This window comes from Pimephales promelas, chromosome 22 (genome assembly GCF_988280905.1).
Source record: "Pimephales promelas chromosome 22, fPimPro1.hap1.1, whole genome shotgun sequence".
Classification (NCBI taxonomy): Eukaryota; Metazoa; Chordata; class Actinopteri; order Cypriniformes; family Leuciscidae; genus Pimephales; species Pimephales promelas.
In genome coordinates this window covers 5,492,883-5,564,971 of record NC_142790.1, presented here as the reverse complement: position 1 = coordinate 5,564,971, position 72,089 = coordinate 5,492,883, and the positions used below count along the sequence as shown (strand labels likewise).

The 72,089-nt window shown below is 37.0% G+C and overlaps 2 protein-coding genes across 3 annotated transcripts; one reads left to right on the top strand and one right to left on the bottom strand.

Annotated features, from left to right (window-relative positions):
- Positions 1 to 15,123: 15,123 nt before the first annotated feature.
- zic4 (zic family member 4) lies at positions 15,124 to 22,150 on the bottom strand. 2 transcript variants are annotated; one of them, XM_039666516.2, is made up of 3 exons: positions 19,053 to 22,150; positions 18,312 to 18,944; positions 15,124 to 16,312 (listed from the first exon to the last, which is right to left on the bottom strand). In XM_039666516.2, the coding sequence occupies exons 1-3, from the start codon at positions 19,474 to 19,476 to the stop codon at positions 15,873 to 15,875; spliced, it is 1,497 nt and encodes a 498-aa protein (XP_039522450.1). In that variant the 5' UTR covers positions 19,477 to 22,150; the 3' UTR covers positions 15,124 to 15,872. The 2 variants fall into 2 exon arrangements, with proteins under 2 accessions (XP_039522450.1, XP_039522449.1); XM_039666515.2 differs by having other exon boundaries at positions 18,312 to 22,147.
- Positions 22,151 to 23,730: 1,580 nt separating this feature from the next.
- zic1 (zic family member 1 (odd-paired homolog, Drosophila)) lies at positions 23,731 to 26,791 on the top strand. Its single transcript, XM_039666517.2, has 3 exons — positions 23,731 to 24,981; positions 25,434 to 25,597; positions 25,886 to 26,791. The coding sequence occupies exons 1-3, from the start codon at positions 24,012 to 24,014 to the stop codon at positions 26,081 to 26,083; spliced, it is 1,332 nt and encodes a 443-aa protein (XP_039522451.1). The 5' UTR covers positions 23,731 to 24,011; the 3' UTR covers positions 26,084 to 26,791.
- Positions 26,792 to 72,089: the final 45,298 nt, after the last annotated feature.

Here is a 72,089-nt window from a genome sequence, read left to right as displayed (position 1 = left end):
AGAGATGACACCGCCTGCTCTTTGTGTGAGTACACCCGTCCACCTCGAGACTCTCCGTCACTCCACTTCTCCTGGAGGGCTGTTTTACTAAGACATTGTGAAGGCCACTGACAGTGTCTTCAGTGGAGGAGGTGAAGGCTGAACATCCCTCTCTGTTCTTGTGCACTGAGCTGACTGAGGTCAGTCTATCTCGGTACAATGGTGGGCCGGGCAGCTGTTGTGCCCCGACAAAAGGTTCAGTGCTGTTTACTTAGCAACGAATTAAAGACGCATGTGTTACAAACCTGCACATGCGGGATAAAAAAGCCTTGGAGAAAAATCTGCCATGCGAGATGAGTTTCAGGAAGTGCGATTTTCCTTTTTATCCATTAGATATACGACTTTGCAAGCCTAGGCTACTTCAGACGATTTTTACATTTGCAATTAAAAACAAAGTAACATATTATGAAAAAGACCATTAACAAACATTCTAGTATACTTTAAAATATCTATTTTAAATGTAATATTTAGGAATCGCTCAGCATTGTGTAACCCTTGTGTTCAGTTTAAATTAGTACTGTAATAGTAGCTACTATATATATATATATATATATATATATATATATATATATATATATATATATATATATATATTATGTGTGTGTGCGTGTGTTAAATCTGTATACAGTTTCTCCTAGCCTCTCTCTCGCTTCATTGAGGGTCTATAACTGCTTTGGCTTCGCTTAGGAGAATGTCCTGGAAACGGAGATCAGGCGCCTTTCCAATTCTTGCCAAGTACTTAGAAGTCAACATCGTCTATCTTTGATTCACAGACGCATCCACGCTCCCAAGAGTTCACCCTTTGATCCCTTTCATTTTTTTTTTCTCCCTCCTGTTTCTACACCAGATCTGTTATGCGCTAAAATTCTTTGGTTTTCCATAGAAACATCTCCTTTCCCTGGGAATATTGATGTTTTCTTCCTCGCGGGGGTTATGATATGGTGAATCAGAAACTCAAAGCCACTGACAATGGCAGTATTCATGGTCACTTTTTGTCTTTGTCTGGTTTTGTCTTGTTGTTCAAACCCCTCGTTTCTCAAATGAATACAAATATTGTTTATTCTGTTGATGTCCACGTTCTAGTCACTTCAGCTGCTTTTCAACGTTTCAACTCTTTGTTGGAGCAGCAGGTTCTGTACACTGGAGAGAATATAGACTTGAAGGAGGCCTCTTTCTTTCTTTCTTTCTTTCTTTCTTTCTTTCTTTCTTTCTTTCTTTCTTTCTTTCTTTCTTTCTTTCTTTCTTTCTTTCTTTCGAAATCCACGCACATCAAAAAAAAAAAAAAAAGTCCATCGTTAATGTTCCTTGTATGGAAAAATGTTTCACTCATATCAACAATGTGTTGTGGAATCATATTGTGACATGTGCGCGCAGAACGCTTAATTTCCCTCAGTAAGCCATGGCAAATTCATATGCTCTAGGAATTAAAAAGAGCCCTTTTCCCGTCTTCTTTCTCTCCAGCATTGACATATCTGCTCCAGCACACTTTCACTCCCCATTGTCATCATGTCACCCCAACAATGTTCATCTCCTGGACACCAATTTTAGAGCTCTTTGATCTACCGAGTGAAAAGAACAAAGTTATGGAGAGAAGGGGCTTTTGTGTTCCGGCTTTTAGATGTTCTTAATATTACTGGACAATGTGGAAAACCAGATAATTGATGATTGATGTCACACAGTTTAAAGAATTTTTCAGCGGAGTTTCAAATTATGCACATATGAAATTAACCAGCTGATGAAGACAGATACATGAGTAAAATAATACGAAGTCGCTGTAAAAGTCAAAATGAACTTTTATTGTTGCTAATTTGATACCGAAATCCAGAGATTCATCTGGTCCCCGTTGGCCAGCGTGTTTAATATGGACCCTGCATTAATTCCGAGATGCGGCTTTTATGTGTCTAGTGTCAACTTTCATGGCTCTCTGTTTGAATTACATGAGCAATCATCAAGTAACCCTCCCTCCCCCTCCCCCCACCCAATCCACCTTCCCTCGCGCGCGCGCACTCCCTCTCTCCCTTTCTCTCTCTCTCAATACTTCTTACTATCAAACATGCATTTTAAATGTAATCTATTTTTTAAATGAAGTATTAAAACATCAATTATTAACAACAACAATAATTTCTTTAAACATGACCTACTCCAGTGGCTCTTTAAACGTCAGTGAACAACATTTAAGCTACATTGTTATTATGTCACTGTAAATAATAATAATAATAATAATAATAATAATAATAATAATAATAATATCATGACTTATCACAACTTTGTCCTTTTGCCACATCAATTTAGATAATTAATGTGGTTCAAATAACATGATATTGCATTTTTTTAATTAATTAAACCAATCTATTTCGTTGTATTAACTTTTTTATTATTATTATTTCATTGAACTAAAAGTTTTAAGGCATCCAGGTAACTTATTTTTTTAAGTTAAACCAACTATATATTATTTTAAATACTGACCAATAGTTTTTTCGTGAAGCTCGTCGTTCAATCAAGTCCTATACTTGTTGCTAAATTTCCAAACGGAATGCAGAGTCTAATTGGACATTATATACATGTTATAATTATAATATACAAGACTATATATATATATATATATATATATATATGGTTACACTTTATTTCGATAGTCACTTTAGACATTCTAACTATATAACTTTTCAACTACATGTCAACTAACTGTCATTAGAGTATTAGTAGGCTGTAGAAGACTGTCAGTAGACTGTTAGGTTAGGTATTAGGGTTCAGGTAAGGAGAACAAGTTGACCTGTATTTGCTAAGTTATATAGTCAGTAGAATATCTGTTGGGGGACCAACAAAATAAATTGTTAGCAGATATTGCAGCCCATTCTCACCCCCAAGGCGTCACCTAACTGACGCCTTGGGAAGCATTTGGACATGCTTCAATATCTGACGCTTTAGGCGCCCTTTAGCGTCAGTTTGATGACGCCCTAGGATCGCGTGTACCCTGCCCCCACCCCACACCTAAACCTAACCGCGTCCTCTAACTGACGCTTTCCTTTAGCGTCAGTTAGATGACGCCGTAGGATCGCGTCATGTAAGTGACGCTAAAGGGCGCCTAAAACGTCAAATATTGAAGCATGGTCAAAGGTGACGCCTTGGGGTGAGACAGTCTACTGATACTCTAATGATAGTTAGTTGACATGTTGCGGCAAAGTTACTTATATTAGTTGAATGTCTAAAGTGGACTATCAAAATAAAGTGTTACCATATATATATATATATATATATGCTTTCATAAATCATATCATGCTGCTTTATTTTCATTTATGGTTTTAAAGGGGACACCTCATTAAATGTTTCAGATAAGTCGGTTTCCTTTTTGCTGTACAAATTTGATAATGCATAAATTAGGCTAAATAAAAAGCAAATTGTGATTAAGTCATTTATCTTTTTTTAAAATCTTCTTCAGGCTATACCGACTTGAATTTATGATTTTATCTTAGTCCCCAAATGTCTTTTTTTTAATCTTCATTAGGCTAGGCTATATCTACTGGAATTTATGATTTTAGCGTTCCCAAACTAGACTATCAAATATGATTCAGATCCATATAATTACACTGCCATTTTTATATGCATTTTAAAATTTATTAGGCCTACATAACCCTGATGCCTCTGGCACACACACACACATAATAAAAAAAATCTTCGTCGATGAGCACACTGTATTAACATTGATTGAAAACAGAGACCAGACACAAAAACGGTTTACAAACATTCACAGCCATTCACATCTACGGGATTCATTCTCAGTGCGAACATCCATCTGATGAAAAGGAGGTGTCAGGCCTGCGCAAGTCCTTTAGAAAGGCCGATTGTCATTTAGACAAACACTGGAGGACAACATAAAGGCAAAGGTCAAGTCCTTTTCCAGTTCAAGTGTGTGCTGATTCACCTACAGGTCGACGGGGCACCACTTTATCACATCTCCTCATGGTGAAAAAAATATCTATCTATCTATCTATCTATCTATCTATCTATCTATCTATCTATCTATCTATCTATCTATCTATCTATCTATCTATCTATCTATCTATCTATCAGCGAATCTCTTCTAACCATGGAAATTATGAACAGCAGCAGTGATACCTTTGGAAAAATATAAAACAAATACACAGCACTTTTTTAATGGTTGCGTGCTTCCCTCTCGTTCAATTATAACTGTGAGGAGACAGACGGATTAAAGAAACAAGTAACACTAATTGCGCGGCAGGTATAACGAGGAGGTCCAATCTCGCTTCCTCTCTCTCTATTGAGTTTGTGTCGTCTTAATGAATGACAGGTAGAGCTACTTCCTGCTTTCACACGTGCAAAAATAGGCCTCTCTCTGCTTGCAGCCATGGACCCTCACTGAGCTCGGGAAACAATTGATTTTAAGCATATACTTAATTATGTTCAAACGGAAATCGTCTCGAGTCCATCATAAAGATGCCTATATTATTTGGTTTCCATCGTGCATCATGCAAGCAATACATTTTATGTGGTCAGCCATGATTGGTTCATGCTTTTTTTTTCTATTTTCAGAAAAAAAAAATAGTCCTTACCTTGTCTGTTAGATTATTCGTATGCCAAAAAGTATTTTCTTTGGTACAGCCAGCGTCTGAATCTACACATTTTAACTAGCTGTTAACACTGATTCTGTGCAAAAAGGAAAAAAAAAATGGAGGAAATCTCAGACTATTCCTCAGCCCTCGTCTGTAGAGTTTCCTCAGCCACACAAAAGAGTATTATGAAAAATAGCCCAAGTCCAAAGAATGTCACAGTGGTCGACTTATTATTTAAATCTTTCATTATATCGGGTGAAAAAAAAAACGCAGGGCTATAGGAACTTTCCTTTTGATGAATTAACTCTTGCACAACGGGACAAGTCTCGCTAAACATAATTCTGTCCTTTTTATGATGTTTGGGGATTTTAAAAGAAAGATCATCAGCTTTTGTGTCAGAATCAAGACGTTATAGATGCAGTATGTCGTGGCGTGAATGTTTTTGAAATGTCGGCGACAATATTAATGTACGGTTTTGATATTTGTGATCAACTCTGTTTATGTTTTTTTTTTTCATATTTTTTTTTTCACAACGGTCAATGACTTTAATAATAGACTACTTAACGTGTCAATTTGTAAACATGACTTCTTTGTTTTGGTGCTATCAGGGGAAAAACAATTCGTATTAATAAAAAAAGATTGGACGAGTTATTATAGGGCTACATCAGAAAATGTTTCTATTTCTACTGACACTCAACGGGAATTTCTTTCCTTCATCTACACCTTTACATTTCCTTCAAGACAGACTTGAAAACGTGTCATTTGTCAAGTACAGAGAGCGCATGTATCGAGATAACTTCTCTTGTGTGTGTCTAATTGGAAAAGTCGATGTTGGAAGCCTGGCCACGCGTCTGTAGCTCAGAAAGAAAGAAAGAAAGAAAGAAAGAAAGAAAGAAAGAAAGAAAGAAAGAAAGAAAGAAAGAAAGAAAGAAAGAAAGAGAGAAAGCATGCCGGAGCGGAAATGAACTGCAGTTGAATGACACTTTACTTGCCGGTGATTAATATTGATCCACACCCCCTTCAAGCGTCGTGCTTTAACAACACGCAGGTGGCTGTTGACATTTCACTCGGAGACTCACCTCACATAAATAACGTACACTAAATAAATAAACAATGCACAAATTATTAATAGTCAAAAACACACAAAAAACACCACCCTCCTCATCAGCAAAAACAAAATGCTTAATTACAATAATAAAAAGACAATAAGCTACAAACGATACATGCTACACTCTAAAAAATGCTGGGTTGTTTTAACCCAACTTTGGGTCAAATATGGACTAACCCAGCCGTTGGGTTAAATTTTTACATTACATTTTTAACCCAACATTTCGGGTTTGTCCATATTTGACCCAAAATTGGGTTAAAACAACCCAGCATTTTTTAGAGTGTATATTGAAAAAAAAAACGATTAAAAAATAAAATATACTCTAAAAAATGCTGGGTTGTTTTAACCCAACTTTGGGTCAAATATGGACTAACCCAGCCGTTGGGTTAAATTTTTACATTACATTTTTAACCCAACATTTCGGGTTTGTCCATATTTGACCCAAATTTGGGTTAAAACAACCCAGCATTTTTTAGAGTGTTAATGATCTCAATAAAACGGAAATTTATGTATTTCAAAAAAAAATAAATTTTATTTTGCACGATTAAAAATGTAGACCGATGTAAAAAAAAAAAAAAAAAATATATATATATATATATATATATATATATATTTACATCGGTCTACATTTTTAATCGTGCAAAATAAAATTCATATTTTTGAAATACATAAATTATATATATATATATATATATATATATATATATATATATATATAATTTATGTATTTCAAAAATATGAATTTTATTTTGCACGATTAAAAATGTAGACCGATGTAAAAAAAAAAAAAAAATATATATATATATATATACATATATATATATATATATATATATATATATATATATATATATATATATATATAATTAATTCTACTGTATAGTAGATCTCAGGTCATGTGGAGCTCTTCTTTGTTCCTCTCTGTCTGTGGGTCATTTGTTTCCGGGTTTTGTGCTGATACCTTCAGCAGGTCATATCTGTGACAGCACAGATATAATGCTGTTTAATAGACCGTGATGATGCAAAAGACATTAAAGTTAACAAAGATGTGTCAAAAATTCACATAATGCTCCATATGTTCATTAGAGTGATCTCAGAGGGCCGTGGAACATTTCATTAATTTGTAATTTATGAATGTTTGGCAAATATTACAGGGTATGTAAATATGAGAGGCGTAATGTCTTTTCTGCGGGAGATGAAGAAATGACCCAAAGTCTGCGTTGCTGCTAGAGTGATCACACGAATTATTCCCCTGCTCAAACTGTGCTTTCACCATGCACAGCACATTTCCGAGCGTCGTGTGAAATAGTGCACATAAACCAATGACTTAAAACGTCGTTGGCAGTGCGCATTTGCATGTCTGAAACATTTCACGCGTTAGGCTACTATGATGCATGATAGCTTGCCTCATCTATTTGCGCTTCTGTTTTTCGAAAACTCCCAGTCAAGATATGACATTTTAAATTCTATTATATTCTATTCAATTCTATTCTATTCTATTCTTTTCTATTCTATTCTGTTGTTTACACTTTTTCACCTAGTTCATGCATGCTCTCATTCCAGGCAGTTTGCTGCCCTCTGCACTACTTTACCTTAAATGTAAATTGATCTGTTCATGGCGGGTGTCAGAGTTTGTGTGCGAAGGCGCTTCCTCGCACAGCAGAATCCTGAAACATGCCTCGTTCAGGTGCCAGAGGTCAATCTCCACTGTTACTCTCAGACGTCTGAAACCCGACACCTGCGGAAAGTTTCACAACCTGTTGCTGAGGCTGAATAATAATAATAATAACTAGATTAAAAAGTTCGTCGAGACAAACTTTAAGTTGGCTTGTGAAAGTTTGGAACAGAAAGTTTGAAGAAGTTTAAAGTAGTTTGAAGAAGTTTAAAGTAGTTTGAAGTTTAAATTAGTCTAAAGTTTAAATTAAGTTTAACTTAGTTTAAAGATAGATAGATAGATAGATAGATAGATAGATAGATAGATAGATAGATAGATAGATAGATAGATAGATAGATAGATAGATAGATAGAGTTAGAGAGATAGATAGATAGAGTTAGAAAGAGACAGATGGAGTTAGAGAGATAGATAGATAGATAGATAGATAGATAGATAGATAGATAGATAGATAGATAGATAGATAGATAGATAGATAGAGTTAGAGAGATAGATAGAGTTAGAAAGAGACAGATGGAGTTAGAGAGATAGATAGATAGATAGATAGATAGATAGATAGATAGATAGATAGATAGATAGATAGATAGATAGATAGATAGATAGATAGATAGATAGATAGATAGATAGATAGATAGATAGATAGATAGATAGATGCTAGGGTATTCTGGGTGGTTGCTATGGTGTTGCTAGGTGGTTGTTAGGGTGTTCTTGGTGGTTGCTAGGGTGTTGCTAGGCAGTTGCTAGGGTGTTCTGGGTGGTTGCTATGGTGTTGCTAGGCGGTTGCTAGGGTGTTCTGGGAGGTTGCTATGGTGTTGCTAGGCGGTTGCTAGGGTGTTCTGGGTGGTTGCTAGGGTGTTGCTAGGCAGTTGCTAGGGTGTTTTGGGTGGTTGCTATGGTGTTGCTAGGTGGTTGTTAGGGTGTTTTTGGTGGTTGCTAGGGTGTTGCTAGGCGGTTGCTAGGGTGTTCTGGGTGGTTGCTATGGTGTTGCTAGGCGGTTGCTAGGGTGTTCTGAGAGGTTGCTATGGTGTTGCTAGGCGGTTGCTAGGGTGTTCTGGGTGGTTGCTAGGGTGTTGCTAGGCAGTTGCTAGGGTGTTCTGGGTGGTTGCTATGGTGTTGCTAGGCGGTTGCTAGGGTGTCCTGGGTGGTTGCTATGGTATTGCTACTTGGTTGGTAGTGTTCACATATGGTTACTATAAAGTATCCATATTAGCATTTAGCTATTCACAGCTAGCATGTTTAGCATATTGAAAGTCCTGTGTGCTAGCATGAGTCAAAAGACCCAACCCCCATCGCGATACAATTTTCTGATTTTGAGATATAGCTGTTAAAAAATGGTTGCTAGGGTACTCTGTTTGGTTGCTAGGGATTGGCTTGACAGCTGCCAATCATGAAACTCCAAAGGCTGCTTGTCAGTATGAATGATTTAAACCGATCCCCATCTCTATGTTGTTCTGATGCAGAGATATAAATCTTGCTTAATGGTTGCTAGGGTACTCTGTTTAGTTGCTAGGGAGTGGCTTGTCAGCTGCCAGTGATGAATCTCCAAATGCTGCTTGTCACTATGAATGATATAAATCAACTCTCATGACTCTGTGACATTCAGAGTGGAAGATATCCCTCTTTAAAATTTGGTTGCTAAGGTGCTCGTTAATTGTTGCTAGGGCGTGGCCAGAAATTGTTGAGGTGATTCATGGTTGGCTGTTTGCTACCCATAGTCAAATGAGACCACCCTCATGTTTCTATGACACTTCTATCCGGAGATATCCCTTCAATCTCTTTCAATGGAAGTCTATGGGACTTGTTGCTAAGGTGCTCTAAATGGTTGCTAGGGCGTGGCTTGATAGCTTCACAATGATCCTGAGAGACTGATTGGTCGTCTGAGTAAAATGAGCCCGCCCCCTTGTCTCTATGACACTGTGATCCAGAGCTATGTTCAATATAAAACCCTAATGCAATGTGTACACCATAATAAGTCTATGGGGCAATTTTGGGCAGCTCCTGCCCCCCAGGGGTGCAACTATTCCCCCACTGTGAGGTATTTTCTTACAGAGCCTGTCAGCCTCTTCAAATGTGGTACATTACAAGTTTCTGAGAAATCAGCAATATTTAGTATTGCACGAGGCCTGCGGCCTCGTGCCTATGGCCTACGGTTGCTAGGGTGCTGTAACTGGTTGCTATGGTGTGAATTTAGAGTTTATGAGTTTAGATTTTAGGTTAGGTTTAATTGAGTAAGTGTCCAGAGTTTATTCATTTATGAGTTTAATAGTTTTATGAGAGTTTATAAGAGTATGAGTTTATGAATTTAGAGTTTATGAGTTTAGAGTTTATAAGTTTAAATGAGTCTTAGAGAGTTCAAGTTTAGAGTTTATTAATTTAGTTTGAGTTTAAGAGTTTAAGATTAGATAGATAAGTGTCATAGATAGATGAGTTCATTAGTTTGAATGAGTTTCAATGGCTCATATAGTGTATAGAATGACAGTTTGATTGAGTCTGGGGCTTCAAGGTATTTAGATTTGAATTTTTGACAGTTGGGCAGTTTGAATTTCTCAATGGGAGTCAATGGGAGTTTTTTCCGACTTTGATCGTCATTTTTAGGAGAACCGTAAGTCCGATCAGTTAGAAAAGATATAGCACACCGAGTCAGAACAGTTTGAGTGTCCGTGCCGAGTTTGGAGTATGTGGAGTTAAAGCTCTAGGAGGAGATAGAGTTGCAAATTTTTGAGTAAGAAGAATAATAATAATAATAATAAGTTTAAATAGCATTTCAGTAAGTTGGCTTTCCCAAGCCAACTTAATAATAATCGTAATAATCATAATATATATATATATATATATATATATATATATATATATATATATATACATGTACAATGAACTTGGATGTTTTAAGTAATTTCAACTTAAATTGCATTAAACTGACTTAGTTGAATCTTATATCCTAACTTATATAACAAAAATGAAAATTGCTTAACTTTTATTGATTTATTTTTCTTCAGTGGTGATATGCTTGTTTTCCAGAAGTTCGCTTCGGGTTAGTTAGCGTGTCTTAGACACCGGTTACACACTTTAAGAAGGCTACGCCTCTTTCCTGACAATACCCATTCTACCTCACCATTATACGCCGTGTGTTCAAGTGAGTAAAACAGATGAAACTAACGTTTGCTTTTGCTGGGCAACGCTGTCGTCCGAGAACAGGGACTAAGTGTAAACCTTGTTTCATGACACGGAAGAATAAATATTTCCAGTTCGACGTCTCCATTTTGCGGATAGCTGGAGACAACACTTTCTTCTTCTGCCTTAAACTTTTATAGCTGAAAAACGTTCTCGCCTCCATTTCTCTTTCACAAACCACCTCATATGCTGCTCATAATATGAAATATGAACCCGCGAGATGATAAATTATACTTCAGAAATACTTAATCGCTGAAGGGCACATTCTGCAATTCATTATCATTTGCCCATGGTGATGATGTATGGCCCACTTAAATAAATCTGATACTCCCATAAAAACGATTTCATTATTTTTACTTTTCATTATCATCATTACCCTATTGTAACGCACGCTTAATGCTGGAGCAGTTGCATTGATTGATGCCTCTTGTATCATCGTTTTAGAAGACTATACATGGCATATTGGCAGCACAGCTTTGACCAGTCAGTTTAGGCATCTGGAGATTAAGGTGGATCATCCTTGGGGATCACAGAAAATATGGAAATTCACTTAATTTAGTTACTTTTGTTTGCATTTCAAAGCCGGACTGTGCGGTGAGACACCTCTGAAAGCTGTACATTGAATTAAACTGTATATCTGCGAGTTCTTTAAGGAAACCCAACTGAGTTAACAATGTTTACGATATAGTCTAGGTGGGATCATCAATAAAATGGATTTAGCTGAACATATTGCGTGTATCCAGGTCATTCAGGCGAACTTATGACAAAACTAAGCAAAAGTGAACTAAAACACGCTTGTGTTTTTTTTCTTCATCTTTTCAGTCCCGTGAAACATGAAGCGTTTTGTGGTGAATAAATACCAGAGATAAAATAACTGCAGGTAATACTTGCCAACTTACCAGAATGTCGTGACCCACAGAGTGCACATCTGGGTTTTGTATTGCATCTTAACTTGACTTGGACCTAATATATTTAGAGGAAAAATGCAACGTTTCCCTCATTTCAGCAGTCAATCATTCTGCAAAATGATCACCTTTCCAATGGCTTTAACGTTTAAAGAATGCCGTGTTTTCTTGGATCCTTCTATTAAACGCATCGCCGTTGAATAAAACAGCAATGACATGTGCTTTCACTGACTAAATGTTTTTTTTAGTGGAAACGTGCACGATGCTCCCCACATAGCGCGCTGCTTTGCATGCATCTATGCTCATGTGGCCCTTATAGACACTAATGTTTTAATAGCAAATAGAAAGTCCTTGTTGCAGACTATACGAACAAATTAGAGAGAGAGAGATCAGAGATCAAAGGAAGCGAAATAAGCACGGGTCGCTCGACTCATTCATGCAGCTGCTTTGAGATTCAAGGCCAACAAGCGTATCTTACATTGAAAGAAGGTTCCCATTCAGGGTGCAGGTGCGAAGTAGTGCGGCACATTCTGCTACATTATTTGAAGGTTGTTAGAGATCAGTGTTCACTCTGCTAACTATAGGGGCTGATTCTCACTGGAGAAAAAAAAAACTCCTTCATCCATGAAAGTACAATAACTCAGCGCCGACGAATAGATGATGGTGGTGGTAGGCGCTTATTCAATCAGGCTACCCAATTTATTAGTCATTTCTCGCTATTTCTTTTCATTTAGTCTATGGCAGTTGCGTTTCTCTTCAGCATTCCACCTCCAAACGGTACAGGAAGTGATGTCATAATGTGTTAAGTTCATTTTTGTTTCACGTTGTTAAACTATTTTATGTTGCTGCCAGCGCTGAAACGCGATTTCTCTTTAAGAGGAAACTTAGTGCAATATTAACTTGTAGAACTCGCTATATTAATTGTAGAACTCAACTTGTACATAATATGAAATATTAACACAATATTAAATATAGAACTCACTTGTAGAACTCGTTTTCATATAAGGTAACATTATTTAGAGTCAGTTACATATGTTACATGTATTTAGTAGGACAAATGATAAATTATGCACAATTAAATGCAACTAATCCCAAACAAACTCATCTAGTGAGTACATAGTTAATTATAATAACTCAGCATTTGTTCTTTAATAACAGTGTAACAAAGAGACCTTAAAATAAAGTGTAATCTTTTTCATAACAGTGTTTGCATTGTAATTAAATATGAAGCGTGTATCCATGTGCAGAGGATGACAAAAACTTGTCATGCACACTTTTTTGCAAAACAAATGGTGTATACTGGGATTATCGCAGCATTATTTGGCATATGGTTGTACTTCATTTTAACGCATTAAGTGGCTTGCACATTGTTTATTAAAATTCAATACAACACACTTGATGAATTACACTATGTAGGATAAGTCTTGGCTATACGTCGTTTCAAGTTAAATTATAATTTCACCAATACCAAATCTTTATAACCCTTATTGTACAAATTTTAGAAATCAAAACCTTTGCAAAGTTGAGCATTATAAACATATCCAAACTTGACTGATACTTAACTTAATAGACAAAGCATTGGATACAGTATAAATAACTGCAAAGTAACATAATTTAATGCAAAGTAACAATACTTATTTAACTATTTGAACAGTCAGTTGGTTGGGCTTGAGTTGGAGGGGGCAAAGAGGTCTAAAAGTAGCCTATTCTGTTTTAACTTGCTTTGTGTTTTTGACTAGTTTATATATTTATTTATTTGCCATTGCACCTGTCCTTTCATTTTGCATGCGAATTCTAGTCGGCCCTTGTCATGTAATTATGACATTAAATAGAGCGTTGAATGGTGTGGAGAGAACCGCTAATCCCCTATTAAAAGAGCTTTGTTAAATAATGCAGGACAGTTTCCGGAAGTGTGATTATCGCCTCAATTATTTCACAAAGAAATTATATTTCACACTCAAATGAGCTCTGGTTTGCATTTAACAAAGACGATTTTTTCTCTCCCTCCTGCTTCCTTTAGAGAGGCAAGCTAATGCTTAATATAGGCCTAATAAGAATACGAATTCAGTCAGACCAAGTCCACCATATTGTGAATAAACTATAATTTAACTTTTATCATAGGAATTGAAAAGGTTAAATGGATGTGGCTCGTGTTTCATTTGTGTTTCACTTTACACTTGCAAGCACTTCATTTGTATTTGGAAGAAGTCAATTATTATTATTATTATTATTATTATTATTATTATTATTAATGCCCTTGTAGTTTCTTTACAATCCGTGAAGCGATGTTTCCTCGACACCGCTGGTTACAATATAAGCCTACTAACTAACGAATGGTTGGCTTATTTGGAGAGAGAATCGGAAAGAGCATTCGATACTATTCAAAAGCGGGAAACTTTTGAAAATAAACATTTTTTTTGCTCTGTTGCCTTTAATTGCAACTTCGACACGCGGACGAGCGTGCGCTCTCTCAGGATCACCATGGGTTAGCTTTTCGATAGTTAAAATTACTTGGAGATACTTGTTTCTGGTCACTTCGTCTCTTCTTATTTTGCTAAATGGAATGAACAACTTGAAACACATTTGCACGATCAGAATGGAGACGGAGAGAAGCCTTTCCATGTCATCAGCGTCGTTTAGACGACATGCAAGAATCCCTTGATAATAAAATCACTTCAAAGGATCCTGTTTCAATTGAGACCAAACTATCCCTTTCTCCTCTGATACAGCTCTGTCATTAGGCTACACTACGCCACAGTTTGGCCTTCTCCTGTTGTATTTATTTTACATTGCATGCAGCGAATAAGTTTAAAAGCTAAACGTGCCATTCAGACACACACACACATTCGATGCATAACGCTGAGTTTGCCATTTAAAGGGATCAGTTGAGAATGTTTTAGCTAAGCTCACATTGGTAGATTTTTGCATTGACGATTCCGAATGAAGAAATAGATATTTTTATTTATAATGACTTAATGAGCCATTTATTTATTTAAATTGTACATTAGCTCGGATATGCAATTGATATCATAAGTTGTTAGTTGTTATTCCAAAACAGCGAACAGGCATATTCCTCTTGGGATAATTTTTTTTTGTTTGTTTTTTCCTTCAATTGACTTTTTTGGTTACTTTAAAACCATGAAAAATTGCCAAACTAATAAACGAACGAATAAACATTCGAGTAAATGGTAAAAGTAAATGTTTCTTCAGCAAATATTGCATTCCTTCTGACATATTCCACGGCACCGTCGCCCGTATTATTTAAATTTGACTGGCCTTTTGCTATTGAAATCTTAACTCACCATGAAGATTCACCGTCGTGGAAAAAAAATGTCTCTTTGTATAAAAGCCTCTTTGAAGTCTGTGTGAAAATATGCAACTCTTTCATCAATTGCTGCCCATGTAATTGGAGTGTAAAGCTAGGGTATATCTGTGTGTATAAGCAATACAAAAGGAAATAAAAAGTTATTGCAATGGGGTTCGCTTAGATATATATATATATATATATATATATATATATATATATATATATATATATATATATATATAAAAAGTTGGCTGTATCTACTGTGACGTTTGAGTTATTTTAGGATAATGTATATTTGGATCATTTAGGGGACTAATCAATATATTAATCCTATAAAGCTTAAAGAGGTCTTTTAGCTTTGTATCATACACAATTTATTCAAAATACTGACAACGTACAAGGCATTTCGGTACACATTTTAAGGTCTCTTCTGATAATTCATATTTTTCATAAAAATGGATTGCTGACCAGTTTTACAAAATCACAAAATAACCACATTGATAAATGACTAATCATAAATGAAACGTCATATCAAATACAATAACGCTGTTTCCTTCAAATTGGCTTGGGTTGGAGAAAGCACAAAAAGAGGAAAGAGTCTACGTCTTTATGAAATTCAAATCCGGGATATTAGTTTTGTACAAAGTAGAGTAGCAAACATTTAAAAATTGTCTAAAGACAAAACCTTACAAAAGTACTGTTCACACGTAGACATTAAACCGTCGTCATTTACAACTGTACAGATTTAATAATTAAGCACTTTGGTTCAATAATACAAAAAGAAATTCTTTACCGATTAAAAAATAAATTAAGATATCGAAATCAAAGCGGAAATTTACAGAATGATACAGTGACATGTACGGCCAGTACACTATAAACATAGACACTCGGGACATGTTTTAAATCGATTGGTGGTTGGGCAGTGACATTAGCTGTCAAAGGGCCAGTGCATCCTTCAGTAAGGCAGTAACAGTGGACAAGCCTGCTCTTTGAACGTCAGCCTGTGACCGTTCAGTCCAAAATGGACTGTCCAAATAAGAAAAGATGTCAAAGTCATTTCGGTCCCTTTGCCAAATGAATATTATGGTCTAATATTTCGTTAGAAGGCATCCCTCCGTTCAGGATTGCCATACGTTGGCCCCTCCGTGTGGCCCGGCGTGGAGGAACCGCTGGGTGGGGTCTGAGGGCCACTGGCACCGGAGCTGTGACACACGTACCATTCGCTTAAATTGGCCGGTTGGGACGATGAAGAAAGCGGCTCGGAGAGCGCAGAGGGAGCTGGCTCCCGTCCCAAGTCCGATGAAGGAGAAACAAGAGATGGAGTCGATGATTCGTAACCAGAACTCGGAGGTGGAGACTTGCAGTGCACCTTCATGTGTTTTCTCAAAGAGCTGGGATGCGTGTACGATTTGTCACAACCTCTGACTTTGCAGTTGTACGGCTTGTCGCTAGTGTGTACGTGGGAATGCTTTTTCCGGTCACTGCTGTTGGCGAACCGTCTGTCACAGCCGTCAAACTCGCATTTGAAAGGCTTTTCACCTAAAACGACAAAACAGTTGCGGGAAATGGTCATTATAAGCAAAGAACATCACAGGTGTAATCATTATAACGACGCACATCATTATAACGAACGCATAACCAAATATTCTTTACATTAGTCAAACGCATGTCAGTCTGAAATCAGCTCACATGAGCCCCATGATATCGTGATTATCTTTTTACTGCCCTGTCTGCTCTCGTGGCAAAGCCCCTTGTGACTGGAACAATCAGACAGCAATGATTTCTTTTCACAATTACAGATTATTGGACATCCTTTTTTAAAAGCATGCACGCGCTCTCATAGCAGTTTCATTTACCTTTGGAATGTCGAGCATGACGATCTCATAAAATACATCTGATCCAACATCTAAACTGCTATTAGGCCTGTCCCACTGTAACAATAATAGCTGCTGGAAAAGGCGGCCAGGCAATAGAAATGTTTGAATTAATTATATTTAATCACATCACGCATATTTCCGAAGGACATAAGCTCCAGGAGTTTATAAGACTACGTAATTGCTGCTGTCTAATTACAGTTGCTCGCTGAATATCAATTTGACCTTCAGCTGTTGGGCCGAGAAAGCCAATCAAGAATATTAGTGTACTACAAGAAAACAGCAAGGAAGAGACCCTTGGGAAACCATAGCCTATCCATAACCAAAGATTCAAATACCGCCCAAGCTAAAAAAAATAATGTACCTGCCCGCGGGAACGTAGCACAGAAGTAATAAACAACGTTGGTTAAACATCAAAACCGAAGGGTTGTTATCTTAAATATAGCTTTCAGGTAAACGTTACAAGACTACTTTTGAAATCCTTATTATGCCAAAAATAAAATAATAATTAAAACGCACTCACCTTATCTAGCCCACTAAACCTAGTGCAAAAGTGCACAAAAAAATAAGAATACAAAAAAATAAAAATAAAACACCTTCTTCCAGTTCCACAGAGCCCACAACGCATTCAAATAAATACAAATAAACTTAGTAATAAACATAAAGTTTATTGTTAAAGTGTATTACTGTTAAGTCACGATTGTTTTACTCTTTCAGAACTTTTTCCGACTTGTTGCATGCGGCCAATCTGAAGTTTGTCAACAGTGAATACGTAGTTTCTAATATCGTCACAGTTCAGACATAAATGTAAATAATTACAACATCGTGTCTCTTGGTTCAATTAATGAATGAAAGTCAATTTGGATAGTTTCTTTCTAAACCCTATGGGCACACACACACACACACACACACACACACACACACACACACACACACACACACACACACTGTAGTGTAAGCACAACAAGACATAGCTCTCTAAAATGCTACCATGTTCGTGTAGACTGTTCTAAAGGGGATTACAGAGAACTTCAAATTTGCAAACTATATAAAAACTTGTGTACAACTTAAAATAATTGTAGCCGATGTCCATATGCGATTTATAGTGGGGGTGAAAAGGCAGGACTATCTTTTCATCTGTTTTTACAGCCGACTAAACTGGACGCAGTAGGCCCCAAACATATGAATGTGTTGGGACATCATGAAGCTGTTATGAAGGACTGCATTTATTTATTTATTTATTTTACAACGCACCACATTCAAAAAAGCAAGTAGCTTAAAAACAGTACCACTCAACAATGCTCTACCATTGTGGTTGTTTGGTTGTTTTCTTTTAAAGACGTCGTATTGCTAAACGAGTATGCTATATGATAGGCTGCTCTACTAGATTTAAACTAAATACATGTATTCATCAAATGCATTAAATAACAGCGATAACATTGAAGATGATGCCAGTCTGCTGCGAAACTCTTTACAGATAAGCCGATGCATGTTACATTTCTTTAAAGCGACATTTTAGAAAAACTGTGCATCCATGTAGCATGCAAGCTAGCTCAAGTCATTAATAAACTAGTTGCAGTGCATCGATTTGTTTACACTTCAGCATTATGAGGCGCTAGTATTTAACCCAATTGTCCTAAGGGACAGCAAATGAATTCACTGACCTGTGTGTGTCCTCTTGTGGATTTTCAGATTTTCCGATCGGGCAAATACTTTTCCACAGCCGGGGAATGGACAGGGAAACGGTTTCTCTCCGGTGTGCACTCTGATATGATTCACAAGTTTGTACTTAGCTTTAAACGGCTTTCCCTCTCGTGGACATTCTTCCCAAAAACAGATATGGTTCGCTTGCTCTGGTCCTCCAACGTGCTCCACAGTCACATGCGTCACCAGTTCGTGCATGGTGCTGTAAGTTTTGGAGCAAAGTTTCTTGGCGGAGTGCTCTGGCTCCAGCCACTTGCAGATGAGCTCTTGCTTGATCGGTTGCCTCATGTAACGGAAAAACGCGCCAGCTCCGTGATGGTGATGGTGGTGGTGGTGTGCGCTGAGATTCATGTTCAGATTGAGTCCGCCGTATCCGTGCAGCGGAGAAGCAGAGAACGGGTCTGCCCTGGAGCTCGCTACTTGACTCAAATGATCAGACCGAACGTACATTTCGGCAGGTATTCCTAACCTTATTTGTCCGTTCAAGGCTTGACCACCTGGTGCTCCGGTAGATGGTTGCTCGTGATGAAGTCCAGGGAAGAGAGTATGGTTCCCAGGGTCGGGGTGATGACCATAGTGTCCCGGATAGCTACCTGTTGTTGAGACAAACATTCCGTGGTGAGAGGCTGAACCAGAAGTCTGATCGGTCAGCACGGGCATGGCTTGAGCTGTCAAATCTCGGCGAATGAGGAAATCCCTACCTGCGGATAGCGCCTGGGCCGTGTGAGACATAGAGTACGGAACCGTTGCCGCCTGCACCGGGCCAAAAGCTCCCGTTTGACTGGAGACCACTTCACTGTGGCCTGCAATATGATGATTGTGGTGGTGATGGTGGTGGGGATAATGATGGGTTGGGCTGATTTTGAGGGCCGCGGAGTGCCCCATGTGTTCTGGCCCGAATGGACTCGGCCCCAGGCGGGGTTCCGCAGTCATCTCCCCAGGGTGCGAGTGAACCATTGAGTGTGGATGGCTGCTGAACCCCGGGAAGCCTGTCACGCTCTGAGGGGTATGGTGGTGATGATGGTGATGGTGGTGAGCCCCTGCCAAGTCAACTAATCTCAGCGTCGTGTTCCGTTTGGAAAACGCGGGGTCCATCACAGGGCTTCCCAAAGCATCCACGCTCATTACTCCTAATTTTAGAATAACTTGACAGCAGGCAAAATAATAATAATGATGATGACAAATATATTTTAATCGCTTTGAAGAATACAGAAGAAGAAGAAAAAAAAATCAACTTCCCCTAAAGTTTAGTTGCTATCTCAGTGCCTACGTGGAATCCCATTCGGTTGAGAGGCAGCAGCAGGACGCTTTGATATACTGAATAGAGATTCATGGTAGGCGCTGCAGCCCGTGGAGCCAAACAATCACCGAGCGCTCTAATTGGTCAGTGCTCCGTGATTGACGTCACTCGTGACAGTTTCCAATGCGAAGAAAAATGTTTTAGTGACAGCAAACAGCGAGCGCGCATGCGCCGAGCCTCAGGCAGCGGATGAAAAAAATGCTTTTGTTATGCAAAGGTTATTGTACTTTTAACTGCAACCGAAGTTGCAACGAAGCAATGTATCCTTTATTTATATTAGCTGTGGAAAACATGCGACTGCGTTCTAAAAGAGCGCGTTTTAGCTATTACCGCAATAGGCAAACTGCAAAGAGTGGGCTTGCATGCAATAAAACTGCAACATATGTTCCGTCTGGTATTCCGTTATAGAAAGCATGAAAAAGCGTCGTAATAAAACTCAAAAACGGCGGTAAGTACAAAGTTAAAGTTTGCAGTAGCAAGCTGCTTGCTCAGACCCCGATTGTTTTTTTCCCTGTAATTAAACATTTTGTTGAAAAAAAAAAAGTTTTCAGACCCCTTGTTTTGCTCTAACGGTGCTTCTGCGTCGTCATGGGATCGGTGTCTTGTGAAAAGCGCGAAGGTCGCCTATTGTCCATAGGGGGAAAAAAGTATCGCAAAAGATCTGTTGTTATGATCGGGGGTAATTTTCGGCCCCAGTTGTTCGGCGGCGGCGGATCAGGCACACAGGAGGTGGTGCTTCATCAAAAGTGCACAGGGCAGCAAAGCAAAGTCTTTGCATAAAAGCTCGAGTAGCTGTTAAATAAAAATCCTAATACACACTTAATGCGTTCTTTCCAAAACGTAAAATGTATCTCACACTTTATTCACCGTTATTTATCTGTTGACAGTGCACCTGTTATGAATAAAGTACAACCATGAATAAACAACCGGCTGTTGTGTTGTGTTATCTTATATAAAAGGCTTGAAAGCAAATGGGCAGTATCCACCTCATGAAAACAAGCACAAGAAATTTAAAGACATTCTTTGAACTTTGCCCAAGGGAAGGCATTTTAAGCGAATGCTGATATTTCAAGATATAAAATGTGCTTTATATGGTGAGTGAATGTATATCTAATTGGTGCTTTAAATGTACACACTTTGTATAATATGAGAAATTAAATGTTAAATTCCATACTACTTCCACAACATAAACAGTATAATAATACAGTGTCGTTCTTAAAATGTTTTTAAAATATGTTGCCTACATGTTGCGCAAAAGAGGAAAAAAAATATGTATATATAATTGTTATATGAAGAGGAAAACCTATAAAATCAATGCAAAATAGCATAAATGATAGGACAAAATAAAATTTTGATCTGATATTGTTTGTTACTATGTCATTGTGTCTAATTTTCCAATATGCAATAAAATAAGCCATAAACAGAATTACCATGACGAAGTGAAGGAAGTTTTGGTGCATGGAATGTTTCCTCCGTGCACAATAAAAATGCAAATACTATAACTCCAATACAGAATTATAACATAATTGCTGTTTTAAAGCTTTATCTTATTCAAGCCGGCCAGACACAGATGAGGTGTTGGGTGAACTGACCAACAAAGGTCACAAAGTTACTATAAGATTTTTCTGGAATTACGCGGATTATACGTGAGCGTCCAGAAACAGCATTTACATTGTTTTATTGCTCATGTGTCTCGATAAAAAATGTAAAAAGTTGAGACCCCCATCCCACATTACTTTGCAACTTCATTCAAAGGTATATAGTTTGTTATTACAGCATATCAGTGCAAAGCGTAGAAACAGAAGACGACATAGCAAAAAGTTTTTTTTCTTTCAGATTTTTTTTTATTTTATTTCATTTGTGGGTGCAATACTGAAAATCCAATTTCACAAAAACATTACTTTATCCGAGGGCCATTGTGATCGTTTTATGTTCACGTATTATGATCACATGTGAATACAAAAGTCTAAAATCCACAAATGTAATCTTTATAAGAAAAGCGTGACCTTAGACATTTCTTCAAGTTTAGGTGGCTTAATTTTAATCAAGGTCAAGATGCATTCAATTACTGATGCAAATGAATTGGTATTCCCTTGAGGAAGGTCATGAATTGATCTGTCAGGCCTCTGGTGACAAAACCACACAATCCGTGTCATAAATATGTAAACATTGTATGAACTATGTCGAATAGTGGATAAGTTAGTCAAATGGCTGGGCTCATGGTCGATTGGATCGGAGTTGCATTCTTCAGGAATTTCTTTAGCATGTAACCTTAAGTTTAATTTTCAACTTCTTTTCGTGCAGTACAGGGAGGGAATATATGAAAAGACACATTACGCTTTTGATTTAGAAATAAAGAAAATGGAAAACGCAGCAATGAGTCAAATATTGGCTAAATATTATTAACACCGAGTAAGTCCAATTGGAGGCCAAAAAAAAAAAAAAAAAACTTTCCAAGCACAATATACTCATCAGTAGTTAAATAAAGTTGGAATGTTTTTTTTTTTTTTTTTTACTCTTATGGCGCATTTTGGCTTCCTGAAACTTTTAGAAGATTACAAAAAAAATAAGTTCAGTAGCACCAAACAGAATATGTGTGCTTGTCCTTTTGATATTCTATATTTGATATATTGCTGATTCCAGTCTTAAAAAAAAAAAAAAAACGTATTCAACTGTTACAAGCACTTGCATATGGAAAAAACACACGTTAAAACACGTTGGTTAATATTTCCAAATGATTTCCGCCTCCAAAACTTATGTCGTCCCCACGCTCGAGTCTTACCGTTTTTCACCTGTTGAAGACACCGTCCAGATTTCTTTTATAAAGATAACGTCCGTTTGACAAAACATTCAACTCAACAGCTTCAACTGGCCCTCTCTCTCCCTCCCTCCGTCTCTCTCCCTCTCTCTCTCACTGGAAGGAGTTTGAGAGTGCATGGAGCTGAAGGCTGCAGTCTGGATGATATTTTAATGGTTCGTCTGTTCATGCGGCTTTGAACTCCAGCCGCCGGAGTTTCCAGCAGAGAGAAATCCCACTTCACAACTTCCACAACCCACAAGTTTTACTCACACACAAGGGTGATACATTACGGCCGTAATCTTTTAAAAACACAGGTTATACATATGAATTACAGAAAGACACACCTCGTTCGCATGTTTGAAACTAACAGTTGAAGTTTGAAGGTACGGAAGGCCTATGAGTTTGAGCAGAAAGCATGTGGCGTTTAATAAAAGAAGAAAAAAAAGAAAGAAGAAAGTTAATCAGAGGCCTACAACGCACTGCGTATCCGTTTAAGTATATCATATGGACATAAATGCAATAATTAGATTCCAACAACAGCATCAAACAAGTGGTGCGCAGAAGTGCAGAAGCGCAATGCAAAACCACGAAGGAATAGTTTCCTCGAGATCTCTCAAAGTGAGAACATCATTAAAACGACGCTTGCAAATAAAGTAGCCTAAACCATAGCCAAAACGTGCAAGCCTATTGGTGTTGCAGCCCGTGTATTAGTTATCTTTTTTTTTTCACAAATTTGTGCATTTATTTCTGAAATATGTAAATAGCATGGCGATGTTCAAAAATAAATATTGATAACTTACATGTAATTTTAACTACACATTTATGGAAAGATCATATGAAACATTATTATTATTATTATTCTCAAATAATGCAAGAGTTGCATGTCTTGTAAGAACACACTGTATCACATTTCAGTGAGTGTTTACTAGATGCGCGCCAGGGTCTTCGCAAAGCACCAGGCTGCCACATAAGTAGGCCAAACGTGGAAGTAGCTACTCCGTCTAGGACAAAAGCCATTATTCGGCCATGCATTCACTAAAGTCTGTTTTCTGAATTTTAACATCCAGAGCAAAATCACAGTCAGCAACCTCCCGACAATCCCATAGATTGATGATGTAAACCGACCAATCGCACTGATGCTGAGGCATGGCGGGCTGTTATTTGGTGAGTGAATGTTAGTAGGGGGAGAGCGCCCTCTCCAATGATGGTCCAAGCACGGGGTCACGTGCTGCCCCCCTCCTTCCCCATTCATCAGGGGTGGACTGTGTTGTCTTTTCAATTCATTTATCTGCAGGAATGATTGCGACTATCAGTCTGAAGCTCACCGCCTGACTGAGGAGGTGAAAGTTGCGCCACAGGAAGATAAACCGCAAAAGACAATATTGCACATGATTTGCGTGTGCATCGGATGAGCAGGAGAGGGAAATTCCTCTCGACGAAAAAGTAAATAGGAATAGGGCATCGGAGTTTGCCTAGCACACGCTTAAGTCAGAGAAATAGCAAGCAGAGACAGTTGCTAGAGATTCTTCCTCTCTCAGTCTCCACCGCTGCAGACTGAAGATGCTCTTGGACGCAGGACCACAGTATCCCACCATTGGAGTGACTACTTTCGGCTCCACCAGACATCACTCAACAGGCGAAGTTACAGACAGAGAAGTGGCTTTGGGTATCAATCCGTTCGCCGACGGTATGGGCGCTTTTAAAATCAACCACAGCTCCCACGATCTTGGCTCTGGCCAAACGGCGTTTTCCTCGCAAGCCCCCGGTTACGCCGCCGCCGCTGCCCTGGGACACCATCATCACCCCACTCATGTCAGCTCGTACTCCACCGCCGCCTTCAACTCCACTCGGGACTTTCTCTTTCGCAATCGGGGGTTCGGAGACGCCACGAGTGCGCAGCACAGTCTCTTCGCCTCCGCCGCTGGAAGTTTCGCCGGGCCACATGGACACTCTGACGCCGCTGGGCACCTGCTCTTCCCGGGACTGCACGAGCAAGCGGCCACGCACGCATCCTCCAACGTGGTGAACAGTCAGATGCGCCTGGGCTTTTCCGGGGACATGTACGGGAGGGCCGAGCAATATGGTCACGTCGCGAGTCCGAGGTCCGAGCATTATGCGTCGACTCAGTTGCACGGCTATGGCCCCATGAACATGAACATGGCTGCTCATCACGGGGCAGGGGCCTTCTTTCGGTACATGAGACAGCCCATAAAGCAAGAGCTCATCTGCAAATGGGTCGAACCGGAGCAGCTGACGAATCCGAAAAAGTCCTGCAACAAAACTTTCAGCACCATGCACGAGCTTGTGACCCACCTGACGGTGGAGCACGTTGGGGGACCAGAGCAGTCGAATCACATTTGCTTTTGGGAAGAGTGTCCCCGGGAAGGGAAACCGTTTAAAGCAAAGTATAAACTTGTGAATCACATTAGAGTGCACACCGGGGAGAAACCGTTTCCGTGTCCATTCCCCGGTTGTGGAAAAGTATTTGCCCGATCGGAAAATCTGAAAATCCACAAAAGAACACACACCGGTAAGAAATTAATTCTTCTCGTATTTTTCTATATTATTATTGATATCGTTTTTGTATTTTTATAAGTTGTAATTAAGGAGCCGTAAATAAGCATTTATTGCCAAGCAAATAATGCTGGTATTATTATGATTATTTGTTTCTTTGTTCTATATTTAAAAATGTTCACGAATTAGTATTTAGGCCTACGCTAGTAATGGGTGATATAATATCTAACAAATTAAACGCGTAAGAGAACGGTATCTTTGCAGATTAACGTAAATAATTCAGGCGAAATTTTAAAGGATTCATTTTTGTGAGACGTGTATAGTGAAGTAGGGACAGTTGCTAACTTTTAAAATGTGCTCATATTTATTTGCTCTATTTATGTAGGCATATCTAGAAATGTAACTGATTTTTTTTAATGCTCGTGTTAAATTGTATTTTAAGAAATGTTTGCTCTGTGTTTCTGTTAGGTGAAAAACCTTTCAAGTGTGAGTTTGAAGGCTGTGACAGGCGCTTCGCGAACAGCAGTGATCGTAAGAAACACATGCACGTCCATACCTCTGACAAACCATATCTCTGCAAAATGTGTGATAAATCCTACACACATCCCAGCTCCCTCCGGAAACACATGAAGGTAACAATAACATTACAGTTGATTATTTTTCACCTAAATGCATTTTCTGCACGTTCCCATTTGTTCCCCGTTTCTGTGTACTGAAACGCTGTTTTCCAGTTTAATTTTATTTTTGGCCTCTTATTGAATCTTTTTATGGTAATGAAAATATTGCACTACAATTAAGCCACGTTATAAAAGCTAACGCTATAAATAATCGAGCCATGACACTATACAACTGTTCGAATCTATGTGATTGTTACATTTTCCTTGGGATTAGAAACTGATTTGTATTTTCCTTCGGAGCAGGTTCACGAGGCTTCGTCTCAAGGACCCCAACCCTCCCCGGCCGCCAGCTCCGGCTACGAGTCCTCCACGCCGCCCACCATCGTGTCCCCTTCCACAGAAAACCAGAGCAGCAGTTCCATATCACCAGCATCATCCACAGTTCACCACACGACCAGCCACAGCACCCTTTCGTCAAATTTTAATGAATGGTACGTGTAAATATTTTCAAAAGACTGCAGAATTAAGACTGCTTTGGAATCAAGACTCAAAAAGTCAGCCTATTCTCGCGTGGACCTACACACACACACACAATGTGAAGAATCTGAACGGTTTTCTGAACCCGCTGTCTAAAGAGAGCAGTGCATGGACGGGGTGTGCAACGCTCTTGACAGCCGATTTTTGTCCACCATTTGTTTTGCAACCCCCCCCCCCCCTTTTTTTTTCTTCTTCATTTTTTTTTTTTTATATTTTCGGAAGACTGCACAGAGAACTTCAACTGCATGCTAGCAGGTCACAGCCTGTTTTGTTTTGTATATAAAGATTTACCTAGTTTAAAATGTAATATTTTATTTTGTAAATAGCCATAATACAATTTAAGGGAATTTGTGAAAAAATGTGGTCCCTAGATATATGGAAAATGAAATGGTTTTACGAATATTGCGATGAATAGTCTTGACTGAAAAGAATGTTATAGTTTATGTGTACCAAATGTGAATTACCCAGTATTACCACAGTCTACACGTTTACCTAACCGATTAGTATTAATGTGCTTTTGTATCCAGTGCAACATTTCGTCTCCAGTCCAGTCTGAGTAGCACACAGTTGTTGTTATTTAATGTCATGTCGATAAACCGTGTAGTGAAAGCCTGAAGCTCCGTGTCAATCTTGTTTATGTAAGTGATAATATAAAACTATCTGTCTATTGCATTGGCAACTGCAAGAAATTATTACTTGTATATAACTCAGTTTTCCATATTTATCCGCATGTAAAGGACCGGTAACACATAGAGATAATCGGTATTTATGGAAAATGCGTTCGTAGGGTATGTAAAATTTAGTTTACAAAATAATGTTTGGTTACTTTTCGTACAATATTAAAGAATTAAACGTACAACAAAAATGACTTCAATATTTTTTTTTTCTCGACTGTTCTTTAAACAAATGAATTAAAGGTTGAGAAATACCAACAAGGAAACTCAAACAAGTAACCTATTTATTATTTATATTTATTTTTATATCATTTTGAAATAATATGAGTCTAAATTAAAATATCACACAACTACAACAATAACAACTGGTGCTAAGTAGGCTATATCACAAGGACACGAGTTAGTCTTAACGCTTAAAATGGAAATTACATTTCAATCCTTAAAAAAAGAAAAACGCTTGCTTTTATATTTTGCACCACTAATTCAGCAGGATTATTTAAGTAATTTAATTTCACTTTTGTTCCCCTCATTATTGTCAGACATTAAATATAACCAAGTCCCCAGAGTAACGTTTAATGCATTAAAACGTCGAAACGTGACGAATTTATCGACGTGGGTTTTCTTGAAACAGTTAGCATTACTTGACTCTGGTCATGGCCTTACGTAATTATGCTTGTTTGGGACCAGTATATGGTAGGAGTGGAGGACTTTAGTCTGAGAAAAGAGTCACGGTTGGGCTTTTGTTCCTGGTTGCAACTTGCTTGATCGCCCCATTAGGCACATCAAGATCATGAGCGTGCTGATATAGCCAGTGCACAATTCTCAAAAGATAAAAAAGATGCTATTTGAAAAAAAAAAAAAAAAGAAAGAAAGAAAATCTACAAGATGATAAATTGTTTGACCATTTCGTATTTCTCCACGGCCAGAAAGTACAAAGTTTTCTAGAATGAGAGAGGGAATGTATAGGCTATAGCCTACCTATGGAGGGAGGGGGCAATCTGAGCGCAAGCACGCGGTCTGTACTATTAGGAGTAGCATGCACGCAACTTTGTGTGTGTGTCTCAGATAACACAAGATCATTAGCATGTGCAAATTTAAACTGTGCCCGAAGGCTATGAAACTAATGAATCGAGCATAGCAGTGTTTCTAATTCGTGGCCATTTGGATGTATTTTTGTTTTTAAATGCGATCCGGCGACATGTTAGTAGCAAAGCGGTGCCTAGTCGCTTAAAGGAAAATACGATATACCCTACAATGTTTACATGTTCCTCTTGGGGGGTGTGCACAAATGCAGGCGCGAGAGTAGACTGCCGTGCGCGTGCATGCGCGTGAGAAATAGCCCACCGACAGGAGGAGATACTGACTTCGGGAAAATATAAACATATTGGCACATCAAACAGTAGGGGCGAATACGAAAGACATTATGTCGGAGGTGATTTTTTTCGAAATATGCTCATATTCTCCTTCCACGGGTTATTAGGTTTTGAGATATGTGAATGATGGTAATAAAATGAATTGTTCGACTCTATTTAACACTCTATCTATTCAAACGTTCTGGTACATTTTCATTCATGCACCGTTAGAGTAGCAGTAGAAAGTGTTATGTATTGATCCGTACAACGGAATGCACATTTTTGAAGGAAGTCGTTTCGCTTGCCTGTTATCCTCATTACTCCTATTTTCCCCCAGAAAAATAAAAGCACAACAATCATATCCATGGACAAACGCCATTACAATGTGGCTACGTTAGATAAATTTGATGGATATGACTGTTAACTAAAATATCCGTGCTTGTTTTTGTTAGTTAGTACCCCCAGCATTCAAACTAAATTTAAGGAAACATATTAAAATAAAAAAAAATACAAAAATCCATTCAGGTGAATTTTACACATATAATAGGCCATGCACAATAACATCCCATGAAATGCGTACAGATGACAGTAAACACGCATAGCCGTAAATTCATTTCATATTGTTTTCGATCAAAACACTAAAATTAGTTTATGAAAATGTCAACGATCTTGACCTAATACAACAGATTATGACTATAGTCATGAATTGTCATAAAGAATACATATTTTATGATTTTATGAACAATACAAATATCTGATATTTACATTTTTAAAACATAAATATAGGCTATTAATTATAAATCATGATTGAAAGCCGTTAGGGTTTCTGTAAAATATATTTCCCAAACTCTCTCAAAGAACAGCATATTTTAATAATAAGCTTCTCTTTCGAAGCCAACATCTAGTTTAACAGAAAATGAAATTCCCGTTTAATTTGAGCGAAGACTTGTGCGAGTTTTGTCTAATTTTGACAAGCAGCCTAAACGCACAACGCAAACGTCAAATACATAAGTCGAAGCTTTTTGACATTCAAACGTTAAACACAAATCTCTTTACTGTCCATTTCTTCAAGAACTGAACATTCGCTCGATCGTATATTTTCATAAGCGTCTCGCTTAAGAAGGAAAAATGACAATGTATTCCAACAAGTTACATAACAGTCAATGCGAGCTTTACGTAACTATTAACCTTAAACTGGACGTGTGCAGTCCTAAATATCTGTTGGTTGTCTGTTTTTAAGACTCTCCAGTGTGTTTTCCGTAACCAGATTCTAAAATTAACCGATTAACTTTCTGTTATTGTTGCACAGAGATGAATGCATCGCTGTTCTTTCTCTGTAATGTAAAAGTAGCTGACAGTTTTCTCCTCTCATTCATATGCGCTTGACCTCTCTCTGACTTCAGCGCTGTCTTGTTCGGGTGAACACGTAGAAATGAGCGCAGGATGAGAGAGAGAAAAAAAAGACATTTAACGTTGAACGCAGAGCGCAAATTGACAAGAGTGCGCCAGAGAGTCTGTGGAGGGTGACTGTTATTCTGCATTGAGATGGATGATTATTTTCAGAGTATTTATCATTGCTTTGTAAAGAAAGCAGTATTGGTAGTGCAAAGACATGCAAATATAGGTCATTTTTCTTGTTTTGATAGGTCAGGGGGGCATACTCATATTTTACCGTAATACAGCCTGATACACACACTTGTTTTTAAACAGTCAATTAAAAAACAAAAAAAAGTAATTATTTTAGTCTTCCTTAACACTTTTTACATTGATCGTTTCACTGTGTAATTGCACTTGTGATTACATAGTAATTTATTTTATATTTTAATATTTTGAGTTATTTAATGCTTATTTTAATCACTTATTTGTGTTAAACACTTATTTTAATCAGTCTAAATTTACACATGTAACAAGATAAAATGTTCCTGAGTAACTTAAATTCTAGGTCTACCTCTAAGGGATCCAACAGGACTTTGGAGAAGTCTAGTGAACCTAGTCAAATGTTTATTGAGTATGGCCATTTGCACACTCCATACTGGGTTTTTTTTCACTCTGCCCACAGCTTGGATTCACACTGCTAAAAGAACGAGCCGTCAACTAACATGAGTCATAAGGGTTTTTGTGACCCCTCCAGTATTAGTTGTGGACTCCATGACACGCTATTAAGTTTGGACCACAGAAGATTTGTGGAGGCGCTGACATTGTCTATGTTGTCGTGTTCCCTTGACACGTTGCTAAATGGGGTCATTCCAATTAGTTGTTTGGGACAGAGCTGGACTTCTTCAGGGATATTCACACTCTGTCTCAGTATCTAGGGGAAAAATAACAAAACAGGAAGTCCATAAAAATCAATGCATTTAATAAAAACAAAGCATATTAGTCAATCTGCAAAACATTTGTTTCCAATCTCAAACATTTTGTCATATAAGGTATACAAATACTAAAGAAATTACATATTAATATTATAGAAATAATAAAGAATAAAACCAGTAGTCTAGCCAAATCAGGTGTTTTCCGAGCTTACATGTCGTGACGCCAAGCAAAGTCTTTTCGTGGGTAATGTTATTGTGTGGATTGGTATTTTATTTACTCGTCTCAGATGAGAGCAGCTTGTGGACATCTGCTCTTTTAATTGCATCTCATCAGTATAATAAATGTTAAAGTCTGGAGGTGAAGCAATAGATTGGAACACTCAGATAATGGCCCTTCAAATGGAGTCTTGGAAGGTTATTCATTAAAGAAGTAATTTGTAAACGTAATGCACTTATAAAATAGCTTAATATTGGGTCTTTTTTGCATTTCATGTCAGACATTAGAAGCAGAAAACGAGAGTGTACTCCAATTAAAAAACTAGACGGTCAGACCTACAACATGACATCCAGGAAAATTTCCTCTGCACATGTGAGCAAACATGTTTTTTCAATTTTTTATATCAGATATATCATACTCGTAAAGTGCAAGATGTAAATCTTGGGAGAAGTGTGGATAGGCATATTTGTTTAATTTTTACTAAAAAAATAAACAAAACAAAAAAACCCAGTAAAATATTTTTTTTATGTTTTATATAAAGTCTTTACAGAGTGGAAAGTTCTTTAAATGTCCTTTTAAAAAAAAGCGTAAGCTGAGAGCTGTATGCATTTCAAGCATCCAGTGAAGTTTTCGGGCTCTTCATTAAATCAGAATACAGAGAACTAATTAAAACATGCTGTAGAATGCTCCCCAATTAACATAATCATTGACCTCATTAATATTGTGCATTGAACCAGAGAACGGAAGTTTGGGCTCTTTGTAATTAGATACAACGATATGTTTGCATCTTGGAAACAGTTGTTAAGAACATCAAACACACCTTGGAATAAAGATAACTGGAAGAAGCTCATTTTAGAGGGGAAATGTTTCTATTGAAATGCACTTCACAAATAGTAATATCAAACTATCTGAGAGAATACTTGATGAATGGTACGGAAAGGTCAGAAATGAAGTGTTCAACCCTTTATTGTCATGACCTAGAGGTGACTGGAATATAATAGCCTGAGCATTGATGAGATATGCTGATGATAGCGTTTGGTGGCTGCCGCATTAAGATTTGTTGATCATAGTACGATCATAAAACATTTCCAAAAGCAGATGGTAAATGGTATATCTCAAAATTTAAAAAAACTTCCTATTTTACTCTATGTCCTGGCAAATAATTCAAATTTTCTATTCAACTACTAACTTGTTTTAGCCTCAAAAGTTGCCTTTGACAGAGCAAAATTTGGCTTTAGAAAAGCCTTGGCTTTAAAAGAACTACAATTATTCAAGTTTATGCTCTAGGAAGAATAACTTCAGTGCAGAACACATATTAAAATCAACATCAGTGACTTACACTCCAAAAAATAAATCCTAAAAAATGTAGTCATCTGTTCCTTTGGTGAACTCATATATCAGAGTAACCACTGATTAAGTAAAGAAGGCAAATAAGGTAAGTCAAAAATCCCAATAAACCATTTTGGCACTGTGTTCTTAAGACATGCTGACATACTTTAACTATTGTCTTCAAAGTGTTGTAATATAAAAGTTTTCATAATATACCAACTCCTTCCAGCCAAAGAGGAAACATTGTTTTGGCAATCTACATGTAAGTGCTATGAACCCATTCCTGAGTTCAAGCTTTAGTTCAGTTGTGTGTCCCAAGTGTTCATGTTCTTCTGCTGTATGTTTTCCTCATGTTCTAGACCTCGAGGACGAACTGGATGGAGATGTTTTATTTCAGCTTGCTGCACATGCCACAACACTTCCCTATAATTTGACATAGCAAGGGTTGGAATTTCACAATTCATAGTCTGCATTACACGGGGGCCATATTAACAAGTCCTGTTTTTTTTTCTGGTTTATGCTGATGGCTGACCTGCCATGTTTATATATATATATATATGATTCTGTCATGCGATTAATCGCATCCAAAATAAAAGTTTCTGTTTACATAACATATATGGGTGCACTGTGTATAATTATTTTATCTATATATAAATATATTAATATATTTAAGAAATAAATATATGACTTGACTTGACTTGACTTGAAATATGTTCACTGTATATAGATTTATATATAATTTATATAATATATAAATATTTTATATATAAATAATATTTTCTTCGTAAATATACATGCATGTGTGTTTATTTATATATATACAAAATAATTATACTACAGAGTGCACCCACACATATTATGTAAACACATACTTTTATTTTGGATGCGATTAATCGCGATTAATCGTTTGACAGCCCTTATTTGTTATATATATATATATATATAACTTATGGAATGGGATTTTATAATCCTGAGTAAAAAATCTTGGTTTGATTCAGAACTGTGCTTCTGGCTTATAATCTAGTCGCTGGCGTCAACATGCAGTTGACATTCACCAAACACAACATAAAATTTTATGTTCATGTATTCATTTTATTTCCCCCGTCTAAATGCAACCACTACACATCAGTGCTTTTATACGATTCCATGAGGAATTATAACATCATCAAATATTTCCTTTAACTAACTGTGGTGTTATGTTAACAGAAACACATCCATGAACCAGAAAAGACGCATGTATTGTGTTCAGCAGGAAAGATGATCCTTCATGCCAGATGCGACTACAGTTATGCAGATAACAGCATTTGTGCGAGCTTAGTCGTTTGGAGTCAGCTACCTTCTCGTGATTGATAATTATCAGCCCAAATACCTTGGCTTGGTCCAGGTGGCTGCCATTTATTACGCTTCTTTTCTTTGCTCTAATTAATTACTAATTGATTTTAACACCTGCATTGGAAAAGCAGACTTTTTTTTTGTCTTTGTGCCTCTCAAAGAGGCGTTATTTAACACTTAAAACTACAAACTTCCTTGTCTCTGTCCAACTGAGCATATATTTTATTTACTTTGTTATATATTATTTAAATATATAATTATTATATTTCATATATAAACATATATTTTATTTATATGGCTTATGAGGAAATAAAGAAAAGAAGAAAAAAAAAACAACACAAATTCTTGGGGGTGTTGGTTGACTGGTCTCTCTCCGCATCTATCTTTGAACAAAAAACAACAAGCGTGTCCATCACGTTTGACAACAGGATTCCCTGTTTAATTCAAGTCCATCATTCGCCTCCGACATCTCAAGATTCAGATGCGTCCAAGGGACCGATCTGGAGTATCCAACACCAAGGCAACCATATGTACATTTTCAAAAACTTCTAACTTTTTCATCCTTTAATTTATTCTCTGTAAACTGGGAGCATACTCATGATAATCTCAAGACCTTGGCAGCTACAAGGTCCAGGAATCTTTCCAACAGGCAGTGGAGAAAGCCAAGCTTCTTTCATAACCACTGCAGGGCGACTAGGTCACGTGACTATTGTCTTTGCTCCGGTTGGATCGGTTCACTGGAAGGAAATGCATCGGACAGCCAGCAGTCAGACATTCTACTATGTAAACTTTGACAATCTGCAATGACTTTGTGCTATTCATTTAGTTTTTTGTTTGGTTTGGTTTTGTATAAAGTCAAACGACAATCCGTTGGACTGTACTCTAAAAATTGCTGGGTTGTTTTAACCCAACTTTGGGTCAAATATGGACAAACCCAGCCATTGGGTTACATTTTTTAATGACATTTTTAACCCAATGTTTGGGTTTGTCCATATTTGACCCAAAGTTGGGTTAAAACAACCCAGCATTTGGAAACAGGAGGAAAATGCAAATAAGCTTCTTGATATTGATTGGATTGAGAAAAGTGAGTGTCATCAAAAAGGAAAGTCATTTCAGAGGTGGAGCAATTACTATTATGATTAAATATTACAAAATGAAAGGTAGTGTGCAATAGTGTGCACTGATGAATCACAGTGAATCACTCCAATAACACGTGAGGACATTAAATAGGGTCATTTTTGATTTGCAGTTCACTTTAAAGTCAGAGCAAGACTGTAATATTTAGTCAAAATCTCATAACTTGCTCCTCCTGTGATACTCCTCTTTCCTACTTGATACTGTATATAACACTCACTTTTCACAATCCAGTCAACAACCATGTATAAAATCAAGTCACATCCTAGTTTTCCTTTTCATTTTCTACAAGCTGTTTTGCTCTTAAATACATCACAACACCAAAGTCAATCACAACATCCTTTGCGTGCAGACTTTAAAGCGGTGCCATGATTCAGTAAAAATGACTAAATGTGTGAATGTATACATCATTTAGAAGCAATCAGGACAAACAATCAATGGAACGCAATCATTTCTCCGAATTTTCTTCTGAATCTACCTGAATGAATATCAACGCCTTGTGATTGACTGACACTGAACTAACGTACACCTTCAATCAGAAAAGCTGAAGTACACCTAAACCATTCGAAAGTAATCAAACAGAAGAAAACAACTTTCCGAGGGTATTCGGTAGGTGTCCGTGTTACAGTGTTATTATGCATTTAAGTACCGAGTAATAATAATTAACTTCATGTACTTACTAGAGGGTTTGGGTATGATTAGGATTTGGTTGAGGGTTAATTGCATGTAATTATGCATTATTTACTGTTATTACTATGGTATAAGCACATGTAACACATGTAACAAGTACACTGTAAAACAAAGTGTTCCCAAGTATTCTTTCATGTAGTAGCTATTCATTACAATTAGGATTCATTCCAAATTGGGTCGTTCTAAAAATTGCTGGGTTTGTTTTAACCCAACTTTGGGTCAAATATGGACAAACCCAGCCATTGGGTTTTTTAATTACATTTTGAATCCATCATTTCGGTCAGCGCAGTCTCATCCCAAGACGACATATAACTGACGCTTTTGACCATACGTCAACTTCCGCCGTTTTAGGGTACCCTTAAACGTCGGTTAGATGACGTCATCGAATCCTAGCCCTACCCCATCACCTAACTGACGTTCAAGGTAAAGCGTCAGTTGGATGACGCCCCAGGATCGTCAGGTAACCGACGTTTAAGGGTACCCTAAAAAGGCGGATGTTGACGTATGGTCAAAAGCGTCAGTTGCATGACGTCTTGAGATGAGACTGTTTAACACAGTCTCATCCCAAGAAGTCATATAACTGACGTCTTGGGACGTCTTTTGACCATACATCAACATCCGCCTTTTTAGGGTACCCTTAAACGTCGGTTACCTGACGATCCTGGGGCGTCATCCAACTGACACTTTACCTTTAACGTCGGTTAGGTGGTTAAGGGATAGTTTTAGGTCTGGGGTAGGGTTAGGATCCGATAACGTCATCTAACCGACGCTTAAAGGATTAGTTCACTTTTGAAAAAACTTTTGCTGATAATTTACTCACCCCCATGTCATCCAAGATGTCCATGTCTTTCTTTCCTCAGTCGAAAAGAAATTTAGGTTTTTGATGAAAACATTCCAGGATTTTTCTCCATATAATGGACTTCAATGGGAACCGGATGGTTCAAGTATCAAAAGACGGTTAATAACTGTTTCAGATGCAGCTTCAAATGTCTTTAAACGACACCAGACGATGAATAAGGGTCTTATCATGCAAAACGATCGGTTATTTCAAAACTTATTCCAAAAATGTAACTTTTCTAAGGACAAATGCTAGCCTTGCTATATTCTCTGAGGCGCGTTTGTAACGTCACGTATTACGTAATTACGTTCAAAAGGTCACGGGCGACGTAGCCGGAAGTACAGAATCAAAATCGCCCGACATCGTTGTTTTTCCTTTTAATTCCTTTTTTTGTAAACGGTGTTTGAGCTAGTTTGCACGTTCAACCTATGCGTTCAACTTGTAAACACTGACTCTGTACTTTCGGCTACGTCGACCTTTTGAACGTAATTACGTAATACGTGACGTTGCAAACGCGCCTCACAGAATAGAGCAGAAAAGAAAAATTACATTTTTGGAATAAGTTTTGAAATAACCGATCGTTTCGCATGATAAGACCCTTATTCATCGTCTGATATCGTTTAAAGACATTTGAAGCTGCATCTGAAACAGCATTAATCCATTTTAATCAAATGAATCCTGCTCTGCCAATATATTTCTGGAGGAAAGTTCACAGGATCATGTACCTCAATAGCAATATATAGCATTCAATTTGTAAAATACGACCAAGGAGTTTGACCTAAAGTCATGGAGGACACCAGCCTCATTCCCTCGCTGCATGTCTGCTGTAGACACAACGTCTGGACTGCCAACGCATTCCTCAATGACATGCTGTGATGTCACTACCCCATAAATAATGCTACACGATTTCACAGTGGCTTTTCATAAAGCACATAATGTAGCATGTTTATGTGTATTCTGGTTATTGTTTATTTCATTTGATTTTAATCAGTTGACTCAATTCTCACCGTCAAACGTGAAACACAATATCAGTGACCCGTCAGTCAATATTTCTGAAAGCGCTGCAGACACGGAGTCGGTCTCAAACATAAAGACATTCTCGAGGTGAGCAGCTCATCTCTCTAAATCAAATGAAAGCCAGAGACCGTGCCGTGGCCAACCAACAGACAGGAACCCTGTGGCGGTTTGTGTGGGAATGAGATTACACAAGACTCCCTATGTTAACCTATCTGCATTTTTATACCTTTATATAATTATACAAGCACATCGACATGCAATTTGGACTCATTTTATAAAGATACAATTTGTCAAACATATAGGTACATGAGAGATGTTGTAATATTCATAATGGGAGTTGATTATTGCAACAGTCTTTTTATTAGCACTTTATGAGTTTCATCCAGATTTTTTCTGAATTTTATTGGCAAAGTAATTCAATATGATATGAAATGTACAATTATTGAAATAAAATAATGAAACAAACTTAACCTCTGTATTTGTATTAAATCTTTTTAAAAGCGTGGCATGATAACTTAAATCCAACATTATATTTTCTGTAGTGGTAGTATGGAAACTTTGTGGTGACAAAATGATAAATAATAAGTACATGTTTGAGCTTCTTACCAAGATTTTTAAACAGCACTGAAGATATTATAATAAAAAATGACCCTGATATTTGATAACTGATAGGAAATATAGGAAATAATTAGGGCTGTCAAAAGATTAATCGCATCCAAAATAAAAGTTTGTGTTTACATATTACACTGCATATTTAGGAAAAAATATTTATATATATATTATAAAATCTTTATATTTATATATAATATAAATTCTATATAAATCTATATACATGAAAATATTTCTTAAATTTATAAATATTTGCATTCTTCAAGCAAAACGGCTTATTTCTTTAAATTGGAAGAGTATTTGTGCACCAAGTATAAGACGTTTGCTAAAAGAAATGGTCACAAACATGTCAATGGAAAAGATGACTTATATTTTAAGGGACAAATGAAGAGTTCAGATGCAAAAGCCTCTAAATGCCATTTGAAATTTTCTTCTTTAATGATGATTTTTATCAAACTTGTATATTTAAGTTCGGTAATTTCACTTATATAACTATTAATGGGTAATTATCATTGCCATTTAAGTGAAATTACTGAACTTAAATATACAAGTTTGATCAAAATCATCATTAAAGAAGGAAATTTCAAATGGCATTTAGAGGCTTTTGCATCTGAACTCTTCAAATCTAAAATTTGTGATGGAGTTTGGGGATCTTTCAGATCATTCTTAAAATGTGGTAGACTTGGAAATGTGTTAATAAAAGACTAAGAAAAGAGGAGGTATAGAATAGCAATGTAAAATACTGAGAGGCTGTTTTTTTTCTGTTACATGGAAATGTATATGTTCAGGTGTTTAAAAGCAAAAACAATAAAAAATCAATCTAAAAAAAATATTTCTTAAATATATACAAGCACGTGTGTGTATTTATACATATAAAATAATTATACACAGTGCACCCACATATATTATGTTAACATGTAGACTTTTATTTTGGATGCGAATAATCGCGATTAACCTTTTGACAGCCCTAGAAATAATAATTTTTTTTTTATTAATTATTTTAAATACAAGACATTCTTGTACTGTAAGTTTTGATTGCATCTACTCCCATTAGTTTAATTCAATTTCAGTGTGTTTTCTGAGACGTATTAATGGAAATAGATGAAAATAGACCTTTAGTTACAGGTCTATGGTCTGTTGACTTTTGGTGTGATGATTTTCCATAGTAATATCTAAAGCTGAATGGTGTATTGACATCATATGAAGTGAATGCTGGCACACATGCTGTAATAACATGGCCAGAGTGGAGCACCTGTGGCGAGGAAGGGTATCTAGTATTATACGACTGGACGGCTTTTATCCCTGTTTCTACTATGGGCCAGAGTCAATTTATACTCTCAGCATGTTCTTCTGCCGACCCGCAACTCCAGCAAATCCAATCAGCTGTCCGCGGAATAGAGATGCTTCTTGTCATTGATAACCGAGCTTCATCATGACACATCTCCAATGATTTTTGTTAAATAATACATTACACTTTAAAGCCTTGCCAAAGTAGTAATTATCTCTAAAAGCTAATTACGCTTGAGTAATTAATGCACATCTGTAAACATTCCAAGCAATTATGGATTACTCTCTCACGTTTACCAGTGTGATTTTACATCAATTACTCATCAACAGCATGACCGTCTCCTACAATCATACACACACACGGCGTAGAGTTCTTGGCAGTGAGGTCGCAATCTGGCTCCGCACCCCTCCTGCCGCCCCAGTTTACCAGGGTACCCTCATTAAACCAGCATCCAAACCTCCCCATCCCTTCTGCCACCTGGGTCTCCCACCATTTAGAGAGAGCGAGGGATGAGCAACATCCTCTGTTACAACCACTAACTGCGACGCCAGCAAATGAAGGCACCATCTCGGTTCGAAAAGATTTACGAGCCTTTGCTTGGCCCTGAGTAAGCTTTGATAGGGCACTTCATGGATGGAAGGGGGTAGTATGGTTTTTAGGGACAGCAAATAGAGTTATTTATGGACCCCCTGTCATATTTTCAGAAGGACCGCAGGGGCAACAGGGCTCTAAATTAAGCATGGCATGACTGGAGAGCTACGGCCCAGTATAAACCAGTGGTTCTCAACTGGAGAGTTGAAGCCCAAAAATTGTGTTGCAGGTCTATTCAACTGTGGAAAGCAATGCAGAATGCAAGCATAGGATAAAATACTGTAGGCAACACTTTATTTTACAGTGTCCTTGTTACACATTACATGTAGTTGCTCTATATATTACTATAAAGTATGCATCATTACATGTTATTACAATTACATCTAACCCTAAACCAAAGCCTATAATAAGTACATAAATGTGTATTGGACACGTTAAAATAAAGTGCAACCAAATACTGAACTCCTTTTATACTGAACTGAACTGAATCAACACTAAACAGACTTGAGCTGAATGGTGATACTTTATAAATTTGAAGTTGTCTCATATTTGATGCAATTTGCATCATTGATTCTGTTCTTTCCTGCTTTGAAATAATCTGTATAAAGCACCGTTTACTTGATTTGATTTAAAGGAATATTATGGGTTCAATACAAGACAAGGTCGACAGCACTTGTGAAATAATGTTAATTTCTACCTGACCCTAATTGTCTCAAAAAACTGGGGTTCAGTGAGGCGTTTACAATAGAAGAAAATTAAAGTTAACTGTTTCAAAAGTAGAGCCACAAGACGCCAATGCGCATGATAACACGATATTAGCGAGAAATAAACCATTTACTAACCTTTTATTTGTAAAGTTATGGTTTCACATAATTTTAATAGTTTATTATAGACTTTTTCCTCAAAATATTGAGGGTTTAACTTAAAAAAGTAAGTAACCTGGTTGCCTTGAAATTTTAAGTTCATTGAACTGGAAAAAGTGAGTTAACACAATGAAGGAGAATAATTTAATCATCAGAAACTCAAAATTATATGTTATCTGAACTAAATACATTATTTAAGTTGATTTGACAAAAGAAAAAATGTTGTGATTACTACACTGTAAAAAAATATTGTTGGTTTAACTTAAAAAAGTAAGTAACCTGGGTTGCCTTAAAATTTCAAGTTGATTGAACTGGAAAAAGTGAGTTAATACAATGAAGGAGATTCGTTTAATCATCAGAAACTCAAAATAATAAGTTATCTCAACTAAATAAATTATTATAAAGTTAATTTGACAAAAGAAAATATGTTGTGATAACAAATCTTGAAAATATTTTTTACAGTGTAGTAAAATGTCTAAAGTGGACTATCGAAATAAAGTTATTTTCAACTTTTTTGCCTTTACAACATCACAACTAAAGATTTAATGCCACATTTAAGCTTTATATTTCTTAAATTTTCTACAAATTCACTTCTGCTCTATACAGGCCTCACTATAACCTTGACCAAGGAAATGCCGCAAATGCTTATGATTGAGCTAAACTTGTATTGAGCTTAATATTAATTTAGCTCCGACTTCTAAAAGAAAGGATTAACTCAGAATACATCAAATTGTAACAAGTTTTTTTTTCTTTTGTCTTGCTGAATACGATTCTGCTGAGACTTATCAGCTGACCATCCAAATTGAAGAGACACTTATGAACCAAATGATGAACCAAATATTACATTCAGAATTTGATTAAGGGTGTTGCATTTACGTTTGTACAACACATAATGTTGGTAATGTTGTCAAAATTGGATCTCTACTTGATGTTTAGCGTAACATTTGTGCCCTCAAGCGAAACCTCTGCCTTCACCACCACCTCCTGAAAAAGACTCGAGCTCCCTAATCGTGCCCCCCTCCCACAATGACAGGCCAACTGAGTCTCTAGACCAGATCGTATTGCTTTCCCAGTGTGCACTCTGCCAAAAGATCACAGTCCCTCCACCTCTTCATCCTCCTCTGATTGGCTCGTTTCCACACTCATTAGCATGTCCCATTATCTTCCGGAGTAGTCTCTGGTTCCCGCCATTCTAATTATTATAATAAACAACATGCTTTATGACTTTCAAGACATACTGGAAGAGCTTCAGTTTTTTCGTCAAGGTCCTCCGTCACGTGTGGGCAGGATTTTTCCCCCCCTTTTCCAAGGGCATCTGGTTCTGGTTGTTCCGATGGGAGAGAGAAAACAGGAGGGATGCCGGGAAAAAACCTGGATGTATCCACCTAGAATTTGTTGAATCAAATTCTTGCACCTGGATATAATTGTTGTGCCGCTGTGCTGGGACTTTCTGCCGTTACAAGTGAAGCAAATTAGTGAAACGAAATCTGGCCTCCAATTGCGAGATACAACTTCACCTGTTCTCATAATTTACCATGGAAAAAAAAAAAAAAAAAGAGTTGACTGAATTTATAAAAGTAAATATTAACTCAAGCATTTCATATCTAAAGGTCAATGCATTACATTACAGGCAGAGAACTGGAGGTATTTTCTGTTATATACACCTCGAGATGCAGTGAAAACTACACACTTAAAGTATGGCTTGTATTCAATGCATCCTTCACAAACGTCACTCCATTCACATTGAATAGATTCACTCAGTGACAGGCATAGAAATGTAAATCTACAAGCAAAAAAAGGTCAAAACCAACATGAACATGAAATTAAATTGCAGCTGTCATGCGTCTTTTACTGCAATGGCAGGCCAAGAACTAAATTTATATAAATCGCGATAAGAGTAAGTTAACCACAGGTAAGGAATCTGTTTAGGTTGTGTGTAAAACCCTATGTAGCATATTGCTTTTATAAAATGGTGAAGATATTATACATATATATATATATATATATATATATATATATATATAATAAAAAAACACATACTGTTAATCATTTCAATAATATTTTTAATCGGAATCAACAATTCGGTCTCTCTCTATGTATGAACAGATATACGAGTTAAAATCTGCTTAAAGGAGAACTCCGGCGAACAATGAACCTTTGGTCTAATAAAACATCGGTACATAGTCAATCATTCTCTGAGTTTTGTTTGCATGATAATCGAATGTAAAGAGTTTTATCTCTAAAAACTGTTTAGCGTATAATGCTAGTAATGGGTAGCCTGGTTCAACCAGACTCTAGTTCATTTCATTTCCACATAGAGTCTGGAACTGCTCCATTGAAAAACGTTTCCTTCCTTGGTTCACTATTAAAGTTCAAATCTATTGGATCTGCCCAAAGTCACTCACGATCTGCCATAGCCAATCGCTAACGGGGTGTCGTGAGTGACGTATGTCACGCGCCGAAATGGCTGGAAACAACAAGTCCGAATGATCAGAGGATTATGTTTACAATAGGATTTCAGTCAACGAGAGCTGCAGGTTTTGTTAATCTAGGAACAATTATTAATTCGAAATGTATATTTGACACGAAGGACAGTGATATATTCATTCAATGGTGGAAGCTGTGTCTAATCATTACAAATACGCCGCCGTGGTCGTTTCTGATCTGCCGCAAATGCTGTAGCAGCTACAGTGAATGATCAGTCTGTCTCTATCTGCAGATGTGTAATAAACAACAATTTTTCATATTACGTCTTATTGTTTCTTAATTACCTTAATTATGGTCTTCAAAGTATGTGTTTGTACATTTTTATGTGGCATTTTTTTTTAGTAAAACAAATCAACCATTGCCACCTAAAACTGAAAATCAAATATCTTCAAAGTATGGTTTTTCACATTTTTATTTATGACAATTATTTTTTTTTAAATCACAACCAATTTGTATGATTTACAACATGTAAAACTGACACACCAACCTCCTGCACGAGTGCACAAGGGCTCAAAATGTTCTATTCATCACAAGAATCAGTAAATTTACAGTTGGGAATATGAGCGACCAACGCGTTCTCATCCCAAAGCGCCATATAGGACGCTTTTGCAAAAGCGTAAATATCCAACGCATATGGCACCCTTTAACGTCTAATGAGACGCTTCGGTTAATGGTTAAGTTTAGGTATGGTGTTGGGTAAGGGTTAGACCACTAGGGGGCGCCTTCTGCCCAAATATATCTGCGTCTCATTTCACGTTAAAGGGTGCCATGTGCGTTGGATATTTACGCTTTTGCAAAAGCGTCCTATATGGCGCTTTGGGATGTGAACGGGCTCGAGCGACTGACATGACTCCTGCGCGGATCTTCAACCATAGTTTAGCAGCCAGGACTCGGGGCTTCCGAACACCGCGAACACCAGGCTAAACCGTCCGTCCAAAATGTCACGGTCATCGTGCACGAACTGCCCAGCACAAACTTCCAAACTTTCTGCTTCCTTCACTTGGTCCTCAGTTGTGCAACAAGAGGTTAGACGATAACAATCCGGCTTTAAATTCTGTATATTCGGCAGTTTCTTTTCCAACAACGGACCGAATAGCTTTTCTCACGTCTTTCTCCGCTGCCATTACTGAACTCAAACTGACGCGCTTACATCAACGTCATCTTTCTTAGCCACTCCCTCTATTCGCTGATTGGTCCTACAAAAAAATGGTTTCTGGAAACCTAAGGATATGGAGCGATCCCAGACGTAGTACAGAAGTAAAATGAAATTGAGATTCTTTCATATGAAAGAATGAAATTCTTTCAAAACTAACGGAAAATCAACTTGAAATCAACGCGTTGTTTCAACGTTATGAAAGCAAACCAATTTTCGATTTTCATTTAGCTTTGAAGAATGCCGCGTCTGACGTTGGTTCAACGTTAATTCGATGAGCAAAATCAACGTTGTTTCAATGTCATGAGAGACGTCGTTTCCACGTTGATTCAATGTCAGTTTGCTATCAGGGTCAGGTTTGGAAAATCGGCCGACAATTTTAAAATCGTCCCGTGTGAACCAGCCTTTAAGGATAGTAATGGAAAAAGTTCTGCAGAATCTGTATGTACATTGGTTTTAAAGGGGTGATGAACTGAGAAATAAAATTTTCCTTGAGCTTTTGACATCTAAGAGGTCATCATATTATAAGAATATCCTGTAAGTTTCAGAACTGAAAACGTCCTTGTTAGTCCAATAAAAGCTTTTATTGACACAGCGTCTAATAACGATTCGTTTTTAAAAGTGGGTAACTATGACGACAAAGAGGATAAAACACCACCCCCACAGAAGATGATCAACGCCTGCTTCACCACGGCAGGTTTAGCCCCGCCCACCGATTCGCGCATTACACACAAGTATCACATGTACATGACAAACTGGATCGCTACGGAGCAATACAGAATATTGTGCAGTGCCTGGTTGTGCAAGACAGTCGCTGCATAAGCTTCCTTTGGATTCCAATAGGACTGCATGGATAATTTATTTTTAATGACGTTCCAGCTGATGAGGTAAAAAATCGTCGTCTGTTCGCTTCATTTCACTGAGGATTGTTTTGTCAACAAGACTGGATTTGCAGACCGATTAAGAGTAAAGAACGGTGCTGTGCCGTCTATATTGGATCTGACAGGAATATTGTGCAACACAAGGACTCTGGGTTGAAGATGTATGGGCGAATCCGGTTGCCATTTGACAACATAGGACGTTTTCCCCCACGTACACCGACGGGTGAGTGAAACTCATTATAATATGCAAAACTGTTCTCCACTCGCAGCAGTGGGTGTTTACTTCCAAGTCTTCAGTGCGACACGCCCATAAAAACCGACTGTTTTTTAGGTAGGCTCACAACCAGGGTACAAAATAGCCTATTACTTGTTCATTTTGATGTTTTTGAATGCAAAAACCAAGCGAACGTTATAAGTTGACCTCAGACAGCAATATAATAACATTTAAAAAGCCAGTTCATGACCCCTTTAAATAAAATATTTTTATATAAGAGGAGTGATTTTTTTGGTATAAGAGGCAATAAAAACAACTTTGTGCATCAAAACCAGCACATTTTATAAATCCAAAAATCAAACATACCATTCTCACCCCCAAGGCTTCACCTAACTGACGCCTTGGGAAGCATTTGACCATGCTTCAATATCTGACGCTTTAGGCGCCCGTCAGTTGGATGACGCCCTAGGATCGCGTGTAACCCTATCCCTATCCCTACCCCTACCCCAGACCTAAACCTACCCGCGTCATCTAGCCTAAATGACGCGATCCTACGGCGTCATCTAACTGACGCTAATATATTGAAGCTAAGCGTCAAATATTGAAGCATGGTCAAAGGTGACGCCTTGGGGTGAGTTATGTGTTGCTCACACACATTAGCCTATCACGTCCGTCAAAAATTTAGGCTGGCGGTCGGTTGGAATATTGTAAAAACATTGACAAATCACTCATGGGTATCAATAACCTCACTAAGATGATAATCTTTTCAAATCCACATTGATGTCTGTCAAAAAATAATGTGCACAATACATGGTACTAGTATTGATGAGAAGCAGAGGTCCAGCGAGTCACGTATTTCCTGGAAAACCCACGGTACCGGATGATTTACGTTTCAGTACGTCATCATTTTCAGAGAAGAGGGTGAAAATGGCGTCCTGAACGTTTCAACATGCTGTCTCTAAAGACAATAAAATGCGTAATAGATTACGCACATGAGTAATCATTTATATTTTTCACTCCTGAAATTGAATCCGAATGATCAGAGAATGGAGAAGAATACTTCACACGCATGCTAAAGAGAATAAACGCCAATCCAATTGAAAAACTTAGTGAACATCATTCATTGTGTTGGTTCCTGATGGAACAGGAAGTATACACAAGGAAGGAAGTATATAAAGAGTTCTTCTAGAATCATAATTTTTTATCAAGCTTGTATATTTAAGTTCAGTGATTTCACTTAAATGGCAATGATAATTAATTGTTATTTAAGTGAACTTAAATATACAAGTTTGATAAAAATCATCATTAAAGAAGAACATTTCAAATGGCATTTAGAGGCTTTTGCATCTGAACTCTTCATATACATATTTTTTATATTTATATGTACTGTAGTTTTAAATGCCAGTACAATTTGACATCTGAACAGCTCCAAACAAACACTGTTAGTGTTAGACTCTGACTGGCTGGGATTGAATCCTTGAAAATCCAGCTTCTAATCATCATATGTCTGGGATCAAGCAGGGTATTTCAGCCGCATTTGTATTCATACATCCTAAACACACTAAGCCGATACAGGCATGGAATCGCTTTGATACAGTGTAGCCTGTACGCCTTGTCCTCTGTGTAACAGCCTCGTGTACAAGAAACAGAATTATGCCCTCTTAACTGAATAACACAGTTTACCAAGATGACAGGGAAACAGATTAGTGCCCGAGGGAGTCCAGGGAATATCTACCGACGAGCATTAACACACAACACAACACAGTGGCCCTGAATTCAATAAGGCTGAAGTTTTGAATTCTGCGCACGCCAAATGATATTTCATCCCTCCACCTCTTGCTCATACGGGTTTATTAGTCACTGTGGAAATTATCGCCGTGTAGCCGAGGTTTTCAAACATGTAATCTCTAATTGTTTTATAATTACCCAGATTGTTTTCTGCGAGTATGGGAAATTGCACATAGGAGAGATGGATTTCTGATGAGGGTATTACATTGAGTGACAGACCGACTGGTCTCGCGGACTCAGTGATAGGGTGTCAGAGATGTGGTGTGTGCCATCGGGGGTGGTGTCGCAGGGCTTGGCAGGGGCTGCCGGGAGCAGGGGGCTTTGTTTCACTGAGTGCATAGTATTAGACCTCTAGGGAAGCCACGCAGCGGGGGTTGGATTAGCCCCTAGTTTACTATAGCACGTGCTTCTCAGTGCATGGCAAACTTGCGCTCGCTCCTCTACCCCCTTATTAGAGACCTCCTGGGATTGCCGTTTCCAACCCCATTTTCTTTTACCCATTTGCTTCGCACACTTGTCCTATTAAACGTCACTCACCTGTGATTTACATAATTGAGTCAAATTCAGCATGCTTCTTTTTTTAAATTAAAGAGCAAATTCTTATTAAATGTGTGAAATACTTCCCAGGTGCTTTCATCCCCCTCTAAATCTGTTCATCTTTTGAAGCAATCGATTCTCTTCAGAAACTTTCGACTAAACCGCTCGACTCCAAACCGATCTCACGGGAATTCGTACGCATTTTACGAGGTGGCTAATTCATAACAATTTGTACGACCTCACTCGTACGAATTAGTACGAGTTTGCTAAATCGTACATATTTTACGTATTAGCCAATTCGTATGAATTCGTACGAATGACCTACCCCTGACCATGCCCCTAAACATAACCGTCACGTGGGTTTAGACAAATCGTACAAATTCTTACGAGTGAGGTCGTATGAATTAGTACGAATTAGCCACTTTTGAATCACTCGTACGAATTGGTCTTGAGATAGCGTAGTTCGATTCACATGGATTAGTATTATGACATCTTTAGGAGCTTTTTGAAGCATCGAAGTGGTAGTTGCGTAGACTGTCAATGGAAGGACAGCAACCTCTTAGATTTCATTAAAAATACCTTAATTTGTGTTCCGAAGATGAACAAATACTTGAATTTGTTGCTTGAACTTTGTTACTTTGTTACTTGAATGATTTGTTACCGCCACACTAAGTTCAACAGTACACTGTAAAAAAAAAATGTTCAATTTATGGTAAAATACCGGCAGCTTTGGTTGCCAGAACTTTACCGTATAAAATACGGTACCAAGAATTTACGGTATTAAGGTTTTGCAGACTTAACTTAAATTTACAGAAATAAACCGTATTTCATTATCTGATAAAATGTTAACATTTTCCACCAATTGAAATATTAAAGGGTTAGTTCACCCCAAAATGAAAATTCTGTCAGTATTTACTCACCCTCATGTTGTTTCAACCCCGTAAGACCTTCGTTCATCTTCGGAACACAAATTAAGATATTTAAGATATTAAGATCGCTCCTGCATACAATCCATAGGCTTCTTGAGGGACTGGCTCTTGCTGTCCTCGAAAAGTCATTAAAGACATCGTTAAAATAGTCCAAGTGACTACAGGGGCTCAATCTTAAGTTTATCAAACGACGAGAACACTTTTGTGTGCAAAAAAACAACAAAAATAACGACTTTATTTCAACTATTCGTTTATTTCTCCCTCTGCACGAGTCAGGATACTAGTTTAATAGCGTAAGCTTCTGTTATTGTACGTCACACGCATCACACACACATGACCAGCGTCGGCCAATAGTGAGCCTACGTGTGACGTAGCTCTACGCAATCACACTACGTTAACTGACTTACAGGCTTATGGAGAAGGAAGTGAATAGTTGAAATAAAGTCGTTATTTTTGTTGTTGTTTTGCGCACAAAAGTGTTCTCGTCGTTTGATAAACTTAAGATTGAGCCCCTGTAGTCACTTGGACTATTTTAACGATGTCTTTAATGACTTTTCGAGGACAACAAGAGCCAGTCCCTCAAGAAGCCTATGGACTGTATGCAGGAGCGATCTTAATATCTTAAATATCTTAATTTGTGTTCCGAAGATGAACGAAGGTCTTACGGGGTTGGAACAACATGAGGGTGAGTAAATACTGACAGAATTTTCATTTTGGGGTGAACTAACCCTTTAATATCTGTTTTGTGCCATTGTATTACACTAATCACAACAGTGATGAGCCACATGATATATGGAAGCTCATAATGCAGCTCTTCCACAAGAAACTTATTATTAATATAAAGAACCTGCACAGTGTCATACTCTCAAACATTAAACACCATCATGATAACACACATGAAATAAACATTAATTTAACAACATTAAATGTCACATAAAACCCTAATGTACATAACTGATTAGAAAAAGAATAAATACAAAAAATACATCAAATGTGAAGTGTCACGCAGGGAATTGTGGGAATGTCAATTTATGGTTTTTCACTGTAAATTATACGATGAGTTGTTCATTTTCACTTTAAAAACTGTCAATTTAACGGTATTTTACAGTAAAATTTAATTAGATCTATCACAGTAATTTACCATATATAGTAAGGAAAGGTTCTTTTACCGTTAAAATCACGATAATTTTTTTACAGTGTATGCGCTTGCACTGTGTTGGCCAACCCCTAATAGGCCAAAAACACAGTCTTGCCAAATAATGCAATTGTTTACCAGCTTTTAAAGGGTATACAACTGTACACACACACACACAATTGGTCAGAGAAGGTCCACTTTAGAGGTTCAGAAGGTCATGACATAAAAAGTCTGAAATTAACGCAAAATACAGTGACAAAACAGCCTCGAAAGTGTTCAAAACCAGCGAAATATAAGGAGCTCCACATCTGTGCACCTGGTGGTTGCCTGGGGACTATCTGCTACTGTCTTTAAGCAAGACAAGGAGAGATTAGTACAATCCCATTGGTTGGCCTTATGGCATTGCTGGGCTAAACAGCTGACAGGTGTTCTCCAGAACCCTTTCCCTATATTTCCCAGCCAACTTGTTCATCTACCCCCACAGTGTAGGCATCCCCTTGATATATGCATCATGGTTACTTCTGCCGTGAAGTTCATATAAGAGCTTGTTTATTGCTCAACGGTTTTCACAGGATTTGAGCAGGAATAAAAGCAGCAAGGCGTCTGTAGACTCTGGTGATTGTGGCTCAATGTTCGCAGGCTTAACTGAGGTTTCTTTATATTGGGAATGTTTGTTGGCAGTATTCACATTGACGTCAGACTATTTAGCAGTTCACATTCAGCTTTTGGCACCAGAGGTGTCAGAGGTGTTACTTGGTCCGTCCCCTTTGAGGATTCACTGGTGATGTTTTAACAGCCCAATTTCACTGCAGGGGTTTGTGTTTTTACTTTAAGAAGTAGTAGCTAGTTCAAATTTAATTGACAATGCTTTACTGCTTTATGTAAATAAGATATTTCATTAAAATTTAATTAAAGCCAATTTGAAATAGTTTTTTGAGTGAAAAGTGATTAAAAAGGGAAGAAACACATAAACATACAATACACTCACTTTAAGCAATATGTAGAAAATCTCAACTGCTTAATTGCTACATTATTGAAAAATATAAACTATATTATCACCCAGCAATATTAAGTTGGAAATATTTATCTGACTTTAACAGTATTTACACTATATATAAAATACATATAATATATTTAAGTTGGATATATTATATGCAAATTCATCTGCAAACATAGAGTAGCCTACACTCGTAAACACTGAAGCAATACTAGAATAATATATATATATATATATATATATATATATATATATATATACTGTATATATATATATATATAGTTAACAATTCGGTTTGATACGATACACTTTTGTCACGGTTCGGTTCGGTACGTTTTCGATACAGCAAAAACAAAGAGGAATTCCCTTGATTTATTTATTTATTTTAAATTATATTTTTTTTATTAAAACTAACATCATGAAGTATTGTATTTTTTTACTTTGAGCAATGATGGAGCTATAATTTCCTTAGGAGCATATAAGAAAAAACAGCTCCTTGGACAAAATGAAATTTTATATTGTAGTAGTTATAAACAAAGATTTATTTTTGTAATCATAATGTCAAAATAAAACCGACGTAATTTTACATAAACAAACATAAAAACAGGTATTTGCCTCATATAGGCTATTGTCTATTATATACAATATACAGAAATGTATTTCATGAACTAAGCCTATCTTCATGAAAAAGGTTAAATTATTATTTTTTTTTAATGACATTCATGTGCAATGGGGAGATTAATACAATATTTCCCTATGAACCACATCGTGTTTAACACACAAAAGTTACGTTCAGTTAAATTATTTGAAATTAACTGTTATGTTTTGACAGCTGGTAGCTTTATTATGGTAGCTAAGTTTATAGTTTGAATCGATCTCCCATACGTTTTTGTTTGTTTGCATCTTATCCACACTAATTCATTTTCTGTTCATTTATGTAAGCGTAGACTTCATGCAGGATCTTCATGCAGGATCTTGCTGTGAGAAAAATCAATCGATACAAGTATATGGCAAAGGAAGTGCATTCAAACTCGCTTTAGTGAGTATTTATATGAGAGGCGCGTGCACGCGAAGGGGCGTGCGATTTGTCCACGAGTTGGAATTCGGAACAACACCTGTTTTAATACCAAAAAGACTTGTGTTTTTTTTTTTGTTTGTTTGTTTTTTACACTACACCGAATGGTCAGTTAAGTAAGCGAGTGCCATTGACGGAAGCAGTGACGGGAAGGAAGTGGTCCAGCCTACGCTATCTCACGACCAATTCGTACGAATTCGTACGAGTGATTCAAAAGTGGCTAATTCGTACTAATTCATACGACCTCACTCTTACTAATTTGTACGATTTGTCTAAACCCCCGTGATGGTTATGTTTAGGGGCGGGGTCAGGGGTAGGTCATTCGTACGAATTCATACGAATTGGCTAATTCGTGAAATATGTACGATTTAGCAAAATCGTACTAATTCGTACGAGTGAGGTCGTACAAATTGTTACGAATTAGCCACCTCGTAAAATTTGTACGAATTCCCGTTAGACCGGGTTGGTCCAGCCCACCGCAGACAAATCGGAAATTCTATTTCCGTTGTTATGCAACTAGCGAATTCCTGCCAAACTTCCATGGTTACAGTAGTGTTACTACAGTAAATGTTGCTGATCTGTGGACACTGAATAGTTCATTCATGGCACAATGTTTCTTCCTGGTTTCCACGTCAGCGCTGTTTGATCCATTAATAATGGAAAAATGTGAATGTTTCTATCTTGATCTCGCAACGATGTTATTACTACAATAGAAATTCAATTGCTTTCTTTACTGGATGTCTCTGCAGTAGTAGTAACAGTGCTGCTTGATTAAGATCGGCTCGCACTGCATTGGTCCTCACTGATTAACAGTCTGTCAACCACACAATAACGAGTAGATCAGCTTGGTTACGCTTACATTACATTTGCCAATTGATGTTTGTCAATGTTGTGGTCGCGCCAGCATCTTGAGTGCGCTTGCCACTCGCAACGCGCCTACATTTGAAATAACGAAATTTTGGTCGGCAAGAAAAATTGTCCAACGAACCGTTCGGTTTGAAAATGCGCAGCGAAAACCGAACCAAAAGCCTCATACCAAACGGTTCAATACGAATATGTGTATCGTTACACCCATAATATATATATATATATATATATAAACACGTTTAAAGATTCTAAATGAAAAGTTTACTTTTTAAAAGTTGCCAAATGGTGCCATTGACAAGACCAAAGTGATCTGTGTGTTTTGTCGTTGTGAACTGAGCTATCATCATCGCAGCACGTCCAGTCTGAAATATGATGATGATGATGGCCAAGCACACACACACACACACAAAGCTGATGCGAATTCTCCGCCCCCTCGTCAATATCAGGACCTCGTCAGTATTTCTTTCACCCTTTTATTGATGGACAGTGTTATATTGTGTGAGAGATTATTTGCTCCAAGTGAGAATTTTTTATTGTGAATTTGAACACAGTATATGCAACGCGTTCTCATCCCAAAGCGTCATATAGGACGCTTTTGCAAAAGCGTAAATATCCAACGCACATGGCACCCTTTAACGTCTAATGAGACGCTTCGGTTAATGGTTAAGTTTAGGTATGGTGTGGGGTAAGGGTTAGACCACTAGGGGGCGCCATCTGCCCAAATATATCTGCGTCTCATTTCACGTTAAAGGGTGCCATGTGCGTTGGATATTTACGCTTTTGCAAAAGCGTCCTATATGGCGCTTTGGGATGAGAACGGGCTCGTATATGACAATGTTGTTTTCAATAATAATAATAAAAAAACATTTGCACAAAGCAAGCCGATCCACTTTTCCGTGTTGATAAGAGCATTAAAATGAGAAAAACATAATGGGACAAAAAGAAATCAAGAGACATTTAGAATACATAAAAATGTGTGATTAATTGCGATTAATCGTGAGTTACCTATGACATTAATGCGATTAATCGCGATTCAATATTTTAATCGTTTGACTGCACTAATATATATATATATATATAACATCGCTTTATATAAACTCTTAATATAGGGTACAGTTGGATGTATTAATAGTATGTCTAACTTTATCCACATGCAATACTCACAGAAAGCATACATTCAATACAATTAGCGATGATATGAGCAATCAGGCCACTGAGATTTGTTAAACTATATTATCACCCACCACTAATCCACTAAAAATAACTGAGATATTATGATATTATAAACATTCAATTCACATCAATTTCTGTAAAGCTGTTTTGAAACAGTGTTTATTGTGAAAAGCACTATACAAAAAAAAAAAGAAAAAAAAAAAGCCAGAAGTGTGGGTTACATACCAAAATGGAGTTTTGCGAATAATCATTGGAATGACGTGCACCAATTCACCATAAGTGGGAACATAATTAGGATCTATGTTCATCTTTAAAAGGTTAACCGTTGTACGGTCTCATATAATCCTCTGCAGCGCTACTGCATCTGGCCTGAGGTCCACGTGTCACACTCACGGCCACTGGTGTCAGACCACACAGGTCAGAGGTCGTGACCCTCACAGGTAGCAGCACACACACACTACGAGACCCCACGCACTGCCTCGTTCTGTTGTGACGAGGGACAGCTCCCTGACACCACAGATTCGCAGCCCCGTTAGCGACTGCGGTTTGATTTGTCGATTGGGGGGGACGTTGAGGGGCAAAGAGGAGGCCATCGCTCTAATGGGTGGTGAGACAATGGGCCATCACTAATCAGGGACCTCAAGGTTGCTATGAGGTTAATTGTAATGCAGGTGGCGCTTGTATAAGGGGGTGAAAAAAAAAAAAAAAACAGTTGACTGCTTTACTGCTCTGGTGTCCATTGTGTTTTAACATCAGCCCCCCAGGCCAGGATTTGCCTTTCTCTCTCGTTCTCTCTCCTCTCTGTCCCCCTTCACCTTTTAATCTCTTATTATCTACCAATTCTCATTCGGGCCTCTGTGGGTTAAAGAAAACCTTTCACCAAATTTCCAAAAGGAAATGTAAATATTGAGCCTGTCCTGCCCTGCAGTGGCTGTTGTGATGCGCAGGAGATCCATTGATGGGCCCATTGCTCCTTCACACTGCATTTTACATTCGCTGGAAGTGTCCTTTTGTATCATTGTTATTTGTTTAAATTGACAGAAACAGCAGAATTTGCGTGTCATTGTGAGTCTCTGAAAGAGCATCTCCAAATAAGAAGGTCTGGGTGAATAGAAGATGGCATGGCTTCCTTTACATGTTTACATTAGCTTTGTTAAGTCACATTGTTTGTCACAGCTCAATCTCCACTTAGTTTGTAATTCACATTTGTCTCTATTGGTTTTAAGGACTTAAGATGCATAAAATGTTTAAGGATTGAGAAATAATTTGCTGTTGTGATCTTTATACAAAAAATGATTGATTATATGTTGCAGACATGTTTATGTTTGGTTGTTTGAAATTAATTTCGAAGAGCTTTAAACTTAAGTGGTATTTTAAGATGCAAGACAATATCTTGTATAAAAATCACGGCTTTTGAACGAGTTGAAATTTTTAGTTTTCATTTTTGTAGTAAAGTATTGCGGGAAGGAGGAGGTACCACATTCACATACTTTAATAAAACAAAACGAAAGTAAAAGACAGCAGCCCCTCACGGACGACTGCTGTCACATAATAAAACACAACATAAGTTTAGGCCTGTTCCTCTCTTGATCTTCACTGCACTGTAAAAAAAATATTTTCAAGATTTGTTATCACAACATATTTTCTTTTGTCAAATCAACTGTATAATAATTTATTTAGTTGAGATAACTTATTATTTTGAGTTTCTGATGATTAAATTAATCTCCTTTATTTTATTAACTCACTTTTTCCAGTTCAATCAACTTAGAATTTTAAGGCAACCCAGGTTACTTACTTTTTTTAAGTTAAACCAATAATATTTTTTACAGTGTAGTAATCACAACATTTTTTTCTTTTGTCAAATCAACTTAAAAAATTTATTTAGTTCAGATAACATATAATTTTGAGTTTCCAATGATTAAATCATTCTCCTTCATTGTATTAACTCACTTTTTCCAGTTCAATGAACTTAAAATTTTAAGGCAACCAGGTTACTTACTTTTTTAAGTTAAACCATCAATATTTTTTTACAGTGTGTCGTCGCTCCGTCGTGAGCGATACGAGACCGGTGCGTCTGGTGCCGGGTTATATTATCTCATTATTTCATTGAAAAAAAGCAGATAGTTTGACTTTTGGTTTAAAATTGTCTCACTTAAATGCTTAAAAGAGAGGAATATTCAGTATATGCAAAAATGCATGCATACTTATTGCCGAGTGTTTTCTGTGGCATTGATTACTAAATGTTGTCAACATGCATTTAAACTCTAAACTTAAGTGGTATTTTAAATGCAATATGTAAAATGCATGACTTTTGAAAGAGTTCTAATCTAAAATTGGTGTGATTTTTCATTTATTAAATGCAACTTTTTCTGAAATATATCAAATTCAATTAACAAACTTAAAATCAATTATTTTAAAAGTCTTTTATCAAAAGCAATAAACCAATGTTAAATGATAAATTATGTTATGTGTATTTGTATACTTATTTTTTGTGAAAAAAATGGGTAACACTTTATTTCGATATTGTCCACTTTAGACTTTCTACAAACTATAAGTAACTTTGAAACCACACGTTAACTAACTCTCATTAGATTGCATGCTTAATATCTGCTAAAACTTTATTTTAATGGACCCCTACAGACACTCTACTGACTATTAGCAACTACATGTTAACTTATTCTCCTAACCCAAACCCAACAGCCTATTAACTCTCTAACGAGAGTTAGTTGACATGTAGTTGCAAAGTTACTTATAGTTAGTATGTCTTAAGTGGACTATCGAAATAAAGTGTAGTTCATATTTTAGATAAACAATTGAACCGATTGCTTTCAAAAAAAAAATGAATTTGATCCATTTAAAAGGAAGCATTGATGCGCTTTAAGAGATTTTAAAAGAGAAGTTATACATTAACAAAACATTTTTTTAACAAAAAATGTTTGTCTCACGAAAGAGTCAATTGTTAGATATGATAGCATTTAGGGAGCTTTATTGAGTATTAGATTATGAGGATTTCAGTCAGCACTCAAACTGGAGCACTTCATGTCACTTTAGCGAGAATAGCCACTGCTACCCCTTCATTCATATTTCACTCTGTCAATAAATTCCCAGACACTTCAAAAGTCCTTCCCTTTTAGAGTGCTCGTTTCCAAAAGATCAGGCCGTAGGCAGCCCTACCGAGCACATATTGAGAGGCTGACACACTTGTAAGTTAGTATGGTCCCCCCTCACCCTTCTGAAACCAAGAGGAGGAGGAGGAGGATTGTGTGGGGAATAGGTCTGAAAGACAAACATGGCTGCGGCTGCCAACCTGCCCGAGCAAATGCTCTGTGTGTTTATTCAGCTGATGATTGGACAGTGGCCAGCGCATGTCAGTCCTGGGCTGTCTTTCATATCACGGCAAATGTAAGGGAAATACGTATGAGTGTGCACTTGAAAACATGACAGATGAGATGCTGTGAGGTTATGGGAGAGTCTGTGATGCTTGTGTGACAGCAGCAAAGAAGGGGGGAGGAAAGAGTGCCACTTTATTTCTGCCAACTTCTTTTCCTGTCAAGCGTCCCCTTTGAAAGGGGCATTACACATTCAAGTCACTGTTGCGTCTTTCATAAAACGCACAGGGTGAGAGACAGTCTCAATAGAAAAAAAGGAAAAAGGAAGGGGTAAAAAAGTGTGTTACAATGGATTATTTTCTGGGGTGAAAAAGGAATGAAGACACTGTCAAGAGCATTGTAAGCAAAAAGTATAAGTTCCACTATGTCGAGGAATCAATGGAGTCTTGCGGAGACACTTGTGACCAACCCAGGTTTCCAAACGCACTTGCAGTGATGGACGCTTCAGTGAGCCAGATTACCCTTTAATTCTCTCCTACAGTGACCCAGTCCGGGGCTGTGTTTACAATCGCTCACTTGCACACTCATTCACTATTCCCTATTTAGTGATTCCAGCTAAATCCCCCATATAATGAAGTAGCAAATTAAAATGTTTGCGTGAATTTGAACGGTGATGTAAATAATGTGAGCCGGAGAGTACTGTAGAGGTCACTTTATCTTACGTACCATATATTGACTGTAATAATTAAAACCAACAAGTTGAAACATGAATTCATGGAATCTAACGACTGTTTATTTATTTTTTTTCCTGTAATGATAAAAAAAAAAACTGTTAATATGTTTACAAATGAACAAACATACATTTTTATTTCTACAAAAATAGTAAATTATTACATATTTTATATTTATTAAATAATAAATAATAAATAAAGATATGATTGAGTTCAAGCATTATTATTTAACAAATAAATAATTTATCAAAGTAATTTATTAAATGCAATACTACATTCAATCAATACTTGATGTGTTATTTTTTAAATTATATATATATATATATATATATATATATATATAGTATATTAGGGCTGTATAAACGATTAATCGCGATTAATCGCATCCAAAATAAAAGTCTGTGTTTACATAATATATGTGGGTGCACTGTGTATAATTATTTTGTATATATATATATATATATATATATATATATAAAATTTAAAAAAATAACACATCTTATTTATTCATTTATTTATTTTATAGATTTATTATATTTATTTATTATTTATATATAAAAATTGTATATTTATATATAATATAAATTATATATAAATCTATATTTACATGTGTGTGTTTTTATATATATATATATATATATATGTATAAAATAATTATACAGTGCACCCACATATATTATGTAAACACAAACGTGTTTGGATACGATTAATCGCGATTAATCGTTTGACAGCCCTATTTTTTTTTTTTCTTTCGCTGGGCAGCATTTCCGTGGTAATAGCAACAATGTCCATGATCTACAAACTTTCCATCAGTGTCCCTAAAGTAATAATAAATTAATCAATATCTTGTATTAATTAGCTATAATAGCGGAGAGAGTATGAGGAGAAGTCGTCCCAATTTCAGGTAAAAGAGCCAATGACCATTTAGAATGCACATACACGTCAGCTGGAAAATAAATAGTGCCAAGAAAGCAACATTACTGATAATCAATCACTTAAATCCATCATTACATCATGGATATTATATGGTGGAAAGTGTACAAGAGTATACTGTGCAATCAGAATTCACTAGATATAAACAACCGCTAAGACATCAATACAAAACGAGCGAAATTTCCCATATAGTGTGATCATTTCGGACACATCTCCGGTCAGGGAAAGCATGAAGGCATCTACCGTGTGTGTCTGGAGGATAAATGCAGGTTACCCGCTAAGCCACTTCATCTTGTATGACTGCCGTACCATTCTGCATGCAAAAATATGCAATTTTTCTCCTCTCAGCTTTATTTTAATCCAAGAGTTTCAAACTTACACCATTCAAACAGTATTAACACAGTGATTATGCACTTGGCTTCTGTAAAGTTACAATGTGATAAACAGCTGTCATCTTTCGCCCCGTTTGCCTGGCCGAGGCCTGGGAGTGTGACTGAGCCTGATAAAGCGCTGCGATTTTATCCATCACACCATGTTTAAGTGGATATGTGACGGAGAAGGCGACAAGCAGAACCAGCTAACTGATTAAGGCACCTTCATTACCTGCGCCTTAGAGACATCCGTGACTTCCCCTCATATCCTCTCGCTCGAGACGACGTGGGCAGGAAATCCGTCTCATTCTACACTTCTTAAATGGCTTTGAAATCAAACCTGTGACGCGTCAGCCTATGAACCACTTTTAAAATGTGGCATGAGACTTACCTACCCCAATGTATCATCTCATGTTAGTTGCGGTTATGGGGATTGGATTGTCAAACCGATATTATAGGGGTAGTTCAGTTCATCATTTACTCACCATTATGTTGTTCCACACCTGTATGAAATCCTTTTTGGAACAAACAACTTTATTTACAAACTGCTCTTTTCACACAACAGCTTATATTAGCTGCTGCTTTTTTTAAATGGTCCATTCAAGACACAAGTTAACGCTAAATCGTACAATATTATACGCATGTTTTCATAGGATCTACTCACATCCCAGTTGGGTTTGTGGATGAACCATTTTCTTTCAATCCTAAAAATTATACATTTGCATGTTAATCACCTTGTGCGAATTCATTTTAAAACTGTAAACTCATTTTGTGTTACTGTACTGATAAAAATAAAAATTCTGCGGTGAAGTAATTACTACAGAAAAAAAAACGTAATTTCACCTGAATATGTTTGATCAGGCAATAATTATTTAAAAAAAACACACATTCTATATTAGTACTCAATTTTATAACATTTATACTTTTATTTACCTTAATTTAGGTAAAACATATTCAACTTTTCTAATAATGGTGTTCCCATCATGGGCATGAATAATTAATAAGGTTAAATTATTCACTGTTTTATTATTGGTTTTATTGTTAGGTTTAATAAATTGTTTAATGACATGGAGTTGACACACAGGACAACACTATCTCACGACCAATTCGTACGAATTCGACGCATGATTAAAAAGTGTCTAATTCGTACTAATTCGTACGACCTCACTCGTACTAATTCGTACGATTTGTCTAAACCCACGTGATGGTTAAGTTTAGAGGCGGGGTAAGGGGTCGGTAATTCGTATGAATTCATACGAATTGGCCAATTCGTAAAATATGTACGATTTAGCAAAATCGTATTAATTCGTACGAGTGAGGTCGTATGAATTGTTACGAATTAGCCACTTTTTAATCATTCGTCGAATTCGTATGACTTGGTCGTGAGATCGGGTTGCACAGGAATACGAATTTACGAGGTGGCTAATTCATAAAAATTCATACGACCTCACTCGTACGAATTAGTACGATTTTTGCTAAATCTTATATATTTTACGAATTGGCCAATTCGTGTGAATTCGCACGAATGACCTACCCCTGACCGCTGACGCCGCCCCTAAACATAACCACGTGGGTTTAGACAAATCGTCCAAATTCGTACGAGTGAGGTCGTATGAATTCGTACGAATTATCACTCATACGAATTCGTACGAATTGGTCGTGAGATAGCGTAGAATGATCCATTGAATGTAACGGTACTCAATAAACAATAACGAAGTATTGAGGTCTCTGTGTTCAAACGGGTACATAACTTCTATGTAGATATGTCTACACAATATACTGTATTGTTTACTTTTTTCTCAAATACAGCAAACACTGTATAAGCATGGCTTAATTCAGTGTTATATTGTGCCAGTAAAATTTACTTGCAACATAAAATATATTTTTTGACTAAAAAGTAGAAATTTCTCATCAAACTTTATTTGGCCACGTCTTTGTTCATTTTACTTAATTTAGTTGAGTAGATTTGACTTAATTCCAAATGCGATAAGATTGAGTCGGAAGCTAAAGCACATGAGATATTAATACTTGTTTTCAGAGTATCACGTATCTTTATTATTAAATCATATACAATCACTGCAGATTATTTTTTTTTCACTTGTTTTACTATAAACAAGTTTAAACCGAATGAAAAGTGCAGTAAGACAAAACACACATTCAAGAGACAATGTATGAGAACATTTATTTGCATTTTCAAATTGCATAAGCAAATTTATGGCACTAAATGTGAAAGCTTTGAGGGTCTGTCTGTTTATGACTTAATTAAAATGTATTTGTTTCACATGAAACTGCTTTTATGATTCTGTTATGGTGTTTTCTTTTCCAGCTTGTCGATTCTGTGCCAAATCATTTTCTCAATATGGAAACTTCAGCTTTTGTGTTCCACAGTAAGTGACACAGGTTTAGAATGACAAAGTGGAGTAAATTATGACAGGATGGGGGAAATATCTTTTAAATGCAATTGCTTTTGATTCCTTCTGCACAAACAGAAGCAGGTGATTTGACTTTCATCATCCCTCTCGCTAATCAATGGGAGGATTTTCTTTTTCTTGTCACTGGCTATTTTATTAATATTCATGACATTCATTAGCATGAAGCCATCTCGATTGGGAGCTGCCAGACTAGGGCTCTAATGTAGTCACTTGATGGAAGTAGTGTTTCTAGGGAAACCAGCTTAATGAGTTGCCATCAAGAAGGGTGAGCTTGTAAACTGATAACACCTTCTCTTGGTGCTCTCCATATTTACACATACACAGACACACTCTTGAGATAGTGCCTAGAGCTGTGAATTGGAAGTTAGTTGCGTGAAATCCCTTTACATGTTTACTCTTTTCACCCGTACGTGTGCTAACCAAACATGTAGCTGGCTTGCACTTCTTATCAGTAGCAGAATAAATGGCTGCTAATTGTCTACAAGCCCTGTTATGACTGAAGACTCATTCCTTCAATGGGACTTTCTGGTTCTGTGAAATGGGCTTCATCCAAAAAATTGAAATAAAATTGTCATCAATTACTCACCCTCATGTCGTTCCAAAACTGTTCGATTTTTGTTCATCTTCGAAACAACAATGAAGATATTTTAAATGAAAATCTAACATAATTCTGCCCCCCCCCCATTGACAGCTAAATAACTACCCCTAAACGTTCATAAAGAGATCGTAAAATATATCCATATGAATCAAGTGGTTTAGTCCAAATTTTCTGGCTAAATCGCTTAATCTGATGAACAGATTGAATAAACATCGAGCAGTGAACATAAACAGAAGCTCAACCGAACCTTCTTGTTGTGCGATAACAAACCTCATTGGTTCTTGCGGAAACTCAAACACGCTGACGTTTTCCGTACAGCAACGTAACTCGCTGCTTAACTACCATACGATGCATCGTTGAAGAAATCAACTTAGCAAGACACGACTGTTTCCTGATTTGTCGTTCAACCACGTTGGTTAAAGGGATAGTTCGCTCCTGATCGCTCCTGCATACAGTCCATAGGCTTCTTGAGGGACTGGCTCTTGCTGTCCCCGAAAAGTCATTAAAGACATCGTTAAAATAGTCCAAGTGACTACAGGGGCTCAATCTTAAGTTTATCAAACGACGAGAACACTTTTGTGCGCAAAAAAACAACAAAAATAACGACTTTATTTCAACTATTCACTTCCTTCTCCATGAGCCTGTAAGTCAGTTAACGTAGTGTGATTGCGTAGAGCTACGTCACACGTAGGCTCACTATTGGCCGACGCTGGTCATGTGTGTGATGCGTGTGACTTACAATAACAGAAGCTTACGCTATTAAACTAGTAACCTGACTCGCGCAGAGGGAGAAATAAACGAATAGTTGAAATAAAGTTGTTATTTTTGTTGTTTTTTTGCGCACAAAAGTGTTCTCGTCGTTTGATAAACTTATGATTGAGCCCCTGTAGTCACTTGGACTATTTTAACGATGTCTTTAATTACTTTTCGAGGACAGCAAGAGCCAGTCCCTCAAGAAGCCTATGGACTGTATGCAGGAGCGATCTTAATATCTTAAATATCTTAATTTGTGTTCCGAAGATGAACGAAGGTCTTACGGGGTTGGAACAACATGAGGGTGAGTAAATACTGACAGAATTTTTGGGTGAACTAACCCTTTAAAGTTGCAGTAAAATAGAAGCAACAACAGAATTTTTTCCTCTGTATCAGTGTAACCGATTACAGGGGGAAAAAAAGATGTGGGTATGGCAGGGTTTAAGCAGACTAAATGATTGGAAAAGTCCTGCATATGTAACCAGAGAGAGGGCTGACATTTTAAATAGAAGGTCTATTTATGACATTTTGGTTAAACAATGCAAAGGAAATAAATAAATAAACATAAGAACAGATGAATAAATAAGAGCCATGATATGCCTCTAGAAAACAGTTTAATTTTCGTTTCATGCTGACTTTAACTCACAAGCTACATCCAGAGAGGGAAATAACCAAAATAAGGTACTGTATCTAGGCTAGGCTAGGCTAGTTATTTTAACTGATTAACACAATCATTTGAAGTAGACCTTATTAACTTTAGTCAAGAAATTAGAGCAGCTTTGAAAAGGATAAATACAGGTAGGTGTGCGAATAGAGTCTTAGTACACAATTACTAAAGCAATAGGTCAAATCAAGACCAAACAACAATTATTTTACCATAGTAATGGAGTTTTAGGCCTAGTGCAAAAATACCCTCACAATGGTAAAATCACTGTCCTTTAGACATTTTATACAGTATTTTTGTCATTTTATTGGGACATTTTCAGAAATTATATCTCCACAAGAATAGCTAGGCCAGAATATGTTGTGTAATACAAATTCAGTAAGCAATTAAAGGTATTCATAAGCCAAAATGCAAGATATCAGTCATTGTGTGCCACTTAAAAGACAGACTAAGCTACATTATAATGGTGGACTAAATTAGTAACAATGTCTACAATGTGTGAATGATATTACCACTGATATTTTAAAACTATCATGTACCATGCAAGAAAGAACGTTTTGCATTACAGAAATGTTATTTTCAGTGAGTCTAAATGATATTAAAAATCAAATGCAGCATTGATGAAGAGATAACACAAAAGATAAAGAGAAATACATGCCTCATACATTTCTCTTCATAAATAGTTTGTTTGTCAAATTGAATGAATTTGCCATTAAAGCTGCGTTTCTCTCTTCGACTCATTCAGATTTCAGAGAAAGCCACTTAAGTTGTTCTGTCACTCTTTCATTATCCTCCCATTTCAGAGGGACAGGACCGTTCTCCTTCGTTCGCGGCTCGTGCTGGCAGAAGCTCGGAAAACAAACCTATAATCCTACCCTTCGATTTCATTAGAGATCCTGTTTACGAAATTATTCATGCACTATAAATCAAGCAGAATCAATCTATCTCAAGGTGCTTAATTGAAAGTGATTTTTTTTTTCCACAGCCACATATTTGGACGTGGTGAAGGAGCAAGCCTGGTGATGGATGGAGAACCCAGCGCAAACAGTTTGAGTGAGTCAGGTCTTGATTGATCAGTGCCCTCTGGGAGAAGAGAAGGCTGGATCTTGATCTCAGAGCTTGGAGATTAAAGCCTTAACAAGTCCCCTGTCCTTCTCACTTTCCTCTCAACCTCCTCTACAGTCTGACCTTCTTACGTGCATCTGTATGATCTTGTCTTGCCACTGGATCAGTGACTTGGAAACTGGTCACAGTGTCTTCGTTGAGTGTCCCTGTTCTCCATCGGGCCCGTCGGTTTGATTTAAAATGCCTACAATTTATTAGTGGTCCCCACGGTGCGTTCTGTAATTCTTTAGACATTTTTGTAAGGGTTTAGTTGTGGTCTTAGTGATTCCCCAGTGCGATACTGTAAACCAACATCAAAGGACGCATTATTCCTTCACACTGATGCCCATAAAGAGTGCAGTGCCCATGGATAAAGAAACAAGCGTTGTGCAGCTGGAGTGATTCTTTTCACCTCTCCTTCTCATTTCTCCTCTTTTGTCTTGAATACTGTTGAGGTTTGACTCCTTAAGGCAAACAGCATGCAGGGATGTAGCAGCGGCATGTGTGTGTGTGTGTGTGTTTGGAAGGGAGCAGATGTAAGGGTGGATGTGCATGGGCTGGGAACAGCCAGAATCAATCTCTCCGCTCTGTTCCTCGACTGACCCCGCTATAAGACTGCCAAAAGAGTCACTGCAGGGGGTCCGCAGCAAACAGACATGCATTTCATAAGGGGTTGTCAATGGAGAAAGTTATAGAAGGACATATAAATACAGAAAGAAAAAATATATACCAGTACAATAGGCTTTTATGGTATTACAGAAGATTGTTTTTTTTTGCAGAACATGATCAGTTAGTGACATCCTACTGAACATTCATATATTTATTAAGACCTAATGTCACATGGATCAAATATAATGTTACACATCGTTGTTTTTTCCTTAACAGTTCACTGAAGACATAACAGATGTTTGTGTAAATACTTGCCAGGACAGATATTTAGAAAAATTCTGTGTATCAGGTTTGTGCGCTGTCTTTCCGCGCACGCTTCGTCGTTTTGAACATCACATTTCATTGGTTCAGACTCATGTCATCGAGAATTCACTATGAATATCCTCATAGCTGGAATGCTGCGCCAACGATCACAAACTTGTGCTGAGGGGAAGCGCGAGAAACGAGCAGAGAAAAAGGGAAAAGGAAACATGGACAAAGGAAAAGTACTCCTCTCAAAAACCGTACAAATAAAAATAATTCTACATGTTTAATTGCTATTTGGAGCATTGGATTCATTAGACGAGGGCTTATTGAACAAATTTTTGTGGAAACCTGACATTTTAACAAAATGTACATTTTTTCACTTGTTTTGCCTGTAACTCGTAATTAGCTTCTGCACATCATTTTGCCAGCACGGGTCTCACACACACACACACACATTAAAATATATATATATATATATATATATATATATATATATATATATATATATAAATAATGTAAAAAATGATTGTGATTTTAACAGTAAAAAACTGTTAATTGGTTGACAGAAATTTTCCTTACTATAAATATGGTAAATAACTGATATATATATATATATATATATATATATATATATATATATATATATATATATATAAATAATGTAAAAAAATGAAAAATGATTGTGATTTTAACAGTAAAAAACTGTTAATTGGTTAAGAGAAATTTTACTTACTATAAATATGGTAAATAACTGTGATATATATATATATATATATATATATATAAATAATGTAAAAAATGATTGTGATTTTAAAAGTAATATATATATATATATATATATATATATATATATATTATAATGGTACATCTAATGTAATTTTACTGTAAAATATCGTTAAATGTAGCTAGTTTTTTGAAGTGAAAAAAAATTTAAATTGATAACTCTCCGCGTGACACTTCACATTTAACTGTTTCTTCATTTTTTTTTCCTTATCAGTTATGTACATTAGGGTTTTATGTTACATTTAATGTTTTTAAATTAATGTTTATTGCATTTTTTTTTAATTTCAAAAAATGAAATGGTATTGTCATGATAGGGTTTAATGTTTGTGTGAATGACAAGCTTCTATATATTAGTATTAATTTTCTTGAGGAAGAGCTATATATATATATATATATATATATATATATATTTAATACATACACAAACAATCTAATTCCAATGATTTTCTAATACTTCTAGACAAATAATCCCGGGGAAAGCCCTCTCCCACAACATATAAAAATAGCTCCGTCCATGCCCCTCTGTGTCAAAGTTAGGGCACTCAGTGGGGTGCAGACTTCAAAGCAAGAAGGGAATTCTCCAAAAACAACTGCTAGCAATTTCAAATCAACCCACCCTTTGAGTCATCCCCTCTCTCAGACTGCTATTCCAAAATATCTCTTCTTCCAATTTTCCTCATGATTCATGTGCCAATTACTATTTCAGATATGTAATTCCGGTAAATATATTTTTTTTCTTTAAAAATATAGAGCATCACACTGAATACGACCTTGAAAAACATATTTTTTATGTTATTCAACGGATCAAACAAAATTGATGTGAATAAAAAAAAATCAGTTATTCACAAAACAGTTATCAATGAATTATTATAAATCACAGAATTAGCTATGTTTCATCATATGAGCATCAGACAGCATCTCCATGCCAGATAAGAGAGAGTGGGAGGCAAGAGGGAGCGAGAGAAGCTGAAAGAGGGCCAGAAGAGGACCTGCCTATTTTGCTTAACAGTTGGTGGGAAATGAAAATGACCTGGTAGGGTTAAAGGCCAAAAAACATGTCAAGAATTTCCCAGGATACATTTCAAGGGCGTCCAGGACAGTGAAAAGGAGGCTATAGCTTTCATTTGTGCTTCACAATCAGAAGCGTGTATTTCAGCGTCCGTTAAATGAAAAAAGGAGAAAAGGCTTGTGAAATAGATTATGCTCCATCAATAGAGACAGAAGGAGACGTGGGTTATTGTGTGTTGGCTGATGGGTTTGGGCTGCATTGCACTGTGGGTAAGCAGGCTCTCTGTGGCCTCAGCATGAAGCTGGCCGCTTTGGCCCGTCCTCGGTGCTGTCACTCTCCCCTCCACCATATTAATTATGGGATAAAGACTCTAATCCTTTGCCTTTGAAGAACCAGGCTGGTTTTGAAGCTGGACTTTGGAGTACACAACAAAAAATGAATGCTATATGACTGTGTAATCAAAAAAATGAAAAAGACTAACTACCTTTCATTCTCATTTTTCCCCTTGGGTCTTGTTTTAACGATTCCCTCACCTTTCATCTCCATTTAGCACATACATAATACATTTGGTATTTGCTGTCTTTGGTCAAAGACTTGAAACTTACTAAGAGCAGCCGAGGCCGTTTACATTCGGTAATAAGATGCATTTTGGATTGATCAGATCACAAGTTGGCGACGGTTATTACAGGTTTAAGCTTGTCCACTTTCGACCACTTCCAGAGGTAGGCTAGGAAAAAATTGTAGACGTTCATGTGGTCTAATGCGTTCTAACAGCCACAAAAAGCCCGTCCACTCTCCACCTAATGCACAAACATTATGGGAAGCGCGCCAGTTTTGTTGTCTGGTGACCCAAGTTTGGTTCAACAAAAAAACTTGCCAAGTACAACGTTCTCTCACCATTTCGAAATTTTTAACAAGCACTCAAAGTGTTCGGTCTTGCAGCTGTCCGAGCAAAACCAAATACTGCTGTTGTCAGTATGTTTTTCCATAATCTCCGGTCGTGTTCATTGGTAAATTGTGCAAGCTTATTTTGAATTTTAGATCAAAAGCTCTGACAAAAGCCCATACATTTACCAATGTGTTTACCTCATCTACTTGTGATCTGTTCGACCAAAACACATCTTAATACCAGGTATAACAGGGCCTGTGATTGTGCAACTGCAATCGCACCAGTTGCACCATCCTGGACATACTACTTATTCAGTCCCTACCAATATGCATGATCCCACTTCAACTAGCCAAAAATTATTTTCCATATATTGCTTGTTGTTTTGTAGTTCGTAAAGATGTTCCCCAGTTGTTGACTCACTGAAGCTTCGGTGCATATAAATTGATCCCAGGTTTAGTGTCCCCTGTTGTATGCTTTTAGCTCCAGGTATCATTAGCTTGCAGCTCTGGTGCATAGCCCTAAATAAACCTCTAATTGTCCCATACTGGTGTGTATTATATTAAAACTACAGCATTAATGATGCTTTAAAAAAAAATGTGTACAGCAAAATGATTGCAAAGACTGAAATCCCTCCGAGGGGAGACGACTTAGGTAGTTCCTTTACTTTTTTGTAAGCATTCAGGTTGTGTCGTCATGACATTATCATACACAACACTGTTTTTGCAATGTCAAGAAGGCTATATGATTAAACAGAATGCGAAACAGAAGAGACCAAACACAATTTAAAGGAGTAATTCACTTTAAATTATCAAAAACTTTTTTGATAATTTACTCACCCCCATGTCATCCAAGATGTCCATGTCTTTCTTTCTTCAGTCGAAAAGAAATTAAGGTTTTTGATGAAAACATTCCAGCATTTTTCTCCATATAATGGACTTCAATGGGAATCAAACGGTTCAAGGTCCAAAAGACACTTTCAGTACAAACTACAAACTGTTCAAAGGGCTTTAAACGATTCCAGACGATGAATAAAGGTATTATCAAGTGAAACGATCACTCATTAAAAAAAAAAAAAAATAAGTTTTATAAGCTCAAATGCTCGCCTTGCTCTGTACTGCAATGCACGTTCGTGACTCTCCTGTTTGAACTCGTTCAAAATGAACAAATCTTTTTCAATTCGTTCGTTACGTTCGTTGAATGAACCAAATGACTCGAAAAAAAAAAGATTCGTTCATTTTGATGAACGAGTTCGAACAGGAGAGTCACAAACTTGCTTCACAGAACAGAGCAAGGCGAGCATTTGAGCTTATAAAACTTAAAATTTGTTATTTATCTATTTATTTATTAAAAATAAATATCTATCTATTTATTTATTTATTTATTCATCGCTTCGCTTGATAAGACCCTTATTCATCGTCTGGAATCGTTTAAAGCCCTTTGAACAGTTTGCAGTTTGTACTGAAAGTGTCTTTTGGACCTTGAACCGTTTGATTACCAGTAAAGTGCATTATATGGAGAAAATCCTGGAATGTTTTCATCAAAAACCTTAATTTCTTTTCGACTAAAGAAAGAAAAAAATGGACATCTTGGATGACATGGGGGTGAGTTAATTATCAGCAAACTTTTTTTTTTTTTTCAAAACTGAACTACTCCTTTAAATGTTGACACTGAACCCATTTCTAGTATATTCTATCAGTCAAAAAAATGTGTCTCTAAAACTTTCACAAGGGCTCCCCCTGAATTGCAAGGTCTTGCCAGGTTTCCCTGGAAGACAGGAAAACGTCTTAAGACCACATCAAAAGGGAGTCCCTGCTGTAGTGCTGGACAACATTGTCAGTGGCCAGGCAAGCCTGAGCTGCGTTCTGTGATGTGAATCATTGGTGGACACCAGTGTGAAGGCCGAGGTAACGAGAGCAGGTTCTGGATGTATGCCTCCACAGCTCCACATGAAGCCATGGAGAGAGAGTGAAACCTACAGCCTGGCTGCTGTTTTTATGGTTGTTGTTTCAGGTGGATATGTGGCTAAAGCAGCTGTGGGTTTGAATGCTGCCCTCTTGTGCTGGATTATACACTGCCTGTATTATGGGCTGTGAAATGATGTTTACAACATATAGAATTTTCAGCATTGCATGGTGCTCTCCATTTTATCCATTGTGGTTTCATCTTACATAATGCTACACAACTGAAATGGATTGTTTCTCATTTCAGCTCAAGGTTTCTAGCTCAGTTTCACTCTTTCTTGATTATGTTTTGTAAGTTAAATTCATCTTATTTACATTTTCAGGGTGGTTGTTGCGACATTGCAAAACTGGACATTGGGAAACTATTTGGGAAACCCTATTCTACAGGATGCTGTCAAGGGCAAAAAAACCACACAAAAAACAAAAACAAATTGGAAATCTAGTTAAGGAAACCATGGAAGCTTGTTTCCGCCACTGAATAAAAAAAAAAAAGAAAAACATAATTGCGACTTTTTATCTCACAATTGCGAGATATGAAGTCAGAATTGTGAGAAATAAAGTCGCAATTGCGAGATATATAGTTGCAATTGTGTTATAAAGTCAGAATTGTGAGATATAAAGTGAGAATTTGTTTGATATGAAGTCAGAATTGATTGATATAAAGTCAGAATTGTGAGATATAAAGTCAGAATTGCGAGATATAAAGTCAAAATTGCGTGATATAGAGTAAGAATTGTGAGATATAAAGTCAGAATTGCGAGATATAAAGTCAAAATTGTGTGATATAAAGTCAGAATTGGGAGATATAAAGTCAGAATTGCGAGATATAAAATTAGAATTCCGAGATATAAAGTCAGAATTGCGAGATATAACGTCAGATTTGCGAGATATAAAGTGAGAATTGCGTGATATAAAGTCAGAATTGCGAGATATAAAGTCAGAATTGCGTGATATAACGTCAGATTTGCGAAATATAAAGTCAGAATTGCGTGATATAAAGTCAAAATTGCGTGATATAAACTCAGAATTGCGTGATATAAAGTCAGAATTGCGAGATATAAAGTCAGAATTGCGAGATATAAAGTAAGAATTGCGAGATATAAAGTCAAAATTGCGTGATATAGAGTAAGAATTGTGAGATATAAAGTCAGAATTGCGAGATATAAAGTCAAAATTGTGTGATATAAAGTCAGAATTGGGAGATATAAAGTCAGAATTGCGAGATATAAAATTAGAATTCCGAGATATAAAGTCAGAATTGCGAGATATAACGTCAGATTTGCGAGATATAAAGTGAGAATTGCGTGATATAAAGTCAGAATTGCGAGATATAAAGTCAGAATTGCGTGATATAACGTCAGATTTGCGAAATATAAAGTCAGAATTGCGTGATATAAAGTCAAAATTGCGTGATATAAACTCAGAATTGCGTGATATAAAGTCAGAATTGCGAGATATAAAGTCAGAATTGCGAGATATAAAGTCGGAATTTCGTGATATAAAGTCAGAATTGCGAGATATAAAGTCAAAATTGCGTGATATAGAGTAAGAATTGTGAGATATAAAGTCAGAATTGCGAGATATAAAGTCAAAATTGTGTGATATAAAGTCAGAATTGGGAGATATAAAGTCAGAATTGCGAGATATAAAATCAGAATTCCGAGATATAAAGTCAGAATTGCGAGATATAACGTCAGATTTGCGAGATATAAAGTGAGAATTGCGTGATATAAAGTCAGAATTGCGAGATATAACGTCAGATTTGCGAAATATAAAGTCAGAATTGCGTGATATAAAGTCAAAATTACGTGATATAAAGTCAGAATTGCGTGATATAAAGTCAGAATTGCGAGATATAAAGTCAGAATTGCGTGATATAAAGTCAGAATTGCGAGATATAAAGTCAGAATTGCGAGATATAAAGTCGGAATTTCGTGATATAAAGTCAGAATTGCGAGATATAAAGTCAGAATTGCGAGATATAAAGTCAGAATTGCAAGATATAAAGTCAGATTTGCG

Coding starts and splice junctions, on each gene's coding strand:
- zic4 (XM_039666515.2), bottom strand. CDS start 19,476: ATGAGCGTGGATGCTTTGGGAAGCCCTGTGATGGACCCCGCGTTTTCC. Junction 16,313..18,311: donor CCACAAGAGGACACACACAG/GTCAGTGAATTC, acceptor TTGTCGTTTTAG/GTGAAAAGCCTTTCAAATGC.
- zic1 (XM_039666517.2), top strand. CDS start 24,012: ATGCTCTTGGACGCAGGACCACAGTATCCCACCATTGGAGTGACTACT. Junction 24,982..25,433: donor CCACAAAAGAACACACACCG/GTAAGAAATTAA, acceptor TGTTTCTGTTAG/GTGAAAAACCTTTCAAGTGT. Junction 25,598..25,885: donor CCCTCCGGAAACACATGAAG/GTAACAATAACA, acceptor CCTTCGGAGCAG/GTTCACGAGGCTTCGTCTCA.